This window comes from Mustela lutreola, chromosome 9 (genome assembly GCF_030435805.1).
Source record: "Mustela lutreola isolate mMusLut2 chromosome 9, mMusLut2.pri, whole genome shotgun sequence".
NCBI lineage: Eukaryota > Metazoa > Chordata > Mammalia > Carnivora > Mustelidae > Mustela > Mustela lutreola.
In genome coordinates, this window is record NC_081298.1 from 20795992 (window position 1) to 20866629 (window position 70638).

General features: G+C 50.9%; 1 protein-coding gene across 2 annotated transcripts; it reads left to right on the forward strand.

Annotated features, from left to right (window-relative positions):
- Positions 1–9837: 9837 nt before the first annotated feature.
- Positions 9838–50485, forward strand: KIAA1755 (KIAA1755 ortholog). Of its 2 annotated transcripts, XM_059133239.1 has the most exons (14): positions 9839–10159; positions 21213–21410; positions 25347–26670; positions 27271–27459; positions 31123–31246; positions 33259–33352; positions 34221–34307; positions 35600–35716; positions 37449–37547; positions 38488–38636; positions 40636–40774; positions 42225–42347; positions 42983–43204; positions 47161–50485. In XM_059133239.1, exons 1-14 carry the CDS (start codon positions 10157–10159, stop codon positions 47860–47862), a joined length of 3570 nt encoding a protein of 1189 aa, XP_058989222.1. In that variant the 5' UTR covers positions 9839–10156; the 3' UTR covers positions 47863–50485. The 2 variants fall into 2 exon arrangements, with proteins under 2 accessions (XP_058989223.1, XP_058989222.1); XM_059133240.1 differs by lacking the exon at positions 27271–27459 and having other exon boundaries at positions 9838–10159.
- Positions 50486–70638: the final 20153 nt, after the last annotated feature.

Here is a 70638-nt window from a genome sequence, read left to right on the forward strand (position 1 = left end):
TTGCTTTCTGACACGAGATAGTTCAGGTTCACCTTGCACTTTCTCTGCCCTGTCCTTGAAATTAGTCTCTTATCTAAGGACGTGGGTTTTACCTAGTGGAGATCAGGGTTTAGGAACCAAGATCTGGCCAGTGGGGGCACTATTGTAGCTCCCTGGCCCTGGAAGTGGACAGAGTTAGGGAATGTGTGTATGTGTGTGTGTGTGTGTGTGTGTGTGTGTTTCTTTTTTTAAGATTATATTTATTTATTTGATATATATAGAGAGAGATCACAAGTAGGCAGAGAGGCAGGCAGAGAGGGGGGGCGGAGAAGAAGGCTCCCCGCCAAGCAAAGAGCCTGATGCGGGGCTTAATCCCAGGACCCTGAGATCATGACCTGAGCAGAAGGCAGAGTCTTAACCCACAGTCACCCAGGCGCCCGTGCGTGCATGTTTTTTAAAAACATGAGCTCCTATTGATGTCTCCAGTTAAAACTCAGAGCCACAGATCTTTTCCCCATTCCGTATTTTTAACTTCCTATTCTCATAGTGAAGACCTGGGTTCCCAAATCATCAATATATTTGTTTGTTTCTTCAATCATGCAACGCAGATAGTAGCTTCAAAATTATAATACCAATGCCTCTGTCAAATACTACTAATTAAAGTTCAGGATTTCTTTGCCATTCTCTTTATCCATAAGGTATGTCTCACTAAGGGGTCAGGAGTCAGAATCCTATGGCCAAAGTCACTTGAATTATTTTTTGTGTGTGATTATACTATTTACTTGAAGTACAGTTAAGTTCATTTGTTCTCTTTGTTTTTAAGTTTAGGGTTTAGGTTTTCATATTTTTATTTAATTTTATTTTCTTTTCTTTTTTTTTTTTTTTTTAATTTGACAGAACACAAGTAGGCAGAGAGGCAGGCAGAGAGAGAGGAGGAAGCAGGCTCCCTGCTGAGCAGAGAGCCCGATGCGGGACTCGATCCCAGGACCCTGAGATCATGACCCGAGACGAAGGCAGCGGCTTAACCCACTGAGCCACCCAGGCGCCCCTATTTAATTTTATTTTCAAAAATATACAGTGTTTATATAGTTAAAAAGTCAAAATTGTATATAAATCTATCCAGAGAAATCTTGCTGCCATCTCTTTCTTCTCCAATGCATTGCGACCAACTCCTTATGAGTGACTATTTTCAGTAAGTTTTCAATTTATCCCTCCTGGATAAAATTCTGCATAATTAAATAAGTAAGTACACAGGTAAATAAATGGTTTTCAAAGAGTTTTTCTTATGTGGAAAGTAGTATACCATATACAGTCCTTTACATTTTGCTTTTATTTTGTGTTTTTGCTTAACAACATATGCTGCAAGTTACTCCCTATAGATAGGTTCATAGAGATCTTCCTGCCTGCTTTTACAGCTGCATAACATTCCCTTATTTGGTACCATAGTTCATTCACTCAGTTTCCCATAAATGGACATGGATATTCCAACATTTTGCTATTGCAATTAATACCTCAGTGAATAAGTTTATGCATAAGTTGTTGGGTTTCTTTGTTTTTTTTGTTTTTGTATTTGTGGAATTATATTCTTAGAATAAATTCTAGAAGTAAAAATCCTGGGGTTGGAGGCTACAGTCTGTGTCACTCTGCTAGATACCATCAAATTCCCTTGTTTAAGGCTTATTACCAATTGGCATTCCTACCAATAAATGTGTGGGAGTGCCTATTTGCTCAAAGCCTCACTAAAATGTGTTGTCAAGCTTTTGAACTTTTGCCAATTTAATAGATGAGAAATGGCATTTCAATGTAGTTTGATTTGCATGAAAGCTTCTCATATGTGTCAGACTTGTTTGCAAATACATTCCCTGAGACACGTGCTGAGCCATTTCAAACAATCTCAATAGACTGGATCTTGGGTTTGACCTAACTCATGGGTGATTGGTAGCTGTGGCTTTCCATCATGCCTAGGGGGCAGTGGGGTCTGCACAGCAAATTGACTCCTTGGCCCCCCCTCTCTGATTCCTGAAGGTCACGACCCTACTCTGAGCCCCCACTGGTCAAGGGAGCAACTGCTTCCTCAACACAAAGAAGACTCTGAGTGAGGAGGATGACTTGGTCTCTGAGAAATGCTCAAGTCCTGACCTCCTCCACGGCCCAGAGAGCCATTCAGGACTGAGGACTGACAGAGGCCGGACCATGGGGTACAAAGATTGGAATGGGACTGCTGTTGGAGGAATCTGTGTTTGGAGACACAAGGCAATCTGTCTCCCCAGGATAACTGACACGGCCTCTTGCTTACCTCTCAGCCTGAAGGCTCATTATCCATTCTCCTCTACATGTCTGCCTGAGTGAACCACTAAAACTTAGATAGAACCGTGGCACTCCTGGATTACAAACTTCTTTTGGCTTTCCAGGATGACAAAACTCAGTTGGGATCTGAACCCCTCTCCTTGCTTTCCTAATAGAATCTCTTTTCCTACATAACACCCCCTTTAGCCACCCATTCCCTCTATCCATCCCATCCATCAGTCCATCCATCCTTCCATCCATCCATCCATCCATCCAACCACCCATTGTGTTAATTTATCTATTGCTATGTAACATATTACCTCAGTACCCAGCATCTGAAACAACAATAAACATTCATTGTTGCACACTCTCTGTGGATTAGGTGTCTAGAAGCAGCTTAGTTGGGAGGGTTCAGCTCTGGGTCTCTCATGAGGCAGCCATCAAGCCGTCAGCTGGGGCTATAGCCATCCAAAGTCTGGGATGGATTGGAGTGTCCACTTTCAACGTGGCTTGCTCACATGGCCAGCAAGTTGGTGCTAACTTCTGGCAGGTGGCTTCCATTCCTTGTCACATGGGTGTTTCCATAGAGTCACTTGAGCGTCCTAACACCATGGCAGCTGGGTTCCACCACAGTGAGCAATCCAAGTGACAACAAGGTGGAAGTCACATGTCTTTTATGACCTTGTCACAACAGTCCTATCCCGTCACTTCCTCCACAGTTGATTCTTTAAACGTGAGGGTCTCCATCCAGCCCACATGGGAGGGGCTCCACCTTGGAAAGGCAGGAGTCCTAAGATATTGTGGTCATGTGTTAGAATCATACTACCCGTCCACCCGGCCAGTATTTATTGAGCACCTGCTGTGCACCTGGCCCGCTTAGCACCTCACGTAGTTCAGAGCCTCCGGAAGCTTATCATCTGGATCAGGGATACGAACTTGAATGTCCACAGGGTGCAGAAGTGACCCGGGAAGTGCAAATGAGCGAAGTGATCCAGGTGGAGTTTACGGTGAGCTGGGTACCACATGCTTGAAGTGGACGAAGGGAGAGGCTGCTGCCCAGAAATTTATGTGAAGCCTCCTTGTTGTTAGATGTTGACAACGAATTCAGTTTTGTTTTTTAAAGCCTGTGTTTGCCAGGTTTGGCACATACATCCCCAGTTTGCAAACTGATGCAGCTATAGTGAATTTCTCAATGCACTCCTCAAATGTTCATTCATTAAAAAATGCACGGTATGTGTGTGGGGGTGGGGGGCACCTGAGAGGCTCAGTAGATTAAGCATCTGCCTTCAGCTCAGGTTATGAATGATCTCAGAGATCTGGGATCGAGCCCCACATTGGGGCTCCCTGCACAGCAGGAAACCTGCTTCTATCTCTCCCTCTGCCTGCTGCGCCCCCTGCTTGTGCTCTCTCTCTCTGTCAAATAAAAAAATAAAATTTTTGAAAAAAAAAATAAAAAATGCACAGGGCCCCTTTCACATACCCCATAAATGATCCGCAATCACCCCCTGCACACACCGTTTCTTTGGCCTGGAATGCCTTCTCTTCTTTCTTCCCCTAGTGAACTTCTATTCCTTCTTCACAACCCAGGTGAAAATGTTCCTCCCTCCAAGAAACCTCCTCTGACTCCTCCTCTTGGGGGTGCTGCTGGCTTGCTCCTGTAGGCTGCTACCTTATCTTTGTGTCCCAGCCCCAACTTTGCACTTCCTTGCCTCCCTCTTGAAGAGGTGAGCTCCTGAGGCGTGAATGAAAAGACAGGTGTGAAGCATAAGGGGAACAATTGCCTTGGTGCATGGGGCAGGGCTTCCTGGAGGAGGTGGTCCTGGGAGAATGAATAGGTCTTGCAGACACGGGGTCCCCTGGCAGGAGGAAGAAGATGAGCAAAATCACAGAGGCAGGGAAGTGTGGATGGTGCCTGAGCAGGCAGAGTCCCAGCTCCTCCCTTCTTAGACTCCCCTCCGAGCTGGAGGGGCTCTTGGCTGCCTTTCCAGATGGTGAGGGGTGAGCTCCACAGGCCCGGAGGAGTTCCAAGTAGCTGGGGTGGGGGAGGTGGCTGGAATGAGAAACCCAAGTCCTGGATGAGTCATTGATGGAGTCTATCCTACAATAACAAGAAAGGGCTGGACTGGGAAGAAAAGAGAAACCCCAGGTGGGGGCTAAGGGATGGGCTGGAGGGAGTGGGATGGCCCTCAGTGGCCTCTGCCATGGGGCATTGGTTCTCAGTTTCCACTGTCCTTGGAGCTTGAACCTTCGCCAACCCTTTGTGACAGGCCTCTAGCTGATGGCTGTCCTTGCCCCCTCTTGTACTCCCTCGACCTCTACTTTCTACTGTCGGCTCATCCAGCAGCTAGAGGAATTTTGGGGAAAAATAAGTCAGATCACATTACTCTCTTCTTAGTTTCCTCCCATGGCTTTTCAGGGCTCTAAGGCAAAAACCTTTTCCACCTCATCTTCTGTCCCTGTCCCTCTCCCTGTGCCTCTTTTCTGCCTCCAATTCTTCTCCTGCCACAGGGCTTTTGCATATGCTGTTCCTCCTGACTGTGCTTTCCCCTGACTTCTTTCATTAGTTCATTCTTTCTTTCTCTTCAGATTTCAGCTTAAGCCTTCAGGGGAGCCCTCCCAGACCTTTAGAATCTACTGGATTCTTTTGATATGTGCTTTTCCTCTCTTGAATAACCATACCACGATTTGTATCATGCTTCATTATTAAGATCTGATCTCCTACTATACTGTGAGTTACACAAGGGTAGGTCCTATCTGTCATGTTCACCCTGCTACTCCCAGGACTCAGCACACTGTCCCTGGGATACAGTAGGTGATCAATAAATGCATCTGTGTCTCTTGCAGGACATGACCAGTGCTTGTGGCTATTGTCTCACAACAGGCAGGGGAAGGAAGCAAAGCAAAGATTATTGGTTCCATTGTATAGCTGAAAAAACTGAGATTTGGAGAATTTAGTAAACCCCCATAAGCCTCTGGGGAGTTAGTGGGCAGGCAGGAACTTGAACTCAGAGCCCTGACTATATATCATAGGCTCCTCCACCAGGAAGCAATTTTAGGGACAGTCCAAACATGACAGGTTGGTGTCCTGGCTGGGGAGTGTCACACTGTGTGAGTCAGCCCTCTGTGGGTGGATCTCTGTGCTGTCAATCAGGACAGACGAACAAGGTAAGCTTTAAGTCTCAGGGGCTTTTGTTCTCATAGGTTGTTTCCCTCTCTGTCCCTATGCACCAGACTGTGGGCCTCCTAGGAGAGGGTGGGACAGTGTGTGAGGTATCCATGTATCCCCATCTCTCTTCTACTCCTGTCCCAAGATCTGGTCTCAGGAAACTCACCTAAACATCACATTTTCACCTGCAAGAAGAGAAGGTCCTTGAGGGACAACACCAAGTTGTTTCCATTTTTTGTCTACCCACTGTTTATGGACTGGGCAATGATCCCCAAAGCTTTTGTTGGCTTGGGCTGTGTTTCCATTCCTCTCCTTCTGGTTTCTTGGAAGAACTTGTCCCCCACTCCATGCAGTTCTGGTAGAGCTACCATCATAGGCTCCCACCCAGCAGTGGGCATAGAGTCTCTTCTGACCAGTCGGAATATCCTCATTTCCTTGACCACAGTGACTGGCTAAGGAATAGACTTGGGATCCAAGCAAGGCCAACCAAGGTCTCTTCCCTAGGATTAGTATATAGATGCAGGGAAAAAATGCTGTGGTCTTAGGATTGTTGAGTTGAATGTCTGTCCTTGATAAGTAAGGTCAATTTCATCTAGGGCAGGCCATAGGTTATGTTACTGTGATCTTCAGCCTCCCTGTTCTGGGTCTTCTCCCCCAACCCTGTCCGTAATCTCCACGCTTCCCCTTACTCTCAGCATCCCAGAGGGGAGCACAGTCCCTTCCAACCCAGACTTAGGCAGCTCAGTGTGATGTTAGTGGAATCCTCTACAGCAGATGTCAAAGACAGAGTTGGAAGTGCAAGAAACTTACCGGGGGCGATGCCCATGAGGGTGAAGGGGAGATGGGCAAAAGCTGTATCCTGGAGGAATCCACAGCTCACTGAACTGCTATGGGATCCCTCTTGAAGGGAAATCTAAGCGGCACAGTCCATGGCTGATCCAGTGCCTCGGTACCTACTCATTCCTGGAACAGCCCATAGGAAATTATAAGGCAAGGTTCAAAGCCAAGCCTTCCGCCTCCAGAGCTGGTGCCTTTTCAATGCTAATCTTCCTTATACATTAGGGACCGCCAATAGCAGATAAGCTCAGCGTTGTCTTAACTCCAGCCCTGTTGATGGGTAGTGGCTGCCTGGGCTCTGTGTTGAGGATTCTAAGGCTGCTTCTAAGTTCTGCAAAAAGGTTCATGGTGGATTCCTGATGCCTACCGTGGGTAGGAAAGAGGTGAACATGCATAGGTAAGCCAGGATTTTGCTACCCTTACAGAAGGAACAAATAAATACTGAATGAATCAATTCTGTTTGAATTAGGCAATGCTCTTCCCCCAACTGAGACTGTCTCTGGGGAGAGATAGTCTGACAACCAGAAACCTGGCTCTGGGAGTCTCAGAGTCACAGGGACAACTGCTATTTGCTGGGGACCTCCTATATGCCAGGCACTGAGTTAGGCTCTTTCAATCACCACCTCATTGGATTCTCACAAAAGTCTCATGGGGAGAGCATTAGAGCCTTCAGATTCTGCTGAGAAAACTGTGGTCCCCAAAGAGGAGGGATCTGTGCAGGGCCACCCAGCAGGTCGGTGGCAGAGACCCACTTCTACCACGCTTCCCCACTTTCTCCATTCTACCCGATGTCAGAGCAGTGATGAGTTCCCCCAAATCTGGTGTAGCAAGTGGAACATGATTCATTCAGTTAATCATTTGCCAAAGAGAGAGGAAATACATCGGACAGTCCTTGGAAAATCCTCTCTGGAAAGTCCCTGAGAGACGAACCAAATCGAACCAATAGTTAAGCCTGTGCAGTTGGAGGCTGATTTCACAACCATTGGTCCCTTACATAAACAACACCATTTTATGCGTCATCTATTAATTCTGCTGTGTACCAGACAGAGTGCAAAGCATCTTACATTCATTGACTTATTTAATCCCCACCACAGTCCCATGAGGAAGTAAGTCATATGTTGTCTTAGAAGGATGGATTTGAGGTTCAGGAAGGTGAACTTCTTTGAGGTCACACACAGCACGGAGTCAAAACATACAAGGGTGTAGGTATGTGTGTGTACATTTGGCTGTACGTGGAGTATGTACGTTAGTATGCCACGTTAGTATGTACTAACTTACTATGCCGGTAAAGAGTATTTTGGGAAGAGTGTGCACTGGAATAAACATACAAGGGATGTTGAGAGGCCCAAGGGATGGGCTGTGATGAGCACCATTGTTTATAAGCTATTTCCGACCCTTTCCTACCCTTCTTGTGTGACCTAATTGCCCTTTACATGATAAACTAGTCCCAATATATTCATTGTTATGCTACCTTGCCACATGACCGAATTAGAGTCTTTCATTTAAGGGGCACCGGGTGGCTCAGTGGGTTAAGCCTCTGCCTTCAGCTCAGGTCATGATCTCAGGGTCCTGGGATTGCACCCCGCATCAGTCTCTCTGCTCGGCAGGGAGCCTGCATCCCCCACCCTCTGCCTACTTGGGATCTCTGTCAAATAAATAAATAAAATCTTAAAAAAAATAAAATAATCTCTCATGTAAGTCTTTGATTCTAGAAAAGAGTGACACATAGCTTGGGATTCCTTCAGGTAGCACAGGAAGGTGGTTAATAACATAATTTCTGGAAATGGATAACCTCATGTAATTTCAGGCTCCACAATCAGTACCTATTCCCCATTGGGCAAGCTACCTGACCTCTCTGTACCTCTTTTTTTTTTTTAATCTATAAAATAAGGACAATCATAGAATTTACCTCATAACAGTTACATAACAATTACTACCTGCATGTAGAAAGTTCTAGTTTGGGGTGTTTTGATGTCTTTCCATCAGTCTTCAAGGGTTTGCCATTCATTCTCACAAGGAGACCCCTGGAGCATCTCATTTGGTTCCTGTGCTTTCCAGAGGGTGGGATCCCGGTCTTCTCATTGATTCTGCGAGCTCCTAATACTCTGCTAATCCATTATTTCTCTGCGAAACTAACTCAGAGTCAGTCTCTGTTGCCTGCAACCCCAGAATGCTTGGTGTCATGTCAGTTCTGTTTCACTGCAAAACTGGGACTCTGCAGGCTCCAAGCGGGGAAACCGCCCCCCAACCCCCACCGCCAATTCCCAGTGGAACTCTACACTTGACATCAACTAGTCAGTTCTTTCTTAAATTCATGTCTGGAGTAGTGATGCCAAAAGAGACTGCCCCTGCAGGTGGGAGACATTTATTTGCTTGCTTAATACATGCCATGGAGGGGTCCTCTGGGCTGTGGGGCATAGTGAAGCTATTCGGGATTATTAGTCCCAAATTAACAATGAGCAAATGTAGGACCAGGGATATGAAGGGACTTCTTAAAAGCTACACAGGAGGATGGGGTTCTTAGCTCACGTTCTTGCTGTTAAAAGACTGATTAACCTATGGGGATGGGAGATGGGCTAAAAATAAGGCTTGGGCTTTGACCTTGAACTCTCAGTACTATACTTTTCCTTTTTCAGTTCTTCACTGATTTCAAGTTTCTTTCGGCTTAATGGTAACTCAGGGCCTTTGCACATGCTGTTGCCTGGAACTCTGTTTCTTCCACCATCTTCTCTCCCCCACTCTTCATCTAATTCCTTCCCCTTTTTTAGATCTAGGCTGGCTTCTCTGTCCCTTCCTAGACCACCAGCTCCAAGTTGGTCCCCCTACAGTTCTCAAGGTCCACATTTGTCTCTTGCCTTAGCAGCTAGCACACTCAACCATTATTTGTTTCTGTTTATCTTCCCCACGTGGGGAAGATATCTTGCCTATCTTCCCCACTAGGTTATATATTACCTGAGGGCAGAGGCTCTGACTTCTGTCACAGTTCCTGGCACAATGTTTGTTCAATAAATAGAGTAACCCCAGAGTCACCCAGCCAGAAATCATCTAATTTCTGGTCTCCCGCCAAAGGTGAGGAACGATGGCTTGACCAAGGCCACAAAGCTAGTCATTATCTGCAAGAAACAAGACAAGAACTCGAGAAGTTACCATCACGTTTAAGTCTTGAACTGGGCCATCCTGATGTGGGGGCGGTGTGGGCTCACAGGGGCAGGGCATTGGGACAGATGCCAATTTTTGCCACCACGTCTAAGAAGCAGGTACGATCACCATCAGCCCCATCGGTAGCATCATCCCCATTTTACAGATGAGGAAACTGAGGCTTAAGACACTTTGTGACTTGCCTATTCCCACAACTGACGAGCGGACAAGGTGGAGACTCGAACCCAGGGCTGAAGCCTAAGCGGTGCGCGCCCAGCGGTGGGTGCAGCGCGGGCGCGGAGTCCTGGCACCGCGGTGGAGTCCTGGCACCGCCGTCGGTGCACCGGGGGCGGCTGGGCTGAGAGGAGCGAGCGGAAAGGCGGCGGGCGGCCCAGCCGCTCTCGGCAGCGGCGGCGCAGCCCCAGGAAGGGGGGCGGCTGCTCGTCCTCCCGCGCGGCAGGCGGGGCGCGGGCCGGGCGCCGCCACAAAGGGGCCGCTGTCGCGCCGCCCCGTCCCGCGCGGGGAGCAGAGCTTGACCCGCCCCTGAGGCGGCCGGCGGCTCCCGCTCTACTCGCGCTGCCTCCAGTCTCGTCTCGCCGGCTCCGTCGGGCCCTCTCCCTGTGTCCCGGCCTACCTTCCCCGGCCAGCCGGCTCCACTCGCTCCAGTGCTAGGAGGGGGCCATGCCCCACAGACCGACCTACGGACCGACCGACTGATTCCGCGGCCCCGGAGAGGAGCAGCCCGTCACCATGGTAACGCCTGCCAAGGCCTGGACCACCTCGCTCTGTCCCCTTTTGGTGCGGGTGTCCAGGGCGGACCCCAACCTTTCATGCTATAACCCTCAGTGCCTCGCTAAGGGTCTGTGTTAACTGCTCCCCATCAGGAGCAGGGATGGGAGAATGGGGGTGGAGGTGTGGGGAGCCCCTCTGGTCATGTCCTCTCTCCTCTCTGGGCCCTGTCTCTCCAGGAGCGATGTGGATGGCTAAGATTGGATGACTTGTGAACTTAGATGTCGCCCCATCCCTGGCACAGATCAGAGCTAAAACCCTAGCCCTTGGGCTTTAGATAAAACAAGGGGTGGTGTTGTGCTTTCGACGTGGGGCTGAGGGTCAGGTATGCCCACTGTCCTCACACAGGTGCAAACAGAGATGGGGCTTCAAGCCCCCCTCCTGCCCAGTGCCCAGTGGAGAGGGCGGAGTTGCTTACCAAAACGTGGGGTGGTTTTTTCACTTTAGACTCAGGGCTAAAACGCCAGGTGTGCTCCTAGTCCTGATGTGAGGCAGTCTCATGGGAACAGGGTGGGGAGGTAGGCCTAGCAGAAAGAGAGGAAAGAGAGCAATACTTCGATACTGTGGCTTCTTTGGCTGGCCCCTCCCTAACGTTGAGATGCTCTGGGAGGAGTGTGTGTGTGTGTGTGTGTCCGCGCATGCACGTGTGCCAGTATCTGGGAACAGGGAATGAAAGAAAAGTCTGTTTTCAGGGAATCACAGCCCAGCTCCCAATAGGCCCAGGAGCCCCAGGCGGGTTCACAGGAGCACTGGGGTTTGGAAAAGTCCTGAAGACAGGCCAAGGCTTTAACCCCATGACTGATGGGCCATGCTGAATGTGTGTGGATTTTCACTCAGTGCACAAGAATTCTATTAAGACGGGTACGCACGCACAGAGCATAGCAATGTATGTTCCCATTGCCTCCCACGGCTGAACACACGTGCCCTCTGACACGCACACGGCTGACCCACCGGCTGTCCCCACTGCCAAAATAAGGACGTCCATCTGCATCCATGCCACAGACATATGGCAAAACCAGGCTGCTAGGTTCACACACCAGCAGGACAGGTGTACGACACACCTTGCTGCCCTAGCTGTTTGACAGAGTTCGTCATAAGCTCGTGGTTCTTCACCTTTCCCTATGGGCAAGGCACTGTGCCCAGGGATTTATACTCAGGAGCTCATGTCACAAACATCAGCCCTAAAAATAGACCTGCTGGGATCTTCACCCGGCAGATGGGGACCTGAGGCTCTAGGAACTTCTGTGGCTGCCCAAGGTCACCCAACCAGGAAGTGGAAGATAGGGCAGCCTGAATTCGGAATGTGCGTTCAGCTGTCCAGGCCACCCCAGAACCAAACCTTCATCAAGCAGTGTTTGCTAAACCTTCCCTGGTTTTGGACTGAACTCAGGGATTACTTTTAGAATCCAGAAACTCCTTGCTGAACGCCAGCCCCTCAGGTTACGAGGCAGGCCCTGGGTGGTTCTCTGAAAAAGCTGAGCAACTCTTTCTTAAATATGCACGATGAACAGACTTTTCTCCCACTTTTGTTACCTGTCCACCTCTCTGACCTCACCTCTGTACTTCAGCCACTCTGACCTTGGTTCAGAGTCTTTTATCTTTCATGTTCCTTCCTGCCACAGGACCTTTGCATATGCTGTTCCTGCTGGGGTGGCACCCCTTCACCTGAAGAATTCCTATCCATCCTATCAATGCTCACCCAAGTATCACATCCTCAGGAAAGCCTTTCCCAATTTCCCTGACTCCCACTCTAGTATGTTATGTATCTTTCCTTCACGGCTCTACCACAGTTGTTCTTTGCCTGGGATGATTTGATTAAAGGCTACCTAGTGCCTTGGCACAGCCCAGTGCCAGAGTGTCTTATGACAAAGGTACTTTGGGCTTATTTGGTTTCATATTCCTGAACTTTTTGTTCTATCATAATAATTTGTGCACATTCACTTGCTGGATAAGACATTATGAAGAAAGAACAAAATCAAAATTACTATTTGCTTAATATTTTTCTTTTAATCAGCTTACCTTATACACTTAAAGGTATATTTAAGACATTTTATATCATGACCATGAAAAATCAGTATCCACGATCATAAACACAAAGTAACTGTAAAAATGTCTACAGTGAGGGCAAATTTGTGTTGGTAAATTCTGGCTCAATGAGGTTGGCTCTGGATGACTCCAAGTGGGAGGACTGCTTTCTTTTCATTAGAAGGAGTGATCACTGTGTGTCTGAGAGGTGTTTTAAGATATCCTGACACTGAACTGAGACTTTCTCTTTGGTGTTCTCAGGAGGACTAAACAAGAGTTGGGATAACTTTCTGTGATTTCACATCAAGTTCATGGCCTCCCCAACTCATCTCATGGGTCCCCTGCCAGCCTCTCCCACACTTTGAGAAAAGCTAGTTGAATCTAATTTATTCAACACTGCTAAAGTACCTGCTTCTCCAAGACACCTGCTATGTGCCCGGCCCTGTGTAAGGACCTGAGTGCGAAAAGAGTAAGCTCTGGTTCCTGTCCTGGGGGGCTTCTAGTGCAAAGTTGCTGAGGCTGGGTGACAGGCGATGGGAGTCCCTCTCTTTGCCTGGAAGCATATGTGTCATGAAAAGCAAAGAGATGCGGGTTGAGCAGGGCTCTGAAGGGTGGGAAGGAGCTCACCCAGCCCAGAGAGGGGCACAGTGCGAGCTCAAGCAGTTCTTCTCCAAGTGGGGCACCCGCTATGGGTCCAGGGTGGGGAGACTTTTTTTTTTTTCTTAAATTTATTTATTTAACACAGAGAGAGAGAGAGAGAGATCACAATTAGGCAGAGAGGCAGGCAGAGAGAGAGGAAGAAGCAGGCTCCCCGTGGAGCAGAGAGCCCGATGTGGGTCTCGATCCCAGGACCCTGGGACCATGACCTGAGCTGAAGGCAGAGGCTTTAACCCACTGAGCCACCCAGGCGCCCGTGGGTGGGGAGACTTTAGATGAACTTTTTTTTTTAGATTTTATTTATTTGACAGACAGAAATCACAAGTAGGCAGAGAGGCAGGCAGAGGGAAAGGGGGAGTGGGAGAGGATTCAAACAAAATTGACGCAGGGCTCAATCCCAGGACCCTGAGATCATGACCTGAGCAGAAGGCAGAGGCTTTAACCCACTGAGCCACCCAGGGGCCCCTAGATGAACATTTTTATTTACAGTTGTTCATCTTCGTGAGTGGGCAGAAGTGGTTTAGGCAACACAAACACAGGATGATAAATAAAAATCAATGGATTTAAGTTGGAAATGAATTGACAAGAAGATGAATGTGAAGTAAATACTAATTGATATAAAGCAAAATAAATTAAGATGTATAAACAGCCAGAAAAACTCTGCATATGGCACGTGGGTGATTGGGAAGCCCCGGGCTAGAGCATCAAGTGTGTTGGAAGAAGCAGAAAAGTACGCTGCTGTGGACTGATGGCCACTAGTGGTGGGCTGAGTGGGTAAGGCAGTGGGGAGCCACTCAAGGTTGTTGAGCAGTGAAGGGTCACAATCACATCTGTGTGCTAAAAGGCTATCGTAGGGGCATCTGGGTGGCTCAGTCATTAAGCGTCTGCCTTCAGCTCAGGTTGTGATCCCAGGTCCTGGGATAAAGCCCCACATTGGGCTCCCTGCTCAGCGGGGAGACTGCTTCTCCCTCTCCCACTTGTGTTCTCTCTCTTGCTGTCTTTCTCTCTGTCAAATAAATAAATAAAGTCTTTTTTTTAAAAAGGCCATTGTAATGGCCAAAGGAGACCCCAGCCTGGGGAAGGGGGAGAAGACCTCTACCCAGTTCTACCATTTACTGAGGGTAAAGCCTTGGGTTCAGTGTCTTAACCCATAAAATGGGAATAAAAAATACCAATCCCATAGAATTGTTGGGAAGATGAAATAAAATAATGTTAATAAAATAATGAAAAGTGCTTAGGATAAAGCCTGATACAGAAGCTTGCTCAGTAAGAAGCTCTAGTTATCATTGTTATTATTATCATTATGTATTTTGGGTGGGAATGGTGAGCCCCAGGGCAAGGCAAACAGGATAGGGAGAGAAAAGAACAAACACAAAACTTAGCCCTGGACAGGTGAAGTGACTTGCTCAAGGTTACACCAATGAGCCATGACAGAGCTGGTCTCAAATGTGGGTCTTCTAACACCCACTGGTTTTTCAGTTCACTGCATCTGGGCTGTTTTTCCAGTTTCTAAAAGGTTCTTCTTCTACTTTTATTTCTTTTTTTAAGTAAGGAGTCAATTCTCACTCATGCCTCCACCCACACACAAATAAAAAGGATTTAAAGCAGGAGAAGTTTTAGTTGGACACGAGCAACAACTTCCTGGCAGCCAGGGCCACAGAATACTGCTTTTAGAATCTCCAGCCTGGAGAAGTTCAAGAGGAACGTCCCAGGTAGCTGAACCTGGCGGCCACAAGCTGATATCCACTGGGCTCTATCTGGCTCACAGATGTGTTTGGTGTGGCTAACCTGTAGAACACTGGGAAACTTTACTAAAATGTCAGCAGACCCAGTAATGCTGGGTGAAGGCAACACTGGGTTGGAGAAGATGAGATGGGACATGTGCCACAGTCCCCACTACTCCCTATTGCTTCCCCGACACTGAGGCTGATTATCAGGGGACACTCACCAAGGGGCCAGAGGGGTTATTTTCTCGCACTTGGCTACTTCTGTCTTCCATGTCACCTTTCAGTCCCTTGTGGGCATTTGTGCCTGTGGCTGGTGGTTTGGATTCTTCCTGGGCTGAGTAGAGAGATGGATGAGACCAGATCTTTTTAAACTTTCCCATCAATTGGGGATTAACTGATCCCATTTAGAAACCGTGTCCCAGCTCCAAACCTTCCTGCACCTGATTATACGTTGAATTCTAGAGTGACCCTGTTGGAAGCATCCTTAGAGATAGATAGATAAGCCCAATGCACCCATTTTACAGATGGGGAAATTGAGGCCATGGTCACCCTGTGAGTCAAGGGTGAAATCTCACCTTCCCTAGGCATGCCATGGAGGAGAGCAGGGGATGACAGCAGCCCTGGGGCCCTGTCTACCTCAGTTCTTCGAAGCCCTCGCTCTTCCCAAGCTAGGGAATGATGCTCAGTGATGCTCAGAGCTTTGTCTGGTGGAGCCAATGGACAAACCTGGGCCTTTAAGAAGAGTTCGGCACACCTCAGAAAGTCCAGCTAACAACAACTGGTGAGACCATTTAGAAAGGGAACAGGCCTTAAAACACACACACAATCACAGTTTTATTTTCCCCTCTTGTTTATAAAAGCTACACAGGCTGGTTACAGAATGGTCGGAAAATCCAGCAAACTATGAAGAAAATGAAAAAGGGTGACTTACGAGGCCCCTGCCCCCAACGGCGCTCGGGGGTGACGGCTGTTAACACTTCATTCCAAGGCCTCTTGGCTTACGCACCTTTTTACAGCATGGAGATCACACTGTCTGGGAATTTTTTCTTTTAGAAACTTCCAGTAATCAGAAGAGTCGTTCCTTCCCGGGGTGAGGGAGTTGCCTGGCAGGGAGCCTCTTTCCGGGGTGGTGGAAATCTTGTGTTGTTGATCTGGCCAGTGCTCACGAGGAAAGGCACATAGGTAAAAACGACATCAGACTTGTGTGTTAGTAAAAAAATAATGGAGGCTCAGTGCAAAGTGTTGACACAGAAGTGTAGGAACCTCTTCCTACCCTCCCATGCCCAGAGGGAACCGCTGGGGACAGACACTTTTCTGCCAGCCCCATAACCGATTCCTTGGGTCTATCCAGAAGGCCCCTGAGCGTCCTTCAGGCACCAGCCCCGCAGCAGGGTCTGTGGGCCCCCTTGGGGGCTCCTTCTCTGCTTCTGGGGGGGGGGGGGGAGCTGGAGGGCTGCAGACCGGCTCTGGCTTCTCCCTTTCCAACTTCTCGCTGCTTCCTGGCAAGGAACAGTTAAAGGCCCAGCCTGGCTGCACTCACTGGGGAGGAATGGAAACACATCGATTAAGTTTCACGGAAATCATTTTGAGGGGCCCGTGTCTGGCCAGCAGTATTTGGGTTCCTGAGGGCCCAGGCTGGGCTGCCTGATTGGTTTTGAGTGGAGAGGGGCCAGCTTTCCTTCCTACGGGCTCCACACTGTGTGCTTACGCCCATATTTGGACAGCTTATGAACCCCTGGGGTTCAGGCCCATAGCAGGTAATGCTCTGGCCAAGAGCTTGGAGTCCCATTAACTTGGAACATTCTTGTTTTTTTACTGGCCGCCCCTTAAATCGTTAGAGTGTGCAGCCAGTGAGCCCATTTGTGAAAGCCAAAGGCATCCCATCTGTGAGCTTTAGTCTGCGAGAAGTAAACAGCTTGAAACACTGCAGGACAGGCGGCTGGGAAGGCCACCCTGAAGGCTGGTGGCTGCTGCTGGCCCCATGGTGGGCCAGGCACCAGGGAGCAGGGGAAGAGGGCGGGCCTGACTGGCCAAGACAGGGTTGGATCGTGGCTCTGTCTTCCTCCTCCGTGATCTTGGACAAGATCCGCTTCCTCTTCTTTATCGGCAGAGCAGGACGTTCCTTCTCTGCCCCAGGACCTTTGTGTGGCTAAGCAAGAGAATGTGAGTGAGCGCAAGGCCCCGTGCACAGCAGGTGCCTGGAAGTTGTTGTTATTCTTCGGGTGACAGCAGTGGGTTCAGGAAGGGGTCAGGAGGGGGACATGGCTTCACACAGAGGCTGGGACTCTAGCTTCATCTGACAGGAGGAATAAAGAAAAAAAAAGATTAAAAAAAAAAGGCACCAACACCTTTTTCTTTTCTCAGGACCCCTGCATCCATCATCTCCCTGCATTTGCAGAAGAATCATCTGAGCAAGATAGGCTAGGCTCTAGAATCCCCATTTGAGAGGCACATCAAGGCAGAGATGGTTGATCCAAGGTTGACATGCAGACCACATTTGGGACACAGGCTGTCACAGAGCAGAGCTAAATAACAGGAGTCATGTGCTAGGAGACTCAGGCCCTTTGAGTTTCCCTCTGATATTCTAAGGACCCCCAGAGAAAACCCACCTCTCACGATAAGATATCTTCACTACCTTTCTAATACGTGGCAAGCTTGCTTTGAAAGAACGAAAGAGAAACTCGATGAGCCTTGAGGAAGTGACCAGATGTCCTAGAACCTAATTTAGAAAATGTATTTGTTCTTATTGCTTCCTTTTTCTTTTAAAAAATAGTTTATTTTTATAGAACTAGAACAGTGAAAATGAAATATATTTTATATAATAAGTGTGTATTTATTATATAGTTAAATATTACATTATTTATGGTAATATATACTAATGTAAGGTCTACCCTCTGGCTATAATAATGAATATATATGATAGATATAAATATATATCTATATGAATAAAATAATACAAAACCACCCAACGCATCAACAATTTATTTTTTTTAAGATTCTATTTATTTACTTGACAGAGAGAGATCACAAGTAGGCAGAGAGGCAGGCAGAGAGAGAGGATTAAGCAGGCTCCCTGCCGAGCAGAGAGCCCGACGCGGGACCCGATCCTAGGACCCTGAGACCATGACCTGAGCCGAAGGCAGTGGCCCAACCCACTGAGCCACCCAAGCGCCCTCAACAATTTATTTTTGAAGTTCCATTCCATTTATGCCAGCTGATACCAATTTTCCCCATAAAGCAATGACATAATGATAACTATAGTAATGGCCACAAGCATATAGCAGTGATGGGTCTTGCTGATTGAGCACCTACTAAAAGCTAGTCCTGTGCAGAGACCTTCTGTGTCTTATGTCATTCGGTCTTGCTCAACCATTTAAGGCACATACAATTATGAGCCCCCGCTTTCCCTAGTAAGGAAACTGAGGCAGACAGAACTAAGCTAAGCAACTTGCCAAGTCACCTAAGCAGAAAGTGGTAAGAGCAGGTTTTGAACTTGGGCAGTCTGGCTGCCTTCTCCTAACCCGTATGGGGGCATAACGTCTCTGTTTGAAATACAATTATTTAAGTATTTTTGGTGAGTGACTTGGGGGGAAAAAAAAGCGGTTAGCGCTAATAGTACAAATGGTATTTGGATATGCTAAAATTCATGAAGATGTGAGTGAATGATTAAATTTCCAAAACCAAAATGAAACAAACCTAACCCAGCTCAATGTGCACACAAGGAAAGGCCCAGAGAGGGAAGGCACCTGCCCAAGGTGGCACAGTGGCGTGGAACCTAGGAAAGCGAGTGCCCTAGAAGAGGCTGGGTGGAGTGGTGGCTTCTTAGTGTGTCCACATATTCACAGACGTCAGCCGGAGTCCTCTAACTCAGGGTCCCCATTCCCATTGCTCTCCTCAGGATTGCGTGGGTGAGGGGTAACTCTAGGGGTTTGACCTTGCTTTAGAGGGGAAGAGCATTAGAAGAACTGGTCAAGCCAGATGAGGCTTTTTCTGTTCTGTCAACTTCAAGACGCCCCTCCCCCCACCCCGACCCTGTCTTGTACCTCAAAGGGGAAAATAGCCCTTCTGGCCATGTTCACTTTTGATGTCAAGAACCTGTGATAGGTCACCCCCACTGCATTGATGCTGTGTCAGTGGCAAGACCCTTCTTCTTTCAGAATGGGGGCTGTAGACATATATTCATTCCTCCCACAAATAGTGATGGAGACCCTACCCTGTGCTCAGTGCTGTGTGGGTGCGGGGGCAGAGTGGCAACCCTGACATTGGCCCAATGACCATGGGCTAGCGGCCCCTGTGTTATAGCCTCCTGGCCCTGGCCTCTTGCTGGGATGGAGAAGTGCCATATTCTTCCTCCTCCAATCCCAGATTTTATTTCCCTGTCTGAAGGGACCTCATTTGTAAAAATGATTTTTCTGCCCCAAATAAGCTGTCTTTATGCTGGATTCTAGTTTATTCTCATCTTGCTTTACATCTCTCAGTGACAGATGGCCCCGGAGCTTGTGAGCAGTCTGGGCCAACCAGAATGGCTTCCATCAGGCATTTTAAGAGTTGAAAATCATAACCCATGGGTTCTATTACTATACCAGACTGGAAACCTCTGGTCTTATCCAAATGGTTTTACAGATGGAAAAAACCTGTGGTTCAGAGAGGGACATTTTGTTTGTCCTTCCACGGCATTTACTGAGTACCTATTTTTGCCCAGGCCCTGTGCCAGGAATGGGAGACCCTTGGAAGAGGAGTCATCAATGCCCCCGTCACTGTGACAGTTTCAGGCACTGTTAAAACAAATGGTCCCAGACTTTGTAGCTTAAAGCAGCATACCGTTCTATGGATCCTATAGATCGGAAGTCCAACACGGGTCTCATTGGGCTCAAATCAAGGTGTTGGCAGGCTGTACTCTTTTCAGGAGACTCTAGAGGAGAACCTGCTTGCCTTTTCCAGCAGCTAGGAGCAGCCTGTGTTCCTGGGCTCTTCCTTCATTTTCACAGTTAGCAATATGGCATCTCTCAGATCCTTCTTCCCATGTCACATTTCCCCCCAACTCTCACTTCTTCTGCACCCTCTCGCCCTTTGGAGACCCCATGGGATTGGATGGGACCCACTGGCTAATCCAGGATATACTCTCCCTATCTTAAGGAGGGCTGATTTGTCATGCTTATTCCATCTTTGCCTTATGGGGAAACAGACTGACAGGTAACGGAGCTTAGGACACAGGCATCTTTGGGGCCACTATTCTGCTTACCAGCCCCGTCCTCAGGGAGCCCAGAGTCTTGGAGGGAGATGGCAATCAGCATGGGAACCGCTATGATAGGGCTGCCACAGAAGCCCAGGAAAGGGGACGCCTGGCCCAGGGGGGGGTGGGGAGGGAAGTCTGGGGGAATCCTATGGGAGATATGAGGGGTGACCTGACTCTTGAAGAATGGGAGGGACTCAGCCAGGTGAAGGGGAGTGGAAGTGGAAGGCACGCCAGGAGGAAGGGACAGCGTGTGCAGAGGCTTGGAGATAAGCAAGAGAATGTACGCAGTGCTGTGGCCAAAATGAGAGAGACAGACGGGCTATGAGGCGAGGCCAACGCCAAGATCACAGGGAACCTGAATGCCTGGAGGCTGATGCTTTCCTGAAGGCAGTGCGGACACTTCCAAGGTCAGGTTCGTGTTTGGAAAGACCACTGCGGGTTCCTGGTCCAGAATGGCTGGAAGTGAGGCAGTCTGAAGGTTGGATGGCAATGAGGAAGGGATTCTGTGGAAGAGACAGAGGCCTGGGTCAGGACAGGGACGGGGGAGCAGAGCCGAGTTGGTGGGTGGGCTGCTGGAGGTGAGAAGAGCCTGCAGGTTGTGTGTGGACGGAGGAGGCAAGAGGAAGGGCAGAAGGATGCGCAGATTTCTGGCCTGGGAGTCTGACTGGACTGTGGGGCCGTCACTGACGTAGGGACATGGGGGAGGGGTGGGTTTAGGGACATACTGAGTTGGGTTTGATGCATTGATGATCTGTGCTTGGTGGACACCTAGGGGAAGCACCCAGAAGGCAGCTCATCATGTGAGTCTGAATCTGTGAGCTCTTATGTCAATTATATTAATTTGTATCAATCAGGTATTACTGTGTAACAAACCACCCGAAAAGATGGTGTTGAAAAAAAACTCCAGCAATTACTTATTATCGTTCATGCACCTGCGTTTTGATGCACCTACATGTTGCCTGCAGGTTGGTCTTCACTGATGGCTCAGCTTCAACCTGCAGGTGTGCAGGTCTGCCAGATGGTGGGATTGGAGGTTGCGGTCCTCTCTGTTCCCTCTGGCCCCGACCTAGAATGCCCCCCACCATTCCTCCCCTCCACCTTGGGCCTGTGGATGGCACTGAGCAAGGACCGCAGGAGGGGAGGGAATGAGGATGTCTTGAGGAAGAGTATTCTAGACAGAGGGAGCTGCCAGTGCAAAGGTCCTGAGGAACAGGGAAGAAGGCCAATATGGCTGGAGAGGATGAATGAGGGGTAAGGGTAGCCGAGGAGGTCAGCCTTAGTCATATGGAGCCTGGAGGATCATGGGAAGTGGCCACTGCCCTAATTATTACTGCTATGATTGCTTTTCGTATTCTCCTCCTATCCCCCACAGGACCCCCCATCTCTGGACGCAGCCATCCAGCATGCCCTGGCAGGCCTCTATCCCCCTTTTGAGGCCACGGCGCCCACCATCCTGGGGCAGGTGTTCCGTCTGCTGGATTCTGACTTCCAAGGGGATGGGCTGACCTGCCTTCTGGATTTCCTTATTCCTGCCAAGCGCTTGTGTGAGCAAGTGCGAGAAGCAGCCTGTGTAAGTTTGGGAGGGAGGGTGGGGCCGGGGGACAAGCTCTCCCAGAACCAGAGGCCTGGAGGTGAGCAGGGAAGGAAGTGGGCTGGTGCGTGTCTTGTCCCAGAGCAAGAATTGAGGATGTGGGATGGTTCTCCATCCTCCCCCTGGTTTCCCCCAGTGGAGCAGGAAGCTCGCTTGGTTCTTTGCTCTCTGATTATCTAGGAGTCAGTCACGTTTATCCTTTCAATAGCGGGGAGTAAATCCTGGATAAAAGGTGGGATGACCCTTGGGAGCCTGCCCTGGGGCTGGCATTGTGGGCATCACCAAGCTGCCTTGGCTGAAGTGGGTCAGCTTCAGTAGAAATAGCAGAGAATGTTCCAGATACTTCCTGGAGCCCTAGAGGCTTCAGGACTCACTTTTGTCCCAGGAGACCTCTTTGAACCCAGATCTCAGGGAGGACTCTCTAAGTCAAATTGGAAAGAAAAGTGTTTTAGGTAGGTTTACTTGGCTGCAAATGATAGATCTTTACTCAAGGTGATCTGGCCTCAGCCCCAAGTTGATACACCAATCAAATCCCTTTCTGTCTCTTGTCTCTGCTTCTCCTTGTTTGCCAACATCAATCTTATGGGCTAGATGTCCCCCCCAAGACTGGGATCCACTCCCGTCCTGGAGAGGAGAAACTCTTGGAGAGGAAAAAGAACTCTTCCCCCTCAACTGCAGATAGAAAAGATGCCAGAAAAGATCCTGATTGGCCAGGCTTGGAGCGGACCAGTTGCTGCAGCCAGAGAAATGGGATAGCGGGGCTGGCCGGGCTTGCATCATACGCCTACGCCTCTGGTCAGAGGTGGTGACTGTTTTAAGGGTGGGGACAGGCCTTTGGAGACCAAGCCCTCAGATGCCTGTCGCAGGAACTTGTCTACACCCTTCACGGGGTTGCCAACTGTGCCCCCGCTGTCCCAGCCTCAAGCATCGCTAAGAGGTTTGAAGCTCCCACTGGCTCATGTGCCTCGGAGACCTAATTTAATGCATCAGGAGCAAAAAATAAGAGTGAGGACCATGCGCATCATTTCAGGGGTAGCAAGAAATTGAATATGGCAGCTAAAAGCTCAGGTTTGGGAGCCAGAACTAGAGATGGTAGGAACTAGAAGGAGACTACGATCCTTCGTTTCTCTTGCTTGGTGTGGCTTCTGGAAGGCAGAAACTGGCATACACAGTCATTGTTATTTTAGAAGGAAGATTCTCACCAAGCACCTGCTGCTAGCTCCCATTCACCCACCCTGACACTATTTTGTGCATAACCTGCCCCTCCCAACTCCTTCCCCACGACAAGCTCTATGACTCCCCGCTTCCCTTTTTCGGCCCTTAAATCTGTATTTGCATGGTCTCCTTCCCCATGTCTTCCAGGAACAAGGGTCACAACGTTTTAATTTCCCTATTTTTTAAAAAAGATTTTATTTATTTGACAGATAGAGATCATAAGTAGGCAGAGAGGCAGGCAGGGGCAGGGCGAAGCAGGCTCCCTGCTGAGCAGGGAGTCGGGTGCAGGGCTTGATCCCAGGACTCTGGGATCATGCCCTGAGCAAAGGCAGAGGCTTTAACCCACTGAGCCACCCAGGCACCCCAATTTCCCTATTTTTAATCATAGGAGATTTTAATTATAATTTTAGGTGAATTCATGTCACCTCCGAGCCCGGGGTAGGATTAATAGTATGGCGGCAAGAGTCAGGTGCCCCAGGTTCAAAGTCAGGCTCCATGACAGCGGAGCTGGGCGATCACCCTCTGAGTTTCAGTTTCCTTCATGGGAAAGCAGGAATGTGGATGAGACGGTACCCACGTCCCAGAGAGGACACACACAGCCTGGCACAGAGCCTGGTATTCAGCAGGTACTTGGTAGCCATTGGCTGTTACTTTCCCATTTTTTCTTTCTCCCCTGAAAATAGGAATGTTCCAGCCCCAAAGTTGGCCTTGATAAAGACCAGCACCTGGAGGCAGCCAGCACCCTTAGATGAAGTCCAGTGGGGACTTCAGTGGGGACACAGATGCCTCCAAATATGAAAGCCGAGGCACGAGTCCTGTTTATGCTGCTCTCAGCTGTGTGGCCATGAGCTAGTTCTTTCACCCCCTTGAGCCTCAGTTGTCCTCATCTGTAAAGTGGAGATAAAGGTGCCTGAACTCCCTGCCCCACCGAGTGACTGTGAGATTCAAATACATTGATCATAACCATTGTCTTTGTGGTGTGTTGCTGTTTGCACAATACTGCTGGGCAGTTTGGCCTCGTTTAATGGGAAGGCGAAGGAAAGCAGGTTGTAAACAGCAGAACACTCTGTGAAAGTAGCGGAGGATCTCGCGGACTGGAGGGGTTTGTGGATAGGAAGGTTTCCTGCGGCAGCCAAATCTACAGCGTCCCTGACGGGGACTGGTTTACCCATCTGGGGTACAAGGGCAGTCAATTCTTGCCCCAGTTAATCAACCTGGGAAGCACCTGCTTCATTAAGATGAACCTCAGTGTCATTCTCTGGAACTCCCCCCCCCCATACACATCCAAATTATAGAAGATTATCTAGGTTTTACTCAAGCCACAGGGCTTTTTTCCAAAAGCCAGGTAGAGAGAGAGAGAGAGATACCTGTCTGTTCCGTGGCGGGTGGGGGTGTTGCTTCTGTTGTTGCCACATTGTGTAGCTGTGGGAGCGGGTCCTGCACAGTCCGGTGGAGGGGCTCCATCAAGAGAGATCAGGTCTGGGGCGCCTGGGTGGCTCAGTGGGTTAAGCCTCTGCCTTTGGCTCAGGTCATGATCTCAGGGTCCTGGGATTGAGCCCCGAATTAGGCTGTCTGCTCAGGGGGGAGGCTGCTTCCCTCTCTCTGTCTGCCTCTCTGCCTACTTGTGATCTCTCTCTCTCTCTGTCAAATAAATAAATAAAAAATCTTCAAGAGAGGTCAGGTCCAACTGGTTCCGGGATGCCTTGCTGTGTCCCACCTATACAGAGAATTGCTGGTGCCTCCTGTTTTTTTAAAAAAAAAAAAAAAAAAAAAAAAAAAATTAAAGTTTTTCCTCACCTGCCATGTCATTACTCAGTGAAGATAAATAAATAAATAAATAAATCACAAACCAGTAAATAATAAACATTCAAGTCCAGAATAGTGGAATGATTTTGTTTGCTTGCTTGTTTGTTTGTTTCAAGGTCATCCAACAAGGTAGTGGTGGGGTCATGTCTCCTGGCTTTTCACCCAGGATTGTTTCGACTTCACTCTGTAATCTCTCTGCCTTAAAAATTAGAGAATGGCGTAAGTGCCGTAACTGACTCATTTTCTAATGGAAAATCCCCACAATTTTTCAAAGGGCAAATGTCGAAGGGAGAGGAAATTAACATTTATTGAACGCCCACTTAGTGTACGCCAGGCGTTGTGCTGTGGGGGTTTTATTTACAAGTATATAAGATCTCACTTAATCCTCATACCAACCCAGCCGTATGATACATATGGTCATTCCTGGAATGACAGATAGGAAAATTGAGGCTTGAAGTGGTTATATAATCTGCACAAATTAGCGATTCATGCTTTGGAACCTGTGTCTCTCTGGCTCTTGAATGAAGGGCCCAGACTTGATTTGGATTGAGAGAAATCTGGGGTGGATGGGGAGAAGGGACCGTGACCCAAGGAGAACGATCCTCATGGGAAAGGCACCTGCAAAGTAGCACCTGCCACTCAGAGCTTTTCTCCCTTGGGCCAGAAGGCTAGCGAGCATTTTTAAGGTCAGGGTCAGGACTAGGATGGGGCAAGAGAGGCATTTGCTCTAGGGGTTGTGTGACTTGCGAGACTCTGAGATGGGGCCCTAAGAGTTGTGTTGTAGGCACCTCTCTTGCCTCCCTGATCCCATCCCTGACCTGCCCCAGATTCCATCAGCCCCATGGGCAGGTCCTTCCGGGGTAGGATTCTCTGACATCACCCTTCTGTCCGCAGGCCCCGTACTCACATTGCCTCTTCCTGCATGAGGGCTGGCCTCTGTGCCTGGGGGGTGAGGTCGTGGTACACCTGGCCCCCCTCAACCCTCTCTTGCTACGCCAAGGGGACTTCTACCTCCAAGTCGAGCCCCAGGAGGAGCAGTCCGTCTGCATCATGATCAAATGCCTCTCCTTGGACCTCCGCACGGTGGACACAAAGCCTGTTCCCGTGTCGTCCTACCCTATACTTTTCACCCAGACGGGGCTGGAGACTATCAACAGTGACTTTGAGGGAAGCCCCCTTCACAACTGCCTGGTCGCTTCAGAAGATGGGATTGTCTCTGTGCCCTGGACCAAGATAACCAGCCCGGAGTTTGTGGATGACAGACCCCAAGCAGTGAATGTCCTTTCCCTGGCCTGGGGGCCCCTTCAGTTAGAGGCCCTCGATTTGAGCTGCCCTCCGGAGCTGCCCCAGCCCAAGTCCCCAGGCTGCCAGGAGCTGCATGCCCAGAGCTTGGCCAAGGGCAAGGGCAGGACTTACGGAAACAAGTACCCAGGACTCATCAAAGTAGAGCCAGCCAGGCCTGGGGAGGTGGCCTTCAGGATGGACCATGTGGCCAGCCAGGACTTGGAGGGAGATTATGTGGTCCTTCTGGAGAGCAGAGGAGGGTCTCCTAGTAGGGAAGTGGAGACATCCCATGGGTGTCCTTTGGGGGCATCGGAGGAATTATCCAGAACTAAGCAAATCCCTTTTGCTCAAAGAACGCCACCTCTCTCAGGCACCAGCGGGGGACCTTCCTTGAAAAAATGGGCTTGTGAGAAGGCAGCAAGCTCAGAAGAGGAGCCCTGCATTTTGGACTTGAGGAGAAAGATCAACCATAAGGTTGACTCACACACCCATGACTCAGAACAGCAGCCCCGGGAACCCTACCTCAATGTCCTTGAGAAGCCATTACCCTGGGCCTCTGGCCTCGAGGCAGGTGGTTCAGAAGACCTGGCTTCCTCCACAAAGGTGCAGGGACATCTGGCAAACCCAGAAAATATGGTCCAGCCCAGGCCTGACCCAAAACAAGAGTCCTCCCTGCATCTGTGCCCAGCTTCCTCTCCTGCTACTCCAGTGGAAGAGAGGGCCAAACTGAGACTTTCCAAACCTGGACCTGGCCCCAGTCAGAACACCTCCTCCTCCAGGTCCCCCACTCCTGGGCTTAGATTCTCCTTCTTGAAAGGGCAAAGGCAAGCCCCGGGGCCACCAGAGAAAGCCTCACTCCAGCACGACGGGCCCTGGAAAGTCTTGTGTTCGCTCTACTCTCCCAAACCCAACCGAGCCAAGGGCTTGGGGAAAGGTAAGGTGCCCACTCGCTCGGCTGGACAGGGGACTATTCTCTGGACATGACCAGGTGACAAGGAGGCTCAGGATGCCAGGGACAGAGACCCCTCCCCCCCACCCCCGAAATGGTTCAGCCTCAGGGTTTTAGTGCACGGGGAGCATGTCAAGAGGCTTGATGTCTCAGGGGACTGGAATGACTATTCTGAGCCATCCTGAGTCCACAGTCAGTTCGGCCCCACAGCGGCTGGCTGACCTTGGTCAAGGACTCCTTCTTGGTGCAGTGTGGGTGTCCCCTGCCTCACACAGTTGTTCTGAGGTTCAAAGACACACTAAAAGTAAGCAGCTTAGGGATGCCTGGCTGGCTCAATTGGAAGAGCGCATGACTCTTGATCTCAGGGTTGTGAGTTTGAGCCCCACGTTGGGTGTGCAGATTACCAAATAAATAAATAAACTTTAAAAAAAAAAAAAAAAAGAGCCTAGCATAACACCTGCCACATTAGGTAGGAGACCAGTAGCCATAAGCTCTTATTATCAGTCAGAAAATGCCAGAGAAGACATTTCCTCCAGGGAAACCCAGATTCTTCTTAATATCCTTTTCTTTGTTGGTCTTCCCCAGCTGGGACAACTCAGACCAAAGCATCTGGCCCAGCTGCTGACTCAGGCCCACTCACCAGGGAAAAGGCTGGCTTTCCAGAAGGCCCTCCTAGAAGAGTCCCCGCTGTGGATGAGGAGACCCCAGGGCCTGAACCGAGGATGGGGGCTCTGAGTGTGGAGCTGTTCCAGTCAAGAATAGCATGTCTGCCAGGTCCTCGGGGATCATAGGGCAGCTGGAGGTGGAGAGGAGGGTGGTGGGGTGGGGTGAGGGTGTGTTGGGGTGGGGAGTCTCTGAGCATCCTGGTGTTGGTGGGTGTGGAGGAGACAGGGAAGGTCCTGGAGGCTTGTGTTCTGGACCAAGTGCCCCTGGGACTCAGGCTCTTCATATTTCCAGTGAAGGAACTGGATTATATGAAAGCAATTTCTAGATATCCATCCGTCCATCCATCCATCCATCCATCCATCCATCCATTAAACCATCCATCCATCCTACTTTTTAGTGAGGCAGCCAGCATGGGTGTCTTAGGTCTGTTCCCTAGAAACAGGGCCTAAGACAGAGATCCTTGTAGAAGTGATTTGTTGAAGGTAGTTCTCAGGAGAAGGGGAGTGAGGAGAGCAGGACAGGGCAGGGGAGAAGCTGAGTGACAATGGGGCGTGACCCTGTGAAGGTCTGGGACATGAATATTACCGCAGAGCTGGTTCCATTTTAAGGTGTAGGGGGCTGGTCTGTTGTGCACTTGGGTCTGTTGGTCATCAACCCAGGCAGGGCCTGAGATGCAGGGTGAGCATCCAGTTCAGTTGAGGGCAATTCTCTAGAGAACGGGACATCTGTGAGCCAATACAGCCAGCAGTCAACAGCCGCTGGGGGATGGGTATCAAGCCTGACAAAGGGATCCGAGTGGGGTTTTACCAGCATCCAGTAGAGAGGATGTTATCCCTTCTGTTGAATATTTATTCATCTTTGCAACAAACATTTCTTTAATACCTGCTGTGTACAGCCAGGCCCTGGGCTTAGCACTGAGGATTCAGGGCGGAACAAGACTGATGTGTGCTCTGCTCTCAAAAAGTCTATATTCTCAGGGTGGAGAAAATTCAACAGGTTATTACAATCCAATGTAAACAAATTGCACTGTGGAGGAGTACAGGGTGCTGTGGGAGGACCGATGAGTGCCCTGGCTCAGGCTTAGGCGCGAGGAGAGATCAGGGAGGAAGGAGGAAGCAACAGAAAGCTCAGTCCTAGAGCATGACTAGGTTTTATCCGGGTGAAGGGGATGGGAACAGTGTTCCGGACAGAGGGAACAGAATGTGCAAATGTCCAGAAGCAAGAAAGACCCCAAGGCTTTTTGTGACCTACTGTCTTGAAAATCCATTTTACTTCATAACTAGGTTTTATCCGGGTGAAGGGGTGGGAACAGTGTTCCGGACAGAGGGAACAGAATGTGCAAATGTCCAGAAGCAAGAAAGACCCCAGGGCTTTTTGTGACCTACTGTCTTGAAAATCCATTTTACTTCATAGACCTATACCATGTTGTGCTGAGGGCTGGGACACAATGAGTGGAGCCCTCAGTTTTGCAGGATTGAATAAAGGCCTACATTTGCTGTAGGAGGCTGCAATGGGAGAAGGGCTTCTACAGAGGGCAGAGAGGAGGTCTTCCTGGAGGAGGTGGCATCTGAACTGGGCTTGGAAAGATAAGGAGGGTTTCACCAGACAGAAGTGGGAGGGGAGAGAATCCCTGGCAGAAGAAACAGCGTGGACAGGGATGGGAGGTGGGAAGAAGGAAAGAAGAGGAAAGAATCCGCCTAGGTTAGGCAATGACAGATGGCCCTTTCTGGCTGGGCCATAGGTGGCAAGGGGTGACACAGTCTAGTAGTTGTAGATGATGATCTGATCTTCACGTGGTCTTCTCTCTGTGTGTCTGTGTCCACATTTCCTCTTTTCATAGGGACACAAGTCATATTGTATTAGGGCCCACCCCCAATGACCTCATGTTAACTGAATCCTGTCTTTAAAGACCCTGTCTCTAAATACAGTTACATTCTGAGTTCCCGGGGATTAGGACTTCAACATATGGAAGTGGGAGGGTGTAGGAAGAACACAATACAGCTGATAACACAAAATGAATGAAATGAGCCTGGAAGAGTGTACAACCTCTGGGGAGACTTAAGGGGCAAGTGGAGAAACTTGCACTTTTTCCTAGAGGCCATGGGGAGCCACGAGCTGTTTAGAGTAGGGGAGCAGCACCCCACAGAGCCTCTACTGAGCTCCAGTCATGGATCTATAGAGACAGGAGCTCATCTCTCCTGGTGGTCAAGGGCCAGATCAAGCATGACTCAAGCAGGTGAGGGACCTGGCTCTGTGCGAGACTGGGAAGCCACTTTCCCTCGCCGGGCTCCAGTTTCCTTATCAAGAAAATGGGCCTGGGGACGATGATGCAGCATTGCCTGACCTGACGGCCCCAGTGGCTGCAAGAGGATTTCAGAGGAACATGGGCAGACATCTCTGACTTTGTAGGTTATATCATTTTCTCATATTTAATCATTTCACATTTTTTTACTTTCTCTTATAAAAAATACTAACATACAAAAAAAAAAGCAGAGACTGTATTGTAAGGAACACCTACTTACCCATTATTCAGATTTAATAAGTCTTAACATTTTGGCGTAAGTGAAAGATCTTCATATCTTGTCCCTGAATACTTCAGCATGCCTCTCTCAGCTCTGAAGATATTTTCCCTAAGAACTGCAATACCATTAGCCCATCTAACAAAACTAAATATAATTTCTAATACTACTCAACACACCCAGTTCATATTCAAATTTCCCATATTGTCCCCAGTGAAATGCTTTTCCTTTTGAAATTTATAAATGAGTATCACAGGGAAAAGAAAAATCCAACCCATGATCTCAAGAGGATCTAAAGTTAGACACACACGGTCGGACATCTTTTACGATTATGTCAAATTTGCAAATGTGCATGAAGGAAAGACTGTTCTAGAAGGTCTGCTCCCCTGTGTGAGACAGCACTTATGAAGGCTGTTAAGCTTGTCTCTAAGACTTCCTGAGCCATAAAGGGTCTTGCACGCTTACATACTGTAGAAGGTCGTGCCCATGTGGAGCGGACGGTGGCTGTTACAAGTTGGTTCTGCGTGAGGTGACTCTGGAGGGCAGGGCTCCAGGCCCAGGGTGTGAGGCAGGCCCAGTTTCCAGAGGCCTGAGCCTCTTTCCCTCCTCTGTGCTCTCCCCTCACCATCGTGCAGCTAGGCTGCGCTGACTCCCTGGGCCTCGGACTCTCAGCCCCTGTGGGGACAGTGGGCCAGGCAGCCCTGATTCCTGGAACGGGAAACAGTCTACAGAACCCATGGGTAAAAGTCTGCAAGAATGAAGCATGAGCTGGCAGCCCTGGGCCGGGGGCAGAGATGAGGACAGAGGCGATGTTCCGTGTAACAATGGTTGTCACTGAGCCCGTGGCTCCGTGTGTTTCTCAGGACCATCTCATTTAGCCCTCGAAATGACCTAGTAAGCTCCACATTTTATGCTCCCCATTTAACAGATGAGGAAACAGGCTCAGAGGCCCAGCGACTAGCCCAAGGACACACAGTGAGTCAGTGCCAGGCTGATACTTGAACCCATCCACGTGCCTCCAAAGTCGAGTCCCTGAGCTGTACGTCCCAGAGTGCCCTGTGCAGAAGGGAGTCCAGAACGAGGGAGTCCAGAATGGAGGGCGGAGTCAAAGACAGCTTTCTGAGGAAGTGGCTATTGAGCTGGGTCTTGAAGGCCGACTCAGAGTTCAGAGTGGCCGAGGGAGGAGAGAAAGGACATCCGAGGTGGAGAGACCTGGGGTTCTCACTGCTCACCTGTGTCCTCCCTTCTCCAGGTGGTCGGGACAGGGCAGGGAGGCCCCTGCTTCTGGTGTCAACCACTGAGGGGGCCTGGGAGGCACCGTGGTGCACAAGCTCAGAAGTCACCAAGCTGCTTTCCTACCTGTGCACTGTCCCCAGGTAAGGGGCTGGGCCAGCTGGCCACTCTGTCCCCTTTTGACTTCTTGGCCCAGAGTCCCTGGCTGGGCACTGAATGGGCAGACACCGTGCCCTTCCACCCAGCCGTCTGTTCCCAGAGCCAGTCCCAAGCCAGATGCTGGGGGGAGGGGGGGAGCAGGACAGACTTAGTCCCTGCCATCAGGGGGTTCCCAGATTGCGGGAGATGGATGGCGTGCGAGGAGCAGAGCATGGATGAGCAACTCTTAGGAGCATCAGTGTGGTGAAGAGAACGGGGGTGATGTAGATTGATGACGATTAGTGGGTGATCCAGGCTGATTTGACCTGCGTGACTTCAGGTTGGACTGGCTGGGGAAAGCCTCCATCCTTTCCTCAGCCTTCCAGCCCCCAGCCAGGAGGGTCTCAGAGGTGGTGTTTGTTCAGGACTGTGCTAGAGACCCCAACCCAACCTAGAGGCTGTGTGGCTAGGGGTAGGGGATGGAAGGACTGGTGGAACCCTTTGGAACCTTCTCCATACGCTCTACCCCGTGGGAGCTATCATGGCCACTTACTGGCCATTAAGATTTTTCTTTGTGTTCTCCAAGGTGGTGTGACTGTTCTGGCCTGAGGGGGAGATGGGACACACTTTTTTCATGCTGAGAAGTGGTCAGTGTGTTAGACAGGGTCCTGGAATCCCACCAATTTGCTGTGTGACCTTGGGGCAGTAACCTCCCCTCTCTGAGTGTCACTTAAAAAAAAGGGACAGCCAAGTGGACTCTGGGGACCAATGTAAACTGTGGAGTCCTGGCCCCAGCTTCACGCTAGGCCACGCTAGAGACTCAGACGCTTCTTGCATCGGGGCCTGCCCCCCAGGTTGGTGGCCAGGCCTGTGTGGAAGCAAACGGCTCTCCCAGCATGAACAGCGGGAGGCAGGCGAGGTGCGGGACCTCTTCTCACCGTCTGCCATGTTGCCACTCTGTGCCTCAGTTTCCCCTTCTAGGGTCATGACAAAATCAGACATTTATGTTCCTCTTACCCTGCACAGTCACTGAGTGCCTCACTCCAATGAATTCATCAGTCCTCACCACAGCCGGCCCCAAGGGGTCAGCACTATGATCCCCATTACAGATGGGAAAATGGACTCTCAGCAAGATGGAACATCTTGTCCAGGTTCCAGACACTGTACCACAAGTCCACCACCACACTGGCCGCCTCCATTTTTTCTGTGAACTGGCTGGACTTCAGGCTTGGAGTTCAAAATAACCCCCCACAGGGGGTTATTTTTCCAACCTGCCTGATCATGAGGACGGCCAAGGGCACTTGGAACCGCACAGCCTCCCTGCCTCACCCTGGATCTGCTGGGGGGATGGGGCAGGGGCGGGGGTGACGAACCGATTATTTTAACAAGTTTTGACAACTGGGCCAGTTTGGGAAATCCTAAGGTCATCACCGAAACGTACACCGGGAACCACTGAGGGTATTCGGGCTGCGAGCAACAAATCCCAGTTCCAAATGTCTTCACTGATAAGGAAATGTAACTTTCTTGGTCTCCGTTTTCTAGCTCTTAGGAGGAAACTGGTAAAGGAGCCTTTCTTTCCCAGAAGTGCCCCCATGGTTGCTGGCCTCCACCAATCAGAAACCAGCCCCTGGGGGACCTGTTATACAGAGGGCATAGGATTCCCGAACCAAACGTGGGATTCCTGAAGAAAGCGAGAGCTCTGCCCACGGGGAAAGGATGGGTTCAATGCTGGACGACTCGTCCACTGCAGTGGGGACAGTGGCTTATAGGGTGTGAGAGAGAGCTGGGTGAGGTACTGTGGGAACACCGAAGAGGAAGCAATGGACTCCACCTGGAGAGAGATCATGGAGGGCTTCCTGGAGTGGGGTGGGCGTTGGCAGTTAGTTGGTCTTGTAGGAGGAAGAGTTCACCAATAAATCAAGGCTCCTGGCAGCCAGTCTCCCCGCCCCCATAGGTCCTTCCCCCTAGAAAGCCTGGTTCATCCAGCAAGATTGCCAACTCTCTTTACCACCCACAGGCCTGAAGATAAAACCAAGGGGCTGGCTGTTGTGATTGATGCCAGGAAACAGCCCCCGCATCCTGGTCTGGTCAGTGCCCTGCAGGCCACCCAGGTGAGTGGGCAGTGGACAGCCTCAGCCTAGCAAGTGTTAGGAGCTCCAGCGGACTTGTGGTGCTCATGGAGCCCAGGAGGCTGAGAACTGGAACCAGGAACGCCAGGCAGACACTCTTAATTACAGTATAGAAATCCCAGCCCAAAGAGGCCTGAAGAGAGAGGGAGTTCATTGGTTCATTTGACTTGACAATCCGGAAATTAGATCCAACTTCCAAGTATGGCTTGATTCAGGGGCTCAAATATTGTCTCCAAGACCCGGTTCCTGTCTCTGCACTTCTGGCCAGTTTCTCCTGGGAGGGCGCTGTTCTCAGCCAGGCTCCCTGCCTTGGTGGCTCTCTGGTTCCCAACAGCTTTCACTTCCCATAGTCTTTCATTTAAATCCGGTAGGACAGAGTGAGAGATTCTCTTTCCAGGGGTCCCAGCAAGTTTCCTTCTGTCTCCTTAGCTCAGGCGGCCATCCCCCAACCAATCTCCATGGCCAGGGGAATGCGGGACACTGATCGGCTTAGACTTGGGTCCCCTGAACCTCATGAGCGTAGAATGCCGGAGGAAGAGGTTCCTAAGTTAATGGGTTAGGCAACAGAGGAAATGGAAGGTTGGCGTGTGCTTACCTGATGATCTGATCTCTTCTTCCTTCTCCTCCTCACTTTATAATGGGGAAACTGAGGCCCAGTGGGGATGGATCATCTAGGACGTTTGTAACACAGCCTGGACCTGCTGTTCTGTTGACTCCCAATGACTCACCCTCCAAACATCCCACCTACACATCCCCCCACCAAACCCCACCCACCCTGTTTGCCTGAATCTTAGCAGGGGGCTCAGTGAAGGTCTAGGCAGAGCCCCCCTGAAGTGATTCTCTCTGACAGGCTCTGGCCCCAGCCTCCATGGGTGCTGTGCTCTACCTGGGGGACGAGGAGGCTGCTCTCCAGCCAGGGATGCTGCCTGACATCCAGGTGAGTGGGGGAGCTGAACTGAGCTGGGGTGCAGAATTCAGCAGCTAGGGAAGGTTAACAAGTTCAAGGTCAGCCTAGTGGAGGTCAGCAAGTACAAGGCCAGGTGCTACAACTTTGAGCCCCAGCCTCTCCGGCAGGTGCTTCCAAACCATACAGTTCTCCCTCTCTGGCAATGCCAGCAGCTCCTGGCTCATGACGGACCTGCAGTGGCATGAAGACTATTTAAAAAGCTTCATCTCCTCGACCCCTCCTTCCCTTTTTTCCGATGGGGAAACTGAGGCCCAAGGCCACTCAGCAAGCTAGAGGCATATTGCGGCCCCGATCTTCCTGCCTTCCCCCTCCCTTGGGTTTCTCGGCATCTCGGGTTCGGATCATTTAGGGCTTTGCAGGAAAGAGGCCTGCCATTTTCTTTAATTGGTGCATGTATTACAATCATGGTGTGGGCACCCTGCCCTCTGCCTTGTTTCTGGAAATGGTTTTAAAAGCCGCCTTTCTCTTTCTCCTCATGGGTAAAGAGACACACTGTGGGCCAGGATGTGCATTTCATGCTTTTATGGACCAGCGAATCCCTTGAGGGACCTTGTCAAAGTGCAGGTTCCAATGAAGGAGTTCTGGATGGGGCGTGGGATTCCGCATCTCTAGGAGCCCCTAGGTGGTGCTGAGGCTGCTGGTCCGTGGACCACACTTTGAGTGCCAAGGAGAACAGACGGGTCCAAAAAAAACTGAGTCCACCCGATCCCAAGCTTAGGTATCTGGAGCTGGGCCTGGCATAAACATTCATCTTTAGCGCCCAGGAGAAGCAGCCACTTCGTCCCTCCTCCATGTCTTAGAGGACATTTCAGATTTGGTGAACTTTTTCATCAGCCCCAAGAAGGAGACAGCACCTTGGTGGGTTGTCAGAGGACAGTACAAGGATTCCAAAGAAGTTACAAGAAAAGAGTCAGCATCAATCAATTTGTGTGATGGCCTGGAGAGCTGTGCTGGGAAAGAGCCTGGCTTAGAGGGAGGCAGTGCTGTGATTGATTAGTGATGTCTGCCTGGGCACAGGCTAAGAGGTGGGGTATGTTAAGTGCTTTGATGTGCCATTTCTTGGCCAGGATCGCATTCTTAATGTTGATTTCTCAGACTTCCCAGAGAAGATCCTTGGTCCAGAAAGCAACTCTTAAAGCCAGGGCCAGCCTTCCCTGTGACGGGTAGAGCAGTGGTGGGACGGGGATCTGGCAGGCCCTTCTCAAACATATGTCCCCACCCGGAATCCTCCAGTCCTCCTGACTGACTTCTTTGATCTGCAGGTAGAGGTGGTGACCTCACTGAAGGCTCTCGGCCACCACGTGGACCCCAGCCAGCTGCCCCCAGCCCTGGAGGGCTCCCTCCCCTACTGCCACTGCGAGTGGGTGCAATTCTTCCAGGTGCCCGCCCTCACAGCCTCTACCCCCAACCCAGGCTCCTCCTCTTCCTCCCTTCATACTCTTGCTTCAGGGATTTAGCGACTCTGTCAGGTTCCAAACCAGACATTCAACAAACGTTTATGATGAGGGTTCAGAGGGTGGTGATTAAGAGCTGAGGCTCTGGGCCCAACGTGCCTGGGTTTCATTCCCCACTCTGCTGTGTGACCTTGAGTAAGTTACCTACCTTCTCTGAGTCCTTTCCTTTTAGTCCAAAATTGGGGAGGGGGCGGTAAAGATAGCTATTTCCGAGGGGGCTATTGTGAAGATTAATTGAGTTAATGTGGGCAAAGAGCTTGGAAGAGTGGCTGGTGTATACACGGCTGTGTCTGTTGTTAACTGAAAAGACATCAGCAGACATTTGTTCTGGGCCTTGCACAACTCAGAGAGCTCAGGGGCTGGCGGGGGAGGCAGACATGTTCCCTTCTGAGAGAGGAAAATCAGGAAACAGCCCGCACTGGGCTCCTTCCCCTCATGATCTCAGCCTCTCCTCAGCACAACCCCGGAGGGGGCATTTCATGTCCAGTTTAACACACGAGGACACACAGGGTGGTGTGTGTGTGTGGTGGTGGGGAGGGACTAGCACAACAGCACACAGAAGATTCCAGGCTTAAATCGCACGGAAACCAGTGCCCATAAATGTTGCCCTCGACTTTCCCTACTGCTCATCCTTGGCACTGTTCACGTTTGGGACTGGATAATTCTTCTTTTTGGGGGGGAGCTCTCTTGTGCATTGTGGCATGATTTGTACTGTCCCTGTCCGCTACCCACTCTGACAGGGGCACCTTGCAAATTACAACAACCGAAAACATCTCCAAGCATTGCCTGATGTCCCCTGGGGGACGAAATCACCCCCCCCCCCGTGAGAACCGCTGGTCCCCACTGACTGTTGCGTGCGGTGGTTTGTTTACTTGTTTGGGGCCTGGGTCCTCTCCTGTTGAGCCTGTGCCCATTTTTGAAAAGGCAGAGTGGGTTCAAAATTCAAAAATGCTGCTGAAGGGTGTATATATATTGAACGATCTCCTTTCCTATTCATTTCACCGGCCCCCCATTCCCCTCTGATGAATCCAGTGGTCTTTGAACTCTATTTTCATGAAATCTAGCCCATAGTCCCAGAATATAAAACTAATGATAATGATGGCTAAGACACTAAGTGCCTCACCCACATGAACCCGTTTCATCCTCCTGCAAGCCTGTAAGGTAGGGACGACTGCGAACCCATTTTATAGAGGAGGAAGTAGAGGCACAGAGAGGTTAGGCAACTTGCCCAAGGTCTCACAGCCTGTCAGTGGTGGAGCTGGGCTGAAGGGGGACCCAGCAGAGGATGTCCCCTATCTCTGCCCTCCCACATCTGCTCCTGCCCCTTCCCCCAGAGGATACCTTGGGTCTTCTTTCCTCTCCCTCTCTCCTTCCCAGCCCAAGTGATTCTCAAAGTGTGGTCCCTGGACCAGCAGTATCAGCACCACCTGGGAACTTACTAGGGATGTACCTTCTCAGGCCCCACCCGAAAGAATTCAATAAAGAACTCAAGAGTGGGGCTCAGCAGTCTGGATTTTGACCATCCCTCCAGGTGATTCTGATGCAGCTCAAGTTTGAGAACCATTGCTTGATGCCCGCCCTGGGTCCCCCTGGCGTGGGCAGGCGCCCTCCTCGGGGGCCCAGGCTGACACCCCGGCTCTGGTCTTCCATCATGCAGAAGTTGGACCCTTTCCTTGCTGACCTCCGCCGGGCCGCCTCCTTGCTAAAGGCTTCCATCAACCAGATTGAGAAGAGTGAGCCCCCTGGAGGGGTGCAGGTGAGCCAGGTTCATGGGGTGGGGAAGCCCCTCTGTACCCCAGATTCCGTGGACCAAGGGGCTCAGTGAAGGGGACAGCATGCTGGGCATAACCATCCCCCTTTTTCATTCATTTACTGGACTAATATTTATAGGCCACTCACTGTGTATCACGCCCTGGGGACCCCAGCCTGGGGCAAAAGGACTAGTCCCTGCCTTTGGAGGGTGTCGTGGGTGCAGTGCTAGAGGCAGTCCTTTAAAAAGCAAACAAAGAAATGGATATGTAGCTACAAAATGTGCCAAAGGCCAAGAAAGATCGAGAACCATAGGGAAAGGGGGGGGGGGGGCTCCGTAAAGAGATGGTATTTAAGCAGACTCCTGAGAATGACAAGGGGCCGGCGATGGGAACAGGAGGGGGATTGTGCCAGGTGGAGGGCAAATATGCGCCAAGGTGCTGAGGGGGGATTGTTCTGGTATGTTCTAGAAGAGCATGGAGGCCGATGTAGAACAGAGCGGTGGGAGCAGGGTAGGAGAGGAACAGAACAACAGGAGGATCTTCTAACCCCACGGAGGCTGGATCAAGGAGTTGGGCTGGGCTGGGACTCTAAGCTGCCAGAGAAGCCTCGGAGAGTTCTGAGCAGCAGGATGAACGCCTTGGTCCTCTGAGATCCTTCCAGCTGCCATATGGAGAACAGAGGGAGCCAGCGAGCTGCCGGGAGACCAGTGAAGAGGCTGGGCTGAGTGTCCCACAGAGATGAGGCGGTTGGACCAGTGAGGTTGCCATGGTGATGAGAGGAAGCATGGCTGGAGGAGATGTTTTAGAGACAGAAAGGATGGACTTTCTGCAGAACCTTGAATACCAAACTGGGGGACTCAGGCACGATCTGGGTGTGGGGAGCCCTGGGAAGGCTGTAGAGCGAGAGTGGGGATTGCGCCTCAGGCCACCTCCCTACACTGACAGGAGGCCTCCAGGTGTCTGAGCAAGTCCAAGGAGCTGATGGAGGCCGTGCTGAGGGACCCAGGCCTGCTGGGCTTCCAGCGGGAAGGGGGAGCCACTCTGGCCAAGCTGCGGCTGGAAGCTGGTAGGCTGGATTCCAACCCCAATGTCAGGTATGAACGGCCAGGGTTTTCCTCACCCACCTTTGTTCCCTGGCCCTGGGGACTTGGCCCCCACCAAGGGGGCCCTAAGGACATCTAGGATGGGGGCATTTGCAGGGCTCATATCCTGGGCTGAGGCTTTGGTAAGGTTCCCGTCCCTTCTTTGCTGCCTCTCCTTCAGCCCCGGCCCTCCTCAGCCCAGGTAGGTGTCCAAAGACAGCCCCTGCTCACTTCTGGTCACCCTCGAGCACTTTCTCTGACTTTCTAAGACACTAGGCTGTGTCCCTTCAAGGTCCATCTTGTTTATTCCCCAGAAGAACCTCGTGAGGGCCGTACCATCCTCATTTGGCCGATGGGAGGCCGAGGCTCGGGGAAATGCTCTAATGGCACGGCCCGCCTTCCCTGGTGGGCTCCTCAGCCCCGCTCAGGGAACCTTAGGTGGCATCAGTGGTGTCAGAGCCACAGAACAACAGACACATATTCCTGGAAAGTACTGGTTTGCTTACATTTCGGGGTGGGAGGTGCAAGTCAGTAATTAAATCCGTCAGTAATTGGAGCTATTTTATCTCCATTAGAACAAACACAATTACAAAGTTTACACAAGCTTCCAAGAATCATTTGTTTATTTAACCAACACCTGAATAGTACTTAGTATGAGCACAGCCCTGTCCTAAGGGCTTTGCAAATATTAACTTGTTTAATTCCCACTAGGAGGAATCTAGCATTACCCCCCTTTTACAAAGGAGGGGCCTGAGGCCCAGAGGGAGGTTGAGTGACTTTCCCAGGATCACACAGCTGACCTGTACCGGGGTCCAGACTTCAACCCAGGCAGCCTGAACCTGTCACCTTGAACTGCAGCCACAGACAGATTCACGCTGATGTGGGGCCTGGTGCTGGGCTGGAGCCATCTCCCTGCCCCTCACACGGCTTGGTGGGGCTCGCACGGTCCTTCCCAGCATGACCCCACCTCCCTGGCTGGTTCCCTGGCTCCTCTGTCCTCCGTGGGCCTCTCCAGACTGTTGGCTCCCAGAAGTTCCACCAGGGGGCGCTGTGGTCCCACATGAGCCGCTGAGCCTACTTGTTCTGTGGGGAGGACCCTGCAGCTCCCGGTCCGCCCTCACGCCCGCCCCTGCCTCTCTCTGTCCCTCCAGGCAGGCTGGTATTTTCCAGCCGGAGCACCACCGACCCTGGGCCCTCATCCCTTCCTGGAAGGGCAGCGATCTGTGGGAAGCTGCCGTCCGTTGAGGAGGCCCAGAGCAAGGATAGCAGGCTTTCCTTCCAAAGCATTGTTTTCTTTTTTCCTTCTCAAGTTAAGACCCCATAGGGCAGGAGAGGGTGGAGTAGGATTCCTCCCCTCCCCGCAGTGTTACCACGCCTCACTCCGGTCGGTCTGCGTCCCTTCACTTATGTCTCACTGGCTTTGTCAATATTTAAAAAGCTGCACACCAGGTTTCAATACAGAATGCCATGCATGAGAGTCTGTTCCTCTCTCTGGACCGCAGTTTTCCCATCTGTAAAATGGAGGCTGGGCTACGAGGGTGTGTTACGCCCACTCACCATCTTTACAATAGAAGTAATAAGCGCTAACGCACACTGTGTGGTGGGCACTGTGTTAGGAGGTTTGAGTGTGTGAGAGCTGTTTCTCAACCTTCACTGCCCCCGGAACTGTCCAAGAAGCTTTAGAAAGCACTGATGTCCACGCCGCACTCAGTCTGATTCTGCGGCTTGGGGTGTGTGTGAAGATTTGAACCCAGATCTGTCCAGTCCACTTCATATCCTCCCGGGGAAGGGGAAGGGGTCATTTGCTTTCCTGCTGTGTCCTCTGGTCTTCCCAGTCCCTTGGAAGGCCAAGTCTGAGGTCCAGAGAGGTATAGGGACCTATCAAAGGTCACACAGCAACTCAGCAGCTGGAATCCCCAGGCCAGAACCATGGAATTGGTGGGAGGTTGCAGGCAGGTACTGGTGGGGAGGAACATCTGGGGCCCCTTTTTCCCCCTCTTCTGCCTCCCAGGAGCCATCTGGCTGAAGCTGTCGCCTTATACGGCCTCGTGGATGAGCGGCTGCATGTCCTAGTCAGTGCATCTAACCATCTTCTGGGGAGGCTGGAGCTCCGGATCCGCCTGGGCCGTCTGGAAGCTGCCATCCTCCAGGTGAAAGGGGAGGCTGGCTTCCCTGCAGAGAAAACCCTGCCCCAGGTCCTGCCCCAGCAGGCACTCTGCTCTGGCGTAAGGACACAAGGCTGGCCATTCTTCAATGCCAGGCGGGCCTCCGGTGACATGACCGTGACATGGCATTCTCTAGGTGCCAGACGTGTGAAGGCATAACCCCCCCCCCCACCAAGCCCTACCCCGCCAAGCCCTGGGCCAGAGCCTCTGCACCTACCAGGATTTTCCAACCCATCCCTTGCCAGGGATGTGGGAGGATGCCGGGATTCCTCCCACTCATTGATGAGGATGTGGAGGCTGGGAGACATGACATCACCTGCCTGTGGTCATACACCTGGGGATCCCGGAGCCTGCCCCTGGCATCACTGCTCTGACTGCCGGGGTCTCGAGCCAGTGCATCCCTCCAGGCTGGAGCTGTGGAGCATGCAGACAGCATGGGCGCTAATCCTGGCTCCAGCCACTGATGATGACCCTAGGCAGGTTATTGCACTGTTCGCTGCCTCAGTTTCCCCATCTGTTCAGTGGGGAATAATGTAAGTGCCTGCTGTGCTGGGCTTTTTGAGGATAAAATGAGTGAATATATACTCTTGAAGGCATCCCAGAATCAGAAGGGGACTTTTGCTTAGGGGTTGGAGAGCCGCTGTCCCTTGCTGATTCCTCATGTCTGCCCCATTTTTCCTCTGAATAAGTTGAGGCCCAGAAAGGGGAAGTGAATTGCCCAGTTGATACACTGAGTACATAGCACCTTACTTCATAGCACCTATGCACCTTACTCCACAGAAGGCAGCTTTTCCTCTGGCACTGTTTGTACACCTCTGAGGGTGGGGAACTCACTACTCTCAAGGCCGCCTCTTCTATGATTGGTGCCAGCAAGTGGTTAGACGAAGCGAAATTTGCTACCCTGTGACTTGGTTCAAACAAGTGTGCATGATGCTGGCCAGGCCAGATGCCCTCTGGGGTCCCCTTCGGGGAGTATTCTCCCCTTTAGGTATTTGTTTTGATTTAATTTAATTTAATGTAATTAATTTAACTTAATTTATTTGAGCAAGAGAGGGAGTTAGCAAAAGAGAAGGATCAAGGGGACAAGCAGAGGAAGAAGGAGAAGTAGACTTTCTGCCTAACAGGGCGCTCAAGGCAGGGCTCAGTCCTGGGGCTATGTGATCATGACCTGAGCCAGGGGTAAATGCTTAACTGACTGAGTCACCCAGGCTCTCTTTCCCTTCAGGTAGCTGAAGAACATGACAATGCACCCAACCTCCCCAAGCTGTTGCTCCTGCCCAGACCTGGGATGGTGTCAGTCTAGGCCAGTGGGCACAGGTCCAGCCACTGAAAAACTGAGGACAAGAAGATCCTCATCTCCAAGGGAGTTGGGGAACCAGCTAAGAGACATCCCCCAGGTCCCCCACCATGTCCAAACTTCCCTCCCCTGCCCTAGGTCAGCAACTGGATGGAGCAGGAGGGGAGCCGGTGCCTGCAAGCGCTGACCCCCAAAGACAGAAGCTTGGAGACCGTGGAGAAGGCACACATGGAGTTTGAGGACTTCTTTCTCCAGGCTGCAGTGCGTCCCTAAGACTGGGAGCAGGACCAGGGCACATGGAGAGGGCGGTGGAGGAGGAGGGCATGGCTGGGGCAAAGGTGTGGAGGTTGGAGAGCACAATGAAACTTCCAGAGATAGTGAGAAGACCAGCTGAGATCACAGAGGGTTCAGCTTAGATGCTATCTCCTCCAGGAAGCCTTCCAGGATCATCACTAGACCAAAAAACCTCTCTCAGAATCCCTGGAAGATTTCATTAAATGCAGATTCCAGAGTCCCACCTGAGACCTATTCAGTCAGACTCGGAGATCGGGGCAAGGAATTTGTATCCTTGATGTACTGGACCCTAGTTCAGCCCCTTTCAGTTCTCAGGGAGTTCCTAGGCCAGCAAGGACTGGGGGAGACATGTGGGGACATGCAGCAGGAGCCCCAAACCCAGGCCCTGGGTCAGGGAAGTTTTCCAGAAGGAGATAACTCTAAGCAGAGTCCCAGTGAGGCAAGTGGGCTGCTGAGGCAGAGGCCTGGCCTCATTTTACAGATGAGGTAACAGAGGTCTGGCAAGTGTCACCACCCAGCGGCCGGACAGTGGAGGTTCCTGACCTCCAGAGGAGGCCTCGGCTAGGATGGGAACTGAGTGGACCCCTCCTCTCCCCGCTCAGGCCCAGTACCGCCGTGGCCTGGAGCTGTCCAAGCAGGCGGCTGAGCTGGGAGCCACAGCCAGAGGAAGCAGCGCGGCGGGAGGAGCAGAGTTCCCGGAGCTGGCAGCCTTCGCTTCCACCCAGCGGGCCTTCCAGGCGAAGCTGACCCACTTCTACATGGCAGCTGAGCGGCAGCGCACGGACCTGGAGACGCTGCTCCACCTGCATCTCTTCTGCAAGAAGGTGAGCCTGTGGCCGCCTGCCAGGACCCCTCCCCGCCCTCTGCCGCTGCAAGCTGGGGTGGGGACAGCAACCAGCCCCCGTGCAGCCCTGGGCTCTTCCTTCTGTAACCCTGTAGGGTAGGAGGAGAGCATGACCTGCATTTTCTTCCCCCAGGTGGGAAGAGAGCCATGTGGGAGAGGACAGGTTACCCCCCTAAATCAGTCCTGGCTGATCTCTGACCTCAGCTTGTCCCACTACACCCGGCAGCCTCCTGGCGACCCGAGTGTCAGCTCTCGGAGGACACTCAGAATCACCTGCTTCTCCAACATTGGGATTAGGGGAAGCGTTCCAGGTGTTTTCCAGAATCCAATCGAAGCCATAGACTTCGTCTCCATGGAGAGCTCACTAGGACGACTGCAGGTAGTCAGACCAGGTCAAGAACGTTGATCTTGCCCCACCCCCCGTTGCGGAGCTGGGAAAACAGGATCAGAGAAGGGCTGTCATTTAGCCAACGTCACACAGCAAGCTCATGGCACCATTCTAGTGCCTTTCCCATGCCTCACCTTGCCCTGCACAGATGGTGGGAGCTGGGGAAGGGGAGGCGGTTGGAACAGGTAGGCCCAAAAGGCTACTCTGAGCACCCTCAGAACAGAGGCCTCAGTCTTTGCCAGGAACCCAGAGTTTGGCTAGGAGTGGGGAGGAGAGGGTAGGGCTCCTCTGGGGGATGGGAGTGTGGCAGTGCTGGGGTAGCAAGCAAGAAGAACTCCTTTGCTTTGCGTCCATCATCTCTTCGTAATCCAGTGAAGCAAGGTTGAGTGGTCCCATTCTACAGATGAGCAAACTGAGGCCCCAAGAGGGAAAGGGCTTTGTGTAAGGCCACACAGCTGTGGAAAAGAAGATTTGGAATTTAAACACAGATGGATTCATGATGCTCTCTGTTCTTCTCCAAAGATGCGAGGGCAGGTGGTAATAGATTCCCCTGTTCCAACAGGCGTGATGATGATGATGATGGTGATATGATTATTATGAGATGAGTCCACATTAGTGACTGTGGACTCCATGCCAGACACTCCGACAAGTGCTTCACAAACCTTGCTTGACTTGATCTCATCATCTCTATTTGTTCTTTTTTAATTTAATTTTTTTAAAGTAGGTTCTATGCTTAATGTGGGGTTCGAACTCACACCCCGAGATCAGGTCCCATGGTCTACTGACTGAGCCAGCTAGGTGCCCCTAATCTCACCATATCTTTATGAGGGAGGGGTGCCAACATTGTTTCCATTCTGCAGATGAGTAAATGGAGGCCCAATGACGGAAGTGTCTCTCGTTCCTGTTTCCCCAGTGGGCCAGTGACCAAGCAGGATTTGATTTAAGACCCCCACCCCCACCTCTCCCAAATCCATTTAGTCAAATCTCTCATTTTCTTGGTGGAGAACTAGGCTTAGGAGGACAAGGGAACAGCCCGGGCTACCCCAGATGGGCCAAGAACCCACAGTTCTGGCCCAGGCCCAGTGCCCTCAGACTCACCCCCTCACACAGAGTGTGGGAAGGGCCAGTTGTCAGGCTGGCCCAGTACACAGGAGACAGAAAACACGGGATGCTTTGGAGGGCGGCAAGAGGGACTCTGGTCAAGTCCCGCCTGGGGCAAAGGGAGGACAGGCCACTCTCTGTCTCTGTGGGGCCGCTGGATGTGGATGTGGTCAGTGGCACCAAAGGGACCTCCTCCCAGCTGACAGGAGAGAGCCAAGCAGTGGCCGCATCTGAGGTTCAGAGTCAGGGACAGCTTCTGCCCGCACAGGCCGTGTGACCTCAGTGAGGTCTCTACTGCTCTGGGTCTCAGCTCCTTGTCAGGAATAACAATCATAACAGGGATCGTAACCAATGCTTCTATAGTTCCTGTTACGTGGTGGCCTTGCTTATCATTCACGTGTCATCTTATTGTCACACCCACCTTTGGAGGCAGGTGCTATGATTATGCCCATTTTATGCATGAGGAAACACAGAGAAGTCAAACAACTCCTCCAGGGTCACACAGGGGGAAGTGGCAGAGCTGAGATTCCAACCCAGGTCCCCGGGCTCTGGGGCCAGCCTCGCTGGGTAGTGAGAGGAGGAAATGAAATGTAAGTAACCCTCCCCTCCCCCGCCCCCGGGGCTGTATTCTAATTTGGTGTTGTTATTATCGACACCGATAGGATCATCATTAGTAGCAGTAGGAGTGGTGGTAATGCCTCACGGGTTGAGGGCATCTGGCAGCTTCTCTCACTTGCTTACTAATTTCAGCCCAGATCAGCCCCGTAGAGCAGACTCACTGCGACTCTGTGCCTTCTCACTCGCTCTTCCTCGAGACCTGCTGGTTTCTTGTCTTCAGCGCTCAGCTCACATGTCCCCCACCTCCCGCCTGGCTGTCTGCCCCCCTCCCCTGCCCATCTCTCTGGTCACCCTGTTTGTCTCATTTCAAGGTGCTCACTGTGATCTGGAAGGATCCTGTGGCTTCATCACCCCCCAGGGAGGTGAGCCCCGGGACTGTGCCCTCATCCTTCCCAGGTGCCTGGGACGGGGCAGGTCCCCATAGAGGTCAAGCGGCCAGAGGGAGAGTGAGGAGTGAGGCAGAGGAAGGAAGACTGGGGGGCAGGGGGGCATGTGGCAAGATAGAGCTCCCCCCGCACACGCCCCCCCCCCCACAGGCCTGGAAATCCTACAGGAGGTGGGAGCCTGACTTGGAATCCCACCATGGCCATCTCGCTGTTTGACCCGTGCTCCTCTCTGGGCCTGAATCCTGATCCACACACCCAAAGGGTTGGTAAGATGATGGCAAAGGTGCTGCCCATCCCTGCCCAGCCCAGCCTGGAAGATGGAGCCCCAGCCAGGCGGACAGACAGACAAGACAGCCCTGGGCTGGGCCCAGCCCCAGGCTGAGAGCGTGCATCCGGCAGCTTTGGCACTAAATAATAATAAAACAATTGTGCCACTAACAGAGAGTTATGGAGCCCTTTCCCAGCCATGAGCTCCGTGTGCTGCCGTGAATATGAAGCCATTTATCTAAAGACAAGTTCCCTTAATCCGCGGAAAGATGGTTTCCTTGGAGAAAACGGTTCTCCAATCCCCACAGCTAACAGCTCGCTGTCGGCTTCTAAATTAATGGAGAGAAAGATTATGTTTTTCACGAGCTGCTGGGAACGTGTTGGCTCCTTTGCAGCCTGCAGACATTTTGTGGGTGAAGTAGGGACAGTAGAATCCCAAAATGAGGCAGAAGCCCAGCGGAATGGACACCCCCACCCTGGGCCTGGGTCAGCTGGTGGTCTCGCTGGTGAGTGTGTGGGCACTGCCCTCGCTGGAACAGTTTCCCTCATGCAAGGACAGGCTTGAGAGAGAAATCTGTGGAAAGCTGGACGCATCTGAGTTCAAGTCCCAGCTCCCTCCTGATTTGCCGCGTGACCTGGGGCAAGTGATTTCATGTGTCTGAGCCTTGGTTTCCCCCTCTGTGAAATGGGCTGCTGGTACTATTCAGTGCCATCATACATGAGCTACCCAGAGCTTGGCAAACAGTCGGTGCTCAATAAATACCCATGAGATGCCTCCCTCCGTGCCACTCAGAACGGGTGAAGACAGTGTTTCCACCATCCGAGAACCCGAATGATCCGCTAGTACCACTTCCCCTTCTTGAGAAGGAAAGGCAGAGCCCCAGCAAGAGGTGAGTCTTTGTGGGCCCCCGAGGGGAGGAGACCATGCCTGAGGCTCCAAAGGGGGCTGAGGCCCGTTAGCTGATGGCAGGTGTGTTTACCTCAGGGAAGAGAGGGGACCCGTTGTCTTCGCTGGCAGCAGAGACATTCAGGGCCACGCACAGGAAACCAGGGCATTGACTGGGCGCTTCTTATGACTTCATCCCAACCGTACTTCCTCTCTGCTTGGAGACGGGCCTCCCTATCCTATGTCCTGCTCCTAGACTGAACCCCAACTTCCTCTCTTGTCGCCCCCAGATGACCTGGTTTCACACAGACTGCCAGGACCTGATGAGGCAGCTCAGGCTGGGCAAGGCCCAGAGGGCCAGCCCCGGGGACCAGCGCCGCCTCGACCGCTACCGGCAGCGCCTGGCCTTGGAGTTCCCCGCAGAGAAGCTCACGGCCATGGGGCTGCAGGTGGCCTCACTGAGCCAGGAGGGCCTGGGCCAGGACCTGTGGGAGGAGGCCCGGGTGAGGCACGAGGAGATCCAGACCCTTCTGAAGAAGGCCCTGGCCCACTGCCCATGCCCAGAGGGGCCCAAGGCCCGCTCAGCACCCCCGGAAGTCAGAAGGGCAGCTCCCAAGGGCCAGGGTCCGAATGGAGATGTTGCTTCCAGAGGAAGGTGGGGCCTGCCCCCTTCGGACTTACCGGGCCTGGACCATTTACCAAATCCCTGCTGGCCTCGGGCCCACAGAGAGGGACAGAACAGAAATGTGAAGGTGGGCTTTCTGCCCCAGGAAGCTGGTCGGGCCGTAGAGGCTGAAGAAGGCAAAGGCCCCCAGGAGCCCTTTTGGTTTCCAGCCCCTGAGCCCTTCTTTGACCCCCTCTTCTCCCGGCAGCGACTCCTCAGGCAGAACAAGGCCCCCCACCCTACTGGGGGCAGCTTCTCCTCGGAGGGGACAGACTCACAGACGTCTCTGGAGGACTCACCCCAGACGAGTCCCCCTGCCTCCCTCTAGCTAGGACCTCCACCAATGGCACCAGGCCTCAAGGGTGGCTGGGGAGGGGCCCAGCGACAGGAGGGAGCCCCAGCTGGGGCTCGTGAGCACTCACTGTGTGTTTGACCCACGCTGGGAGAGGGGAAGAAGCTGAACCTGTTCCCCTGCCCCAGAAACTTCTAGAAAGACGTGACTCACCATCAGAATAGTGAGAATGGAGAGCAAAGCAGGACACGGTGGAGCCCAGGACCGACTCCACAACCCCCGGGGCCCGTGGTGGAAAGAGCTGTTGGTACAGACCCTTTCAGAGGTCTTAGTCTCAGGCAAGCCAGACACCCACCGGGAGTGCAGGGGTGCATAAGCTGCCCCTGGGGGCCCACGGGACCCCGTTGCCAGAAGTGGGGGGGATTCGGGCTCCGCTTCTGATCCAGGACGGGGATCCCGGTGGCTTTTTATTTGGCTGTGATTTCAGGAACCAGTGGTGGAGGAGAAGGGAGGTGAGTGGGAGGAATAAAGGGTGTGTGGTCAAGTGAATCCCGTGCTGGCTGATGGTTTCTTCTCTGGGCCGGCCTGGGGCAAAGTGAATCCCAGAAAGAGGAAGGGCAGGGAAAGCTCGCTCTCTCGCTGGCTCTCGCTCTCAAGGGCTCCTCCCACGGACAAGGCCATCCTCTCACCCTCCAGGGTTCCTGGTCTGGTCCTCTCTCTGGGTGCTCCAGAGAAAACCCTCTCCCCCTCTGATGTTCTGTCTTCTCTCGCCCCGCACCCATTTCAGACTCTATGAATTCCACTCCCCCCACCCCAGGTCCCCACCCCACTCGCCCTGCTTTAGGCAACGCTTCTGGTGCCCAGTGTCTTAGCCTCGTGCTGGTGGTTGGGGTGGGTGAGAGCGGGGAGACCACATCTCCATCCAGCAGGGGGATGGGCCCCTCTGATCTCACGGCGAAGCGGGGGAGTGAAGTTCTTGTCCCACGGAGTTGAAGAATGAATTTTGGGGACAAAGGAGAGTGAGTAATGAGGTGGAGTTTTACTAAACAAGAACACAGACAAAGGAATCTCGGGAGTGAGAGGGGTCCTGACAGGGAGGCCGATGTGGGTCCCCATTGACACTCTTTTATTTAGGACTGATCGGGGCCCTGTGGCCTTATCATTCTTGTGCTGTCTTGGTTTGAGTAAGGACCGGTGATAACATCTTGAATAGCCTCCTTCTTCTTTGGGGTCAAGTTATTCTTTGCTGGTCACAATGTGACTGTCATAAAAAGATTCCCCACCTCTGACGCCTAGGGCAGGGTCGTCTGCTTTGTTCCTTTATTTCTGGTTTTGTTAGGCCTCAGCATTTCTGGAATTTCTGTGAGCCTAATCATGTAGCTCCTTACCTATCTCTCTCTACCTAGCCCTGCCTGTTGCTTCTCGAGTATCTAAAGATTCTATTTATTTATTTGACACACACAGAGAGAGGTCACAAGTAGGCAGAGAGGCAGGCAGAGAGAGAGAGAGAGAAGCAGGCTCCCTGCTGAACAGAGAGCCCGGTACGGGGCTTGATCCCAGGACCCTGAGATCATGACCTGAGCCGAAAGCAGGGCTTAACCCACTGAGCCACCCAGGCACCCCTCTTCTTGAGTATCTAGAAGACTGCCAGGCTTTCACATCACCCTGAGTAACCCTGGCTAGCACCTCCACTGAAGGTCATTTTGCTGGGAAAGGGTGAACCCCCCCATCTCCATCTAGAATGCATTAACAAGGTGGCCTCTGGGGGCCTGGCCCTGGAATTTTCCTGACTCTGGGCAGAGGGTGGGTACTCAGCTCAGCTCTGGAAAGAGAGGGAGGCGGGACTGGAGCATGCCTAGGGGGACTAGGCGAGTGTTTCTTTGGAGACAGCTCAGCAAAGAAAGTAACACAAACCTCAATGCCCAAGATGGCTTCAGCAATCTTCTAGGACTCCAGATTTTTTTCACATGTGCTCTGTGGCCTGTCTGCCTCAGAGCCTTGAGCAGAGCTGATCAAAGGCAGCTTCCTAGGGGGTCCCACCCAGATAATTAAAAGCAGGGCCTGGGAGCCAAGGCAGGGCTAGAATCTGCCTTTGTAATCAAGAGCTCAGGTGTTTCTCCTGTGACAAGGCGAGGTGGGGTATGGTGGGACAACGCTTGGAGCTGGGGTCCGAGCGGGGCTGGCCCCCCCAGCCCAGGCCAGCTTTCATTCTTACGTTCCACTCTCCTGCCTTCCATCCACACTGGCCAGAGGATGCAGGAGGCAGTTGCTGAGCCCACCTCCATCCATGCCTGTCGCCTCAGAGGGGGGCTGAAGGCTCTTGAAATGCTGTTGCTATAGCAACAGCATCCAACCAGTGGGGACCACAGGCAGGGAGCCAGGGCACCTGGGGTGCAAGGATGGAAACTAACTTTGGAGAGAGGAGAATACAGACGCTGCAAGGGAAAGGGGGGATGGGGAAGGGGATGGATGGTTCCAGAATCCTTACAAGGGAGGGCTCCCCAAAGCCATCTTGTGCATCCCTCTGTCTCTAAAAAGAGCCAACCCCCAACACCCCGTCTACATCCAGCAGTGCATGGTGGGGAGAGGGGATGCAGAAATGAAATCTAATGATGAATAATGACATATACAAATAATAAATAATAATAGTAATAGCTAACATTTCGTCTGCAATTTCTTTGTGCCTACCTCGGGACTAAGCACAGTAGACGCTTTCCAGGGCTCCCTGGATCCTTCACAACAGTCCTGTGAGGCCAATACCAAGTTCAGTCCATCTTAATGAGGAGGAAACAGACATTTGAAGTGCCATACGGCAAGTGGCAGAGTCAGGACGTGGGGCCACGCTGACATTTTGGACTCATCTTGGGACAGTTTGGGCGGATTGCTGCTTCTGCACCAGCCACACGCTTTGTCCCCTCAGAAATCGTGCTGAGCCTGGCCGCTGCTGTGTACCCCAGCCGCCTCTGCTGGGCTGGTCTTGGTCCTCTGGGCGAGGCACCTCCGGTCTCCCGTAGCCCGCGAGCCAGTGTGGCAAAGTGGTCAGTCGCATGGCTCAGGAGCTGGACAGACCAAATTTCCGCCCGGGCTCTGTGCCTCAAGACCTGTGCATCCTTGGCCAAGTGATGCTACCTTTCTGTGCCTTGGTTTCCTTCCCCATACAATGAGGATAATCAGATCTCAAAGCCTCGCTGTCAGTGCTAAATGAGTTCTGATGTGGAAAGTGCTGGGAAAGGTGCCTGGAGCATACTAAGTGCTTGAGGAGTGGTATCTAGCATCAGCATTGTACTCTGGCACCACCCCGGCCAGCCCATGCTTTCACTATCCAGCCGATCAAGGAAGAAATTTCTCCAGAGGCCACCAAGAGATTCCAAAAGAACGTTCTGCTCTTTGAATTGTGTGGACTTCTTAATTAGTTTTTTGATTGACTTCTGCCCTAACCTGCCCATGGTGGGGTTGTGGCATGTGGTCTCCCCCAGGAGACGCCCCACAAGTGACCACAGAGCTATGTGTCAGCAAAGCCTCAGCCCCTCAGAGGCCGCTCTGGGGAGTGGAGGTTCAGGGTCCCTCCGTGCTGGTGGAAAGTCTGCCAGTGACATGACTGCGTCTAGCTCACCATGATGGGAGCTCCTTTCTTGTGCTTGAGGGGTTGGTGGGCACAAGGTGGTGGAAGGGGCAAGGCCCGAGAGGCAGGGACCTCCAGCGGCATTTACCCGCTGCTGCTGACTGCCCACATGACGCTGGGCAGGTTGCTTCCCCTCTGGCTTATCTGTCCAATCAGGTCACTAAATGAATAAGGAATTTTCTCATCTTTAGAGTCAGAGAGCCCTGCCTTTGAAGCTAAGCTTAACAGCCTAAGGACTCTGAGCAGAGGGCCACCTCTCAGTTTTTCCACCTGCACAATGGGTTATCAAGGCTCCCGGGCCAGAGTGATAAGATCTCTGCATCCCCGAACTCCATACCAGACCTCTTTCCCTCTCCAGAGGGGTGACTGTCTGGTCAGGGAGCAAAGCCTTAGAAACCCACTGGGCGGTGACTTGGTGCAGAGGTAAGACTGAGCCGAAATAGAAGTTAAGGCACTCGACAGTTTACAAGGTACTTTTTTATCCATCCGTTCTCTTACAATCCTGAGGGCACAAAAGTCATACTTTGGGATGTCCCCATGTTACAAATGAGAAGACTGAATAAAGACGGGCGAAAGGAGGTGCCCTAACCAAGGTCAGATGACAAGGAAAGGGGTCACAGGACAAAGAGGGGAAAGCTCAGGATCTGGACCCTGGTCTGATTAATGGCAAATTTGGGAGCGCAGATAAGCCTCCAACTTGTCGGCCACTCTGATGTGGGCACCCCCCCCACCCTCCTGCCCTCGAGTTAGCCTGCCAGACCCGGACAGGGTGGCTGGTCGGAGTCAGGGCACAGGCTGCCCTCATAAAACAGGGACATTGTGTCCTCTGGGGACTGTGTACTGGCCTCCAGCCTGGAATAAATCCATCAGCCTCAAAACCCCACCCTAACAACCTTCCACCTAAAGAACCGGCTTTCTGAGGCTGGAGCCAGTGGGGCCTCTGGAAATAAGTGCTCTGGGTAGGCAACAGGACTCCCGAAGTCCCATCACCTTCTGTTCGGAGCGTGATGAGGGACCCTGGGTGAACCCCTGCACTCCTCAGGCCTCACTTGCTCCATCTGTGAAATGGGATGGGACCAGCAGCTGATGGTAAGCTGGTGTCGTCTCACATGTGGAACTCCCGCTCTGCCCTCCCAATTCCACCGCCCTCTCTGTGCACTGAGCACCTCTCCAGGTGCTCAGGCTGGAAACCCGCCAGTTGTCCTTGAACTTCCCCATAGCCTGGAAATCCACCTGCCCATCTCTCTCTAACCTTCATTTCTCTCTCCCTCCACACTCCCTATCTTCATTCCAGCTTCCATCCTCTCTCCCCTGGATCCCCTGGACAGCTGTCCTGTGTCTCCTCCACGGTCTCCCTGCAGCCACTCGGGCCCCTTTCATGTGTCTTTCACGCAGAACCTAGAGGCACTTTAACAAAATGTCAGATAAGGTCCAGCCATGGTTCACACCACCCAGTGACCCCTCCGTGGCTCTCCAGATAAAGACCCACCCCTCGCCGTGATGCACAAAGCTCTGTGTGGTCAGGCCTCTGCCTACGGCTTTAGCCTCACCATCCCCCCCAATCTCCGCATTCTCTCTGAGTTCTGGCAACACTGCAATTTCAGTTCCTCCACCATTCCAAACTCTTTCTAAGGTCAAGTTCCCTTAAAAGCAGACCTGGAGATGAGGGTCAGGTGCAGGTGAGTTGTTGAAAGGCAATCAGGACAGAAAGGGAAGGAGGCCAAGGCGCAGTTGTAGACCAAGTGTCAGCCTCTGCCTGGTGACACGGGGACCCCGCAGGGCATTTTATACTGCCAAGGCCTACGGGGCTCTCTGCAAAAGGGTGCTGCTCGAAGCAGGGCCCAGGAGCCCGAGGGCAGTCTTTGGAAGTCTTTGCAGGTGCAGTCCCATGAGGATAATATTGAGTATAAAGAATACGTAGGAAGCTCTCACAACTAAATAGTAATAATAATAATAATAATAAAATAATTTTTAAATGGGCAAAAGATCTGAATAAGCATTTCTCCAAAGAAGATACACAAAAATGCCAATAAACAGACGAAAAGATGCTCAACGTCATTAGCCATCAGGAAAATGCAAATCCAAACAATAGTGAGGGACCACCTCACGTCCACTAGGAGGGATAGAATCAAAAAGTCAAATAAAGCAAGTGTTGGCGAGGATGTAGAGAAATTAGAAGCCTCATACACTGCTGGTGGGAGCGTAAAATGGCACAGCTACTTTAGAAAACAGTTTGCCAGGTCCTTAAATGGTTAAACATGAAGATACCATATGACCCAGCAATTCCATTGTGAGGAAGATAGCCAAGGGAAATGAAAACCTGGGTCCATGCAAAAATTAGTACATGAATATTTAGAATTAATTATTAATAATAACCAAAAGGTAGAAGCAACCCAAATATTGATCAACAAATGAATGGATAAACAAAATGTGGTGTATTCAAACAATGGGACATTAGTTAGCTGTAAAAAAATGAATGAAGTCACTTCCTAACTTATCCTATGAAGCCAACACTGTTCTATTACCAGAACCAGATAAAGACATCCCAAGTGGGGCGCCTGGGTGGTTCAGTCATTAAGCATCTGCCTTAGGCTCAGGACATGATCCCAGAGCCCTGGGATCGAGCCCTGCATCAGGCGAGCGAGCTCCTTGGCAGGAAGCCTGCTTCTTCCTCTCTCACTCCCCCAGCTTGTGTTCCCGCTCTTGCTGTCTCTTTCTCTGTCAAATAAACAAATAAATCTTAAAAAAAAAAAAAAGACATCCTAAGAAAAGAAAATTACAGACCAATATACCTTATGAATATACATAAAAAATCCTCAACAAAATACTAGCAAACCAAACAATATATTAAAAAAGATTATACAGCATGACCAATTGAGATTCACTTCAGGAATGCAGGGTAGTTAAGCATAAGAAATAAATCAATGAAATATATCATATTAATAGAATGAAAGTTAAAAACCCACATAACCATTCTGATGCAGAAAGGCATTTGACAAAATCAAACACCTTTTCATGATAAAAGATAGTCATAAAACCAGGCAGAGAGAGGAAATTACTCAACTTGCTAAATGGCATTTATGAAAAACCCACAACATTAAACTCAACGGTACAAAAGTGAAAGCTTTCCCCCGAAGATTAGGAAAAAGACAAGGATGCCTGCTTTCACCAGTGCTATTCAACATTGTACTGGAGGTTCTAGCCAGAGCAATTAGACAAGAAAAAGAAATAAAAGGGATCCAAATTGGAAAGGAAGTAAAATGGCCTCTATTCACAGATGACATAACCCTGTATACAGAAAATTCCAACTAACCCAAAAGAAAACTCCTAGAGCTAACATTTGCAGGATATAAGATCAACACACAAAAATCAGCTGTGTTTTTATATATCAGCAACGGATAATCTGAACAGAAAATTAGGGTACCTACGTGACTTACCTGGTTAAGCAGCCAGCTCTTGATTTTGGCTCAGGTCGTGATCTCAGGGTCCTGGGATTGAGCCCCGCATCAGACTCTGCGCTCAGTGGGGAGTCTGCTTCAGGATTATCTCTCTCCACCTTATCTCTTCTCCCTCCTTCCTCCCCACCCCGACTCTCCCTCTCTCTGAAATAAATAAATAAATCTTAAAAAAAAAAAAAAAAAAAGAAATCAATTCCATGTACAATAGCATCTAAAAGTATAAAAGCTAAGGATAAATTTAACCAAGGAAGTGAAAGACTTATACATTGCAAACTTTAAAACACTGCTGAAAAAATTATAGAAGACCTAAAAACATGGAAAGACATCTCAGGTACATAGACAGGAAGATTTAACATTGTTAAAATGTCAACGCTACCCAAAGCAATCGACAGATTCAATGTAATCGGTATCAAAATTCCAACAGCCTTTTTTTTTTTTTTTTTGCAAAAATGGAAAAACTGATCCTCAAATTCAGGTTGAATTCTAAGCAGCCCCAAATAGCCAAAACAACTTGGGAAAAAAAAAAAAAAAGAGGACAAAGATGGAGAACCCACAGTTCCCAATTTCAAAACTTACTACAAACCTACAGTAATCAAAACAATATGGCATTGCCATAAAGACAGACATCCAGACAGATGGAATAAAATTGAGAGTCCAGAAATAAGTCCATATATCTACGGGCAATTGGTTTTCAACAAGGGTGCCAAGTCCATTCAGCAAGCAGTACTGGGACAACTAGATTTCTGCATGTCAGAGAAGGAAGTTGGACCTCTACTTCACACCATATAAAAATGAACTGGAAGTGGATCAATGACCCAGAAGTAAGAGCCAAAACTATTAAACTCTTAAAAGAGAACTTAGGAGTAAATCCTCATGAGCTTGGATTTCACCATGGATTTTTAGATATGATGCTCAAATATGAGCAACCAAAGTAAAAATTGGTAGGTTTGACTTTATCTGGATGAAAACTTTTGTACATCAAAGGACATTATTAGGAAAGTGAAAAAAGCCAACTTACAGAATGGGAGAACATATTTGCAAATCATATATATATTAAGGGTTTAATATCTAACATATGTGAAGGACTACAGGGGCGCTTGGGCAGCTCAGTTGGTTAAGCGATCAACTCTTGATTTTCGCTCAGGTCATGATCTCAGGGTCATGAGCTCAAGCCTCATGTCGGACTTTGTGTTGGGCATGGAACCTGCCTAAGAGTCTCTCTCTCCCTCTGCCCTCCCACCCCTGGCTCTTGCATACACATTCTCTCTCTAAAAAAAAAATATATATATATATATATAGAGAGAGAGAGATAGATAGATAGATTTTATTTTATATATATATAAAATAAAATCTATGAAGAACTACAAGAACAACAAAAGATAAACAACCCAATTTTAAAATGGGTAAAGAAATTAAACAGACATGTCTCCAAAGATATACAAATGGCCAGCGAACATGTGAAAAGATGCTCAACATAATTAGTCATTAGGGAAATGCAAATCAAAAACAGTAAAATATCATCTCATGCCTATTAGGACGACTCTCATCCAAAAAGCAGAAAATCACAAATGTTGGTAAAGGCATAGTGAAATTGACGCCCTTGTGTTGCTGACGGGAATGTAAAATGATGCAGCTACTGTGGAAAAGTTCGAGCATTCCTCTAAAGGCTCAACATAAAATGACCCAGCAATTCCACTCCTTGATGTACACCCCAAAGAAATGAAAATAGGGACCCAGCCAGGTACTTGTATACCAATGCCCACGGCAGCATCATTCACAAGTGGAAACAATCAAAGTGTCCACCAACAGATAAATGGAGAAACATAGTATGTCCATAAGACGGAAAATTATCCATCCATAAAAGGAATGAAGCTCTGATGTCTGCTATGACATGGATGATCCTTGAGAACAGTATGTTAAGTGAAATAAGCCAGACAAACAGGACCAATATTATATGATTCTGTTCTACAAAATATCTAGCATAAGCAAATTCATAAAACCATAAGGTATGTTAGAAGTTATGGGGCCTGGGGCACATGGGTGGCTCAGGTGGTCGAACATCTGACTCTGGATAACAGCTCAGGTCTTGATCTCAGGGTTCTGAGTTCAAGCCCCACGTTGGGCTCTGTGCTGGGCATGGAGTCTACTCTGGAAAAAAAAAAAAAAATTTCCCAGGGTCTGGAAGGAAGAGGGAATGGGGAATTATTTTTTAATGCATACAGAGTTTCTGTTCGTGAGGATGCAAACGGAGATAGTGGTGATGACTGCACCTTGTGAATGGAATTAAAGCCACTGAATTGTACACTTGAAAATAGTTAAAATGGCAATTTTTATGTTATATACCTTTTATCACGATAAAAAATTTCTAAAGGGAAAAGAACTGATCCATGCTACACGGGGATGAAGCTTCAGGTTAAGGAAAAGAAGGCAGTCAGGAGAAATTATATGTTACATGACTCCATTTATATGAAATGTCCAGAACAGGCAAATCAGTAGAGACAGAAAGTAATTTAGTGGTTGCTTAGGGCTGAACATGTGGGGTGGGAGGGTATGAATCCTTGAGGAGGAAAAGGTTCCTTTCGGAGGTCATGAAGATGTTCCGAAATTGACTATGTATATCTGTGAGTACAATAAAGAACTATTGGATTGTACACTTTGGGTGAATTGTATGGTATATGAATTATACCTCAATAAAGCTTTTCTTTTCTTTTTTTTTTTTTAAGTCACAGAAGGGATGCAAAGAGACAAAAAGCGATCATAGGGAATGGGAATGGAGGTATAGTGTTGACAATGTCTGCTTAGAAGTTCTTCCTTGTGTCAGGGCCTGGAATGTTCTTCTCCTTCTTTTTCAATTGGTTAAGTCCTTATGCTTCAGATATCAGCCATAGGGTGGGCCTTTCCTGGCCACTGAGGACAAGTCTTAAAACCAGGCACTTCTCTATCACAGACTATCTCAATTGCCGTTTTGTAATATTTTATTAATGCTCATATCCCTTTCTAAACTGTGAGTTTCAGGATAGCAGGAACTGAAAGTCTCTGTTCAACATATCCTCGGCGCAGGGAAGGAACTCCACAAGATTTGTTAGATGAATGAATGAATGAATGAATGAATGCCAACTTTGATCAATTAGTAGGGACTGCCTAGAGCACACCGCTGACTCAGTAAGAAGAATTCAACAGTTGATTAACGATGTCTGCCACCGAGGCTGGCACCGATAAAAGTAATAGCTGTACCCCACATTTTCGGTCCCGGAACTAGGTACGGCCACACCTCAGGGTCCGCTGTCAGAGGGCGCTCTAGAAACAGTCTGGTCTCTCCCCCAGCTCCAGCGGAGGTGGGGGGCAAGGAGGGAGTGCAGTTGTCATCCCAGCTGGCCTTGATAATCAATCACACAGCCATGCGGTGCCCGTTAGGATTTGTCACCAAGCCACATCCAGGTGCGCCAGGCAAGAGCAGGCAGGCTCATTTGCATCTCATCTGCATGGAAATTTGCATACGCCTCCGCAGCCCTGTCTCCTTGCAATTTTCAAGTTAAAATGTCATTATCGCTCCTGTGAAGCCTGTTATTTCTTGATTTCATTCTCCCTGCTCCTCTACCCACATTCCGCCCCCACCCTCCAACGCACACACCCCAGACACTCAAGCCTGGGTTGGGAGGAACCGGCTTTGAGCTTTGGTTCTGTTGCTGATTCACTGGTGACTTCCCTTTCTGGGCCACGTCAGGGCCACTGAGCCCAGACGCAGGAATGCGGCTGAAGCAGCCACCTCTCAACCAGCCACAGCCAGGCTGATGCAAACTCGGCCCCTCCATGTCCTCCACACAAAGCCTCTGCTGCCCCAGCTCTACGCCTTCTGCCCAGGCTGTGTACTCCTCCTGCAAAAGCCTTCTTCCTCTTCTGAGAGCAGAAATCCAACCTGCTAATCTTGGGGCCTGGGCTGCTGAAGCCAGTTGGATGAGGAGTAGACATGTGACCCAAGCTCACCAGTGAGCCTTTCCCCAGGACTTGAATTTGGGAATCCGAGATGCTGGGCAGGTTCTGAATCGAGCGTGTTGTATAACTTGAAAGGCAGCAGGCCGCTGAGTCACGTGTCCCTAGAAGGCAGGAAAGTAGTCCTCGGTGGGGGTGACTACAACTGAGGGGCCCAGAGCCAGCTCTGAGAGGCCCAGAGGCGGCGAGGGCCCTAGGCCCAGGTCCAGTCACCAGCCCTCCTCCGAGGCCAGGCTGCTCACCTGCTTCCCGCTTTCACCCCGCTGTGCGAGCCCAGACTCTTTCTCTTGAGCTCCATTCCAGCTGGCTCTAGGGCCTTGTGTTGCTTGCAACTGGGACAAAACATTAGGCTGATGAAATGCGAGCCCAAGGACCCCAAAAGGAACTTTTGAGGGAAAAGACTCTGATACTTGACATCTCTAATACGGCATGGAAGTTGTCATGAAGAGAAAAAGCAGAACTTCAGTGAACTATCTTTTTGGGTGCTCCTATGGGGACAAACGGACATCAGAAGCTCTTTAGAAACAGGACCTATGGCCTTAATCTTCCAAAGAATCTGGACTGTGACCCTGCCCAGGGGCCACCTCCTCCAGGAAGCCCACTGTGATGCCCACATCGAAGTCAGAAAGGCCCTCCTACATCTCCGAATTCCACAGCTCTGGGTCTGTCCTTCAAGCCTTCATTCCCACAGGACTGTGCATAGGGCAGGGCCCTATCGGAGACCTTGAGATCCACTCCTTTCAGTTCCTGGCCTCATTAGTTAATAACAATAAAATTCATATAATACAACAATGGCCTCTTACTTTCTGAGCATGTAATCTATGCCAAAATTGTTATGGATGATTTACCTGCATGTTATCTGAGTTCATCTTCACAACAGTCCTTTGGGGGTGGGTTGATCTTACGGATGAGAAAACCCAGGGTCAGAGAGGTTAGGTAAAAGGCCTGAGCTCACACAGCCCTCAAGAAGTCGAACCAGGATGTGAATCCAGACAGTCTTATTTCAGAGGGTGTGCTCTAAAGCTCTGCACGCAGATTTGAACTCCCCATCCCCAGGCACGCTGTATGACTTGAGGTGTTCTCAAAAATATCTTCCTATGAACTCTTTCGCCCCAGTTTGTGGCCTGTGCTTCTGTGTCAGACTTAATACTTTAATTAAGTCTTAGACAGTCTAGGTTAATGCCTCCTTTCCCCACATAATTATTAATAGCTCCCCAAAGTGTTCTGGTTTGGATAGTAAATTACATGATCACCCCACCCATCTGGTGCCTTTCCTCGGAGGACAATGCTATCCCAGGAGTGGGGGAGGGGAGGGGCAGGCCTGGTGGCTGCCTCACTGCCCAGGAACAGGGCTGTGGTAGGAAGGCTGAAGCCAGAGCAGCCTCCGGGGCTGTGGGGATGTGGAGATGAGTCATGGGAACTATCTGATCAGTTGAAGTCTGCAGGGAAGGAGCTGGGGGCTCCTCTGTTCTTCTATCATTCCTAGGCATCCTACTCACGCTGGGGAAGGAGCCACGTGGGCAGGATGTTGCAAAGATCCGGCTGCAGCTTCTGCTCCCTCCCCTGCCACCCTCAACTATCCAGAAGAGGGGTGCCCTGATTTTCTCTCTGGGCCTCAGTTTGCCTATCTTTTAAAATGGGGACAATTATCCTGGCTCGAATTGCCAAGAGGTCGAGATAGGATGGCCGGGAGTGGGATGCCTGGAGGGGCCACCTGGTTCCACACCACCTCCTCCCCCAGGAACTCCTGTTAACATAGCCTCATCTAGCTGGGGGTGTTGGCGGTTCTAGTTGCCTATGACCCCGGGGCAGGAAGTGCCAAAGTGTCTGAGCAAGGGCCTGGACTACGCCCGAGTGCCCAGCAAGGTCAGAGCGGGCCACTTCCCTCTCTCTGAGGGCGTGGGTGCTGGGCTCAGGGGCTCACCCGTCTCAACCATCTCTTTCCTGTGTCAGTCACATTGCCTCCTCTAGAAGACGGGAGTGTCAGGAAGAACCCCTAACCCTCCGGCACTGTCATGGGATTGGGTAATGAGGGGCATGTAGCGCTCCGCCTGGGAGTTCCATGAATGGGAGTTCACGTTATTATTAATAATCATATCCATTTATAAGAGATTCTGAGCCCTAAGAGGCCTCGGCTGGGCCACCTCAGTAGAAGGACACAGAGCCCGGGTTCAAGTCTCAGCTCTGTTGCTGATGTACGGGGAGCCCTTCCCCTTCTCTGAGCCCCCCAGATGCTTCTCCCAATGCTGGAGGGAGGATCAGACCCCAGAAGACTAGAAGGTGGGAATCTACTGGATCTGATTCCAGGGAGCTGTTGTTTATCTAACTGGGGGCTGGCCTGACTCTCATGTCTTTCCCCAGAATCTCAGGGACCCAGATTTCCATGATCCTTTCCCCCTCTGAAGGCAGCTCAGAACCACGTGACCTTGCCTTGCTCCGGGTCCTATTCAGAGGCCCTATTTTGACCAATCGCTGTCTGAGAGTCTCTGCTCTCCAGGCCAGGCCAGGAGCCCCGCTCCCCGCTCCCCGCTCCAGCCCTCAACACAGAATTGTGTCCTCTGGCTGGAGAAGGCATTTCCCAGCTGGGTTTGTCTCAACATTTCCCTATCTGTTTGGCCAACCCTCCTGCAAATGCCAGGGTCATAGGGCGGATGTGTGGGGGGTAGGGTGGGGGGGTTGCTTTTGTTTCCTTCATTGTTTGTAAGAAAAAAGCTTAACCACTTTTCCCTCTGCAGGAAGAGCCCAAGGATCAGCTCTGGAAGGAGATCCAGGATGGAGCATGGGCTTGAGTTTGACTGGAGAAGTCTTAGTTGGGTCCGAGGGAGGGGTCAGAGGAGAATGGGCTTCCGGTGACAGGGCTGGGGCTGCCTGGAAGCAGAGAAAGAGATCCCGGGCCCAGATGCCACATCACGTGTATGTGGCAGACTGTGTTTCCCAAAGATGACCATGACATCGCCCATGGAGCTATCCCTCTGACTTTCCTTCCTGGAGTGGGGGCTAGGAGGTTGTCTATAGTCCCTCCCCTTTGTGACTCTTTTGACCCGCCAAGCGTGGCCAAAGGGGTGCTCCGTGGCTTCCAAAGCGAAGTCATAAAAATGAACCTCCACTTTGCTCTCTTGGAAGCCAGCCACCATGCCGTGAGGAAACCGCAGCTAGTCCACACAGAGAGGCCACCGGGAAAGGCCACATAGAGGGTTCTGGCCAGAGCCTCCCTGAGCTCCCCACTGACAGCTACACTTGATGGCTAGATCTGCAAGTGCAGATTGCTTCTGGGTAATTCCAGATTCCAGCCATTGAGTCAGCATTCAAGTATTCCCAGCTGACATCACAGATCAGGACAAACTGTCCCTAATGGGGCTAGATCTGAACTCCTGACCCACAGAACCCAGGAGCCTCAGGAAATGGTCGTTTTATGTGATGGACCCACTGCTGAGTGGTTTGTAGTGCAGAGATAGTGCTGAACACAGTGCTTTGCAGAGGGCTGCCCCCTCCCCTAGGATGTCTGCTCATTGCTCAGGTAAAGAAGCAGATTCAGGGGGCTCGGTTGGTTGGACGACTGCCTTCTGCTCAGGTCATGATCCTGGAGTCCCGGGATCGAGTCACATATCGGGCTCCCAGCTCCATGGGAAGTCTGCTTCTCCCTCTGACCTTCTCCTCGCTCCTGTTCTCTCTCACTGTCTCTCTCTCAAATAAAAAAATAAATTCTTTAAAAGAAAAAAAAAAAAAAGAAGAAGCAGATTCAGAGGGACCAGGGACTGGTTCAGGGTCACATGGTGTCCGGCGGCTCCCTGCACCATGGCCGGGGAAGTTCCCACTAAACCAGATGCCTTAGAGTGACAAGCCCAGGAGAGCCTTCACGTGGGGCCACGGCCTGTTTTGTAAGCGGGCTTTACTCTAACACAACCACACCCGACCGTGCCCGCTTACACCACAAGGGCACGATCCAGTATGGTCCACAAAGCCTAGAACATGAATCTCTTGGCTCTTTCCAGAAACTTCACCTTCTTTAAACGCCTGGAGAATCTGCAGCGCCCCCACCACCCCAGAAACTCAAACCTCCTGAGGGACAAATAGGAAAATTCTCCACAAAAACCTCTTGCGTTTACCCCCCAGGAGGCCTGGGACCTAATCTCCTTCTCTCTATGCTTCAATTTCCTCTTCCTAGAAATAGGGCAGTAACTGTCACCTCTTCTGACAGGTGTGGGGTGCCTGGGGAATCTAATGCAGGTGAAGTCCCACGGTGCACACGCCCAGGGCCCAGGGCATCCCCTCGCTCCTCTTCTGTTCACCCAGAGAAGTTTCTGGCAGGCAGGGAGGGGTAAGAATGGAGCCAGAGCCCCCAGAGAAATTAGTTCCCTGGCCTTGGTGGCTTCACCTCATTTGTGATGTTAATTGCATAGATTTGCATAATGTGCTCACTGAGGTGTTATTTCACTTGCACAGTTAAATCATTTAATCATCTGTGTTTTTCCCCTCTTAATCTTGACGATGCCAAGATGATGCCAAGATGGGGCGGGGGAGGTAAAAGAAAGAAAGGAAACAGTCTCTAAGTTTTTCTCTCTCTCCTTTCTCTCTGTTTCTCTCCCAAACACACACACATACACTGACAAAAGGCACTCCTGCATGTTCAACACACTCTCCCTATCACTGGACTCCAGCCACACTGGCCTTTTGCCATTCCCCACACGTTACACACATTGTTGCCTCAGGACCTTTGCACTTGCTTTTCTTCTGCTTGGTGTATCTTTTCTCCAGATATCCATGTCGTTCCCTCTCATACTTCCTTCAGATCTTTACTCAAACATTACTTCTAAAGAGAATAATATTTTCTCCGCCTCCCTGTCTTGTTTACTAGCTTCTATCCTTCTGTATTTTTCTGCAAAGCCCTTGTCACCACCAGCGTTGTAGTACATTTGTCTATGTGTCCTCTGTGAAGTGAACACCCTTAGTCGAATGTAAGCACTACAAGGGCAGGAATTTGGGTTTTGATTTTTGTGGGTTGTTGTTGTTGTTTGCTTTTTTAATGTTTACTACTGTCTCTCTTTGTGCCTAGAACAGTAGCTGGCACATAGTAGAAACTCAGTAAATATTTGTCAAATTAAGGAGCTCCCACTGAAGGCTTGAAGGCCCGGGAAGGATAAGCTGTGATCACTGTACCATTAGAGATTGCCCAAGAACAGACTCCGAGGCGCTGTCAGTTCTGAGCCCAGGATGCAGGTTTGCTACCACCAAAGATGGTCTTTTTTTTTTTTTTTCAGAAATGGAGCCATTTCTGGAAGTGCCCTCAGAACACTGACCGCAGATCAGATTCCCCCGGGGGCTGACATTTCCCAGGCTGGCCAGAGCAGCCATCTGGGCCTTGGGAGTTGGAACAGACAGTCTTCTGGGGAACTAGGCAGTTGTTTCGCAACCCATATGTGACATTGTATGTGGAGGCAACCGGAGGTTGGGCTGATAAGCCCAGGTCAGTCATTATCTGACTGTGGAGGATGCAAGGAGGCAGCGCCTGATCACATGGACAGAGGTCACGGAGAGGCCTGAAGACCTGTTGTTTCCCCTTCTTGGTGGATGCTTTGAGCCAACAGTCAGCTGGAAGTCGGAGCCTCATTCACACCATTGCACCTGTGAGGAAACCAGGGGCCAGCCCAGAGGATCTGCTTGCTCAAGTGTCCCGAAGAGGACCCGCCTCACCCAGGACATCCCGGGCTGAGAGGCCTGGGTCAGGGAAGCGTCAGGCAGCTGCTCCTGCTGCCTTTGTGGTCCCACTCCCTCCTCCAGGTCTCAGCTCAGACGTCAGCTCCTCAGGGAAGCACTCCCCGATACCCTTGGTTTAGGTCAAGTTTCTTTATTCTCAGAGAATCATATCCTTTCCCTTAAGAGCCCACGTCTCTTTGCAGCGACCCCCTGGTGATTTTTGCACCTGTGTCCCCAACCAGGTTCAAAGATCCAGGAAGACAAGGACCATGCAGGGCTGTTCCTATGACCACCCCATCCCTGTGGTGTGTGGTTCTTGGGTCTTGTTGGCTCCCAGTTGAATGGATGTACACAGCATGTGCACATCTGTGGAGGTGGGACACTGCAGAAGCATTTTGCAGATGACAAGGCAGCCACAGGTGCCAGCCAGGGGGACAGGCATGGTCGCTCAGTCCCCCGCAGCACTGGGAGCTCCATGAGGGATAAGTGTTCCTCACTGACTCCAACCTATTCTAACTCTAAACATCAACATCCTACTGCCTGTTGAAGCCCCAAATGGGAAATTCAGGTTCAGAAAAGAGCCTCCCCTAAACTATGCACGTGCCAGGAGGTCGGGGGTCTGTTCTAGAAAGTTCCAGAGAAACTGCCTGGCCTTCAGCTTCCCCATCTTTGCTGAGTGTCTTCGGCCCAGTCCCCAGCATCCCTGCAGCATCTCCTGACCCTAGTCTGGGTCAGAGAAGATTCTGGGGGAACTCAGAAACATGGACATCAGGGCTGAAGTGGCCAGTGGAAGATCTTCTTAGGTTGGCCCTTGCCTCATCTTTCCCCACTCTTGCTTCATGAGGACTGGCATCCTAGCCGCTTCCTATGGAAACTGCACACTCGTGCACACTCTCCCAGGGCTTTGTCCCTCCTGTTCTCACTGGCCTGCCTGGCTAACTCCTACACATACTTCAATGCACAGCTTTAGCATCGCCTCCTTCTGGAAGCCTTCCCTGATCATGTTCCTCCCCAGGTTGGGTTTAGCACCTTTTCTGGGCACCCACATCTCCTCTGGGCCTCTGGGTCCAGCCCAGAGCTGGCCATATTTGCACATTTTTAGTAACTGCGTCTTGACTTATCTGTGTCCAGGAGCATTGGGACGGGTGTGCTTCTAAGTGAATCCCAAACACCCAGCACAGGGCCTGGACTATAGTAGGTGGTCAAATTTTGTGAACAGGTGAGGATACCAAGCCATGTCCAGAGTGCAGGGGTGTCTATAACTTATCGTGGGTTTGTCTGATGTTTGGTTTCTTTTCTTTTCTTTTCTTAAGATTTTATTTATTTATTTGACAGAGAGAAACACAGCAAGAGAGGGAACACAAGCAGGGGAAGGGTCAGAGGGAAAGGTAGAAGCAGGTTTCCCACTGAGCTGGGAGCCCGATGCGGGGCTCCATCCCAGGACCCCGGGATCATGACCGGAGCCAAAGGCAGATGCTTAATGACTGAGCCACTCAGGTGCCCCTTGGTTTCATTTTTTTGTTTATTTTCCTTTTTCAAGAAAATGGTCTCAGTCTTGAGGGGCCCTGCCTTAGCCCTCTCTTTAGCAGGGACGTGTGGGCTCTGGCAATCGGCAGGGGCTGTGTGAGCAATTGGCAGGGGCTGGGGGAGCAGATGACACCCCCCCTTCTGCGCACCCTGCACCCTCCCAGCCTGTCCCGCCTTCTCCTAAGCCCCTGCAGCATCACACTGTTTGGGTTCGGCTTACCACCTCACTAGCTCTGAGTAAATCACTTCCCTGCTCACTGCCTCAGTTTCCCCAGCTGTGACGTGAAGAGCTCAAAGTCCCTGCTGGCATTCTGAGCTTCCTCTCCCTGTGTCTTGCTCCTGGGTTGGGGGGGGTGGGGAATGAAAGGGCCAAAACATCTATTCAGGGACAGAAGGGGGTCTCTTCTCAGGGGAGAGGGCTGGAGCTTGGGGGCAGGCTGGGGGGCCTCACCCTGAAAAGCCCAGCCTCAGCTCTGGGGAGGGCAGCTTTGCCACTGAGGCCCCCAGCAGGGCCGGGCAGGCTGAGCTAGCAGAGGGAGGAGGCTTGTTTTGCAGGGCCTGGCCTTCCCTAGGGGAAGCCCTTCCTTGGCCTGTAGGGCTTGGCCCAGCCCTTGGCCCAGCCTGGCCTCTGCTGGGGGTAGGAGACTCTAGAGGGTGAGCCTGGCCTGGTCCCCGTCTACAGCCTTGACTCTGACCTGGCCCCACTTTGGCCTTCCCTGATTTTTCAGCCGGGCATGTCTTCCCTGGAGACCACCTTCAGAGGTCTGGCTCTCCTGAATGAGCAGGGATGAGCAGAAGTTAGGGAAGAAGGGCTGCCTGTAGTGGCGACCGTAGGAATTGATCAGGGTGAGATCTTTGGGTAGTACAGTGTGGTGGTGAAGAGGCTGATGAGTGCTTTATTATTGAATCCCAGTTCTGTCTTTCAACTTTTCTGGGCCTCAGTATACCCATCTGTAAAATGGTACCAGTAACGGTATCTGTTTACTTCTTGGGGTTGCTAGGAGGATTGGCTACGTGATTATTGGCGTGTAGCAGCGCATGGCATGCAGCCAATGCTCTGTAATAAGTTTGTACTCAGCTCCGTGGACCTGTGGGACACCAGATGTCCAGACCCTTCTCTGAAATTCTAGTCCTTGGAGGCCTGAGTAACACCAAGCAGATGGACAGCAGGACAGACGGCAAGAAGTGTCCAGGGAGTGAGGAAGGAGGAGTAGAACATGAAGTGAGTAGAAGGCATTTTTCTTCGGGAAGGTGGACTGCTTTATGTTCAGAGACCCTCAGAGTGTGTGTACACGTAGTCGAGGTAGATAAGGGGGTGAGCACAGTGCCTGGGGCTGGGGTCAGGAGAGCCTGGGTCCCAGCTTCAGTGCACACCTGCCTTGCTGTGTGACACACACAAAAGGCACTGCCATTTGCAGCCCCTTGGTTTCCTGGGGGCCAGGACCATCTGGTCTCAAGGGGTTTTTCTAGCACAACCGATGGCTGGATCTAGCCCAGCAAACTCTGAGCCACTGGCAGAAGACAGGGCTCTGAATCTCGCTCTGATTATCCTTTCCCTTTGGCTCAGGCAAGGACCTGATGCCCATTTTACAGAGGGGAAAACAGGCTCGTGGACGGAGACACTCACTAACAGTTTGTCACCTTTCAGTGGCAGGGATTGGTTCCAGAGCCCTTCCGGGTGTGCAATTACCCACTTAAATAAACTGTGGGATCTCACATCACACGAAAACAATGGAGCGGAAGTTCACGCATTCTGGACGCCATGTTTGGGGTGACCTGAGTTGCAATACTGGCCGCCCCTGGTATAGAGCTCATGTTGGCGTTTTTGGGTCTGGCCAGAGCATCTCAGGGAGAAAGCAGCTATCATCTGGCCAGACTGAAAGTGAGGTACAAGGAGAAGCAGGTGGGAGATGAGGTAAGTGTACTACGGAGCCAGAGAGAGAACAAACAATGGTGGGGTGGGGTGGGGGTTTCTCTGGAAACATACACTGATTTTTGGCCAAGCTGCCATCAGAAAGTCAAGGGCATGTTGTTGAAGTCATGTGCTCCTTGGCAAAAGGCAATAGTTTATTTATTTAATGATGATCAACATTCCCACTTGGCTGTTTGAGGCAACTCGAACCTCACATGGCCCAGACTGAGTTCCGGTTCTCGCCCACCAAACCAGCCATCTCTCCCAGACATTGGCAACACCCTCCTTCCTTGGAATCATCTTCGATGTCTGTCTCTCACAATCACATGCAATCTGTGAGCAGGTCTTGCTGGCCCCAGCACCACCTCCCCTACTGCCACCACCGTCTTTTGCCTGGATGATCGCCGGAACCCCTCACTCAACCTCAGGCTTCAAACATCTGCTCAGTGCGGTCTAGTCCCTGCACAGCATCCAGTTAACATCCTATTAGAACCTGAATCGGAGGGCTTGTCTCCTCTGCTCAAATTCCTTCCATGGCTCCCATCTCACATAGAGTAAAAAATAATGTCTTTGGAATGTTCTAGAAGACCTAAACAGTCTAGTTCTCTTTATTGGCTCCTTCCAGTACTCCTGGGAGGTAAGCAAGGGAGGAGGGATGGCTTCTCTGTTATAGGGAGGGAAACGGAGGCCTGAAGGATGGAGATTGCGTGCTAGGGTTTGGAGCACAGATCACCCATTTCTGGGCTCTGTCCACCACTCTGTCCCAGACGCCTGAGCAGACAGCTGCTGGTGTCTCTAATCCAAAGGGCTGCTCACCCCACCCTCTCCGCAAAGCACTGGCTCCCTGCCCGTTCTCCAGAGGGGTTACTGCCAGATGTTGAAACAGGCTTGTAGATACTGGGTGCTTGGCTGGGACAGGCCCCTGGATTCCACCCCTTTTTAGGCCAGATCACAACATGGCATGATCCACTCTGGGCTGCTGAGTAGCCATCAGAGGAATTTAAATCCTCTAGGGCCCGAAGGGGGTCAGCCCTGGGGCAGTCTGCTGGACCCTGGCTTTTCCTCTTATTTGCCAAGTGACCTTGGGCAAGTCACTTCTCTGTTTTTAATTGTGCTCTTTCTACCCCATGGGGGTCTAACATTTAAACACTCTAACAACAAGTTGATGAAAGGTGGCCTGAGGTTCTATGAGGTTCTATGAGGTTGAAAAAATAGCTACAAGCCAGAAGATGCCAAATATAGGCTCACAGCTGATTCAAGGAAACACCTATGGTGAAATGTCGCTGGGTTTGATCCCAACCCCATTCTGTTCAACATGTCCATCAATCATGTTAAGATGCGAGGATGGCCCATTACAGCGTGGTTTGGGCAGGCAATAAGACAGTGGGTGTCTGAACCAGGATGTCCGAGGACTTTGACCTGCAAGACCAATGGGCTGATTATAAGAACACAAAATATAGGGGCCCCTGGGTGGCTCAGTTGGTTAAGCGTCTGCTTTCGGCTCAGGTCATGATCTCAGGGTCCTGGGATCAGGCCCTATGTCAGGCTCCCTGCTCAGCTGGGGAGTCTGCTTCTCTCTCTCTCTCTCTGCCCCTTTCCCTGCTCATGCACTCAAATAAATAAATAAAATCTTAAAAAAAAAAAAACACAGAATATAATAAGAGTGAATGTCTAGCCCTGCACTTGGACCCAAACCCCAACAATGGAGTCTGGAATGAAGAGGTCAGGATGGAGGTGAAGCCAGTCTAAATCAGTGGTTCTCAGCGGGCATTTGATTTCATGGGGTCATTTTTGGCTGTTTCTACAACTGGGGGACTCTAATGACATTTAGGGGACAAGGACCATCCCACGTCACACCGAGCAGTCTCCCACAGTTGAAAATTGCCCGACATCCTCTCTACCTTACAGATAACTATCAGATGAAAACACAACAAATGAAAATAGGTCGGGCTTTCGTGCAGCCCACTGGAAGGTTCGTACAAGAAGTGATGTGGAAAGCTCAGTAACTTAGAAGAAGGTTGTTACTGACAGGGAAGCATACCGAGAGTAAGGACAGTAACGCAATCGTTGAATCTGTAGTCAATGCATGAGACCGTCACCAGCTCCATATTTCGAGGAAAGGGGTTCCAGAACATGAATGCAGAAACTGCAAAAACAGTGAGGCCAACTGTGAGTATTTAAGAGGGATGTGCAACTCCTTCTTCATAGGCTTAGAGCCAAATATTAGTAAGTTAGAGAGGCAAGAAATCTCACTGAATTTTTTTAAGGATGGTTGTGTCGAATCCATGTGATGAAAGCTACATGTTGAGATCAAAAGCCTGTTGTTTTTCAATCTTACTTGGATGCACTCTGAGGTTTCTTGACAACGTCGGATGGAAAGCTCCTTTTTGTGATCCATGCATTCATCGCCTCTGCCTAATGAGCGATGTGATTGCAAAGTGCATTTTTTTTTAAAGATCTAAAGACAGAATGCACCCCTATTGAGGAATGGGTTTCTCTCTCCTTCCTGCCTTCCTTCCTTCCTTCCTCCCTTCCTTCCAGATTTTATTTATTTGACAGTGAGAGAAAGAGAGCATGAGCAGGGAGGATTGGGGGGGAGGGGCAGAGGC

Excerpts from the sequence above, each read along its gene's own strand:
- KIAA1755 (XM_059133239.1), top strand. Across the intron at positions 27,460-31,122 it reads AAGAATAGCATGTCTGCCAG|GTGGTCGGGACAGGGCAGGG; the intron begins GTCCTCGGGGAT and ends TCCCTTCTCCAG. Across the intron at positions 33,353-34,220 it reads GTGCCCTGCAGGCCACCCAG|GCTCTGGCCCCAGCCTCCAT; the intron begins GTGAGTGGGCAG and ends TCTCTCTGACAG.